This window comes from Podarcis bocagei (genome assembly GCF_964188305.1).
Source record: "Podarcis bocagei genome assembly, chromosome: 3".
NCBI lineage: Eukaryota > Metazoa > Chordata > Lepidosauria > Squamata > Lacertidae > Podarcis > Podarcis bocagei.
The window spans coordinates 25,760,336-25,832,181 of NC_138127.1; the positions used below are offsets into that span (position 1 = coordinate 25,760,336).

The 71,846-nt window shown below is 42.5% G+C and overlaps 2 protein-coding genes and 1 long non-coding RNA gene across 9 annotated transcripts in view; 1 reads left to right on the top strand and 2 right to left on the bottom strand.

The window, feature by feature from the left end:
• Positions 1-3,096: 3,096 nt before the first annotated feature.
• HMGN3 (high mobility group nucleosomal binding domain 3) lies at positions 3,097-37,163 on the bottom strand. 5 transcript variants are annotated; one of them, XM_081187390.1, is made up of 7 exons: positions 25,814-25,964; positions 12,749-12,799; positions 7,393-7,422; positions 6,322-6,369; positions 5,315-5,428; positions 5,097-5,196; positions 3,097-4,794 (listed from the first exon to the last, which is right to left on the bottom strand). In XM_081187390.1, the coding sequence occupies exons 1-7, from the start codon at positions 25,835-25,837 to the stop codon at positions 4,781-4,783; spliced, it is 381 nt and encodes a 126-aa protein (XP_081043516.1). In that variant the 5' UTR covers positions 25,838-25,964; the 3' UTR covers positions 3,097-4,780. The 5 variants fall into 5 exon arrangements, with proteins under 5 accessions (XP_081043516.1, XP_081043515.1, XP_081043514.1 ...); XM_081187389.1 differs by lacking the exon at positions 25,814-25,964 and adding an exon at positions 36,813-37,163 and having other exon boundaries at positions 3,097-5,196; XM_081187388.1 differs by having other exon boundaries at positions 3,097-5,196; positions 25,814-25,963.
• On the top strand, positions 26,002-27,450 carry LOC308583447. The gene is made up of 2 exons (XR_014006226.1): positions 26,002-26,082; positions 26,449-27,450. It is a non-coding gene; the product is annotated as an uncharacterized lncRNA (long non-coding RNA).
• A 20,591-nt stretch (positions 37,164-57,754) lies between the features above and the next one.
• Positions 57,755-71,846, bottom strand: part of LCA5 (lebercilin LCA5) — a 20,097-nt gene continuing 6,005 nt past the window's right edge. For all 3 annotated transcript variants that reach the window (XM_081187354.1, XM_081187353.1, XM_081187355.1), the window contains 7 exons: positions 69,972-70,354; positions 68,461-68,990; positions 66,898-67,035; positions 65,541-65,637; positions 64,416-64,564; positions 62,869-63,001; positions 57,755-61,444 (listed from right to left, as the gene is read on the bottom strand). In XM_081187354.1, coding sequence (XP_081043480.1) covers positions 60,642-61,444; positions 62,869-63,001; positions 64,416-64,564; positions 65,541-65,637; positions 66,898-67,035; positions 68,461-68,990; positions 69,972-70,167 — 2,046 coding nt within the window. In that variant the 5' untranslated portion in view covers positions 70,168-70,354 and the 3' untranslated portion in view covers positions 57,755-60,641. The remainder of the gene's footprint in view (positions 61,445-62,868; positions 63,002-64,415; positions 64,565-65,540; positions 65,638-66,897; positions 67,036-68,460; positions 68,991-69,971; positions 70,355-71,846) is intronic.

The following is a 71,846-nucleotide window of genomic DNA, read 5'->3' on the forward strand; positions in this document are numbered from 1 at the left end:
TTGTGCCCTCCGTCTTTCCCAACATCAGGGTCTTTTCCAGGGAGTCTTCTCTTCTCATGAGGTGGCCAAAGTATTGGAACCTCAGCTTCACAATCTGCCCTTCCAGTGAGCACTCAGGGCTAATTTCCTTAAGAATGGAGAGGTTTGATCCTCTTGCAGTCCATGGGACTCTCAAGAGTCTCCTCCAGCACCATAATTCAAAAGCATCAATTCTTCGGTGATCAGCCTTCTTTATGGTCCAGCTCTCACTTCCATACATCACTACTGGGAAAACCATGGATTTAACTATACGGACCTTTGTTGGTAAGGTGATGTCTCTACTTTTTAAGATGCTGAATGTAAACTACTCCCAGAAAAAGCACTGACAATTTCCAGCTCTGTCCCTTACACATAGTATCATTGTTTCATAGTACATTGAAACACAGCCACTAAAACTTATTTGTTTGAAAAGCTGATACCAAAAATGTTTCCTTACTCACAATGGATTGAATCCGGTGTGGATTAGTAGGACTTTGGATGCTCGTGATTAACTAAAACCCCTTTAATTTAAACGAGTCTGCTCCAAGTACAATTTACACCTCGTTTCAATTCAAATATATTGGATTTGTTATCTTTGGAAGGAAAAATATGAATCCCTGCGACCCACGTGTGTGGGGTGAATAATATAATCAATGCATCGGTTGGGTGCCTCGATTCAAAACATGGGGCAGTAGCAGAGTTTACCGCTGCTAAACTTTTGTGAGTTTAAACTGGGACTATAGGTTGTTAGACTCTTTTATCCCATTTAGTCTGCTTGGAAACAGTGCTCCTATTTCTACCCCTCTTGCAATGAACAGCCCACACACTGCTAAATAAGTTTTAAATGCTTTACTTACAAAGTGTTCCAAAGGTCAAATTCATGCATTTCTCGAAGCAGCAGCAAAGGAGAATACAGGCAGAATACGTTTCTGGGTCAAAAATACAGAGACATAGCTTCAAACACATGTTCAAAGCTTAGCGCTTGCTTAGGCAAGTATTCCTTGGTCAGTTACATGACGTAGAGAGAGAAGGAACAGGAAGGGAAGGCTTTCCTTTCTCTCTCATTGGAGAAGGGGGGCGTGACCTAGTTGAGTCTAGGAATCCAGCTCTGTAGTCTTAATCCCTTCATGCACTAACTAGCACTCATGCAGTTATATTTGATTGTATGCTATTCATTAGAGGCTCCTGGAGGGTACTGACACTTTCAGGAAGGCATCTCTTACTAGGTTGTGTTGAGTTAGCGCTCTTAAGAGCCTAATCCCAAGGTCTGGGTTCTCCAGTTTATCTTTGGGGTTACCGGTAGCTCCCATCCTCTTCCTCATTTCTCCCAGCACTATTTAGGTACTATGGTCCCATGGACAATGTTTTTCCACTTTAGAGAGGGAGGTTTCTTCACCTTACTAGTGAAATCAGGTGGGTGGCACCCGGAGAAGGCCTTGTTAGTTGTGGTGCTCATTCTATCAAATTCCCTTTCGAAACATGTTTGTCTGACACCAGCTGCACCATCTTTTCGTCACTGCGTGCTATTTTAACATATAAACTATGCTTTATTTTTACTTCGGTATTATATCTTGCTTTTGTTAAATTGTCTGAAAGTATTGCTAACGGTATAAATCCTTTAATTAAATATTCTGTAAACACCAAGAGCTGCTTCTCAAGTTGCAGTGACCTAAACAGTGTAAAACAAAATAAAGTTTAATGGTTTAAAAGCCATCCAAGTTGGTAGTCATTACTGCGTTTTGTGGTAGCAAATTACATAGTTTAAAGAAAGATTTGTGTAAATAAATATTTCCTTTTGTCTTCCCTGAATCTTCCAATATCTGGCTTCACTGGATGACCTTCGGTTTTAATACCAAGGGAGAAAAACGTCCCTGTATCTTTTCCAAACTAAAAAGCCAAAATTGTTGTAATCTTTCCATATAGTGAAAGTTCACTTTAGCCACTTTAGCCACAATTTCGCTTGCTCTTCTCTGTATATTTTTCAGCTCTGCAATAGCTTTTTCTGAGATGTGGTGACCAGAACTGTAGTTTTTCAAGTGTGGTCACACCACAAATCTATGTAACAGCAATATATCATGTTGATCTAGGGAAGAAGCTATAACAGACATAACATAAATGGGGACTGCAAAGTTTTGCAGAAAAGCATGGATGAGAACATATTCACCCATGCAGACTACAGCCTATCACTTTCCCTTTGACCTTGCCTCCTACATATTCTCTTCAAGGCAAGATAGCATTTCCAGGAAAGGAAGTACTTTAAATGAGGTTTACATATTATTTCAAACTGAATGCACTCTTAAGGCACCAGGCACTTTTAAGTTAGCGTTTCACAGCTGAAGCATTTGGTTCCTGCAATCCAGATGGACTTGCTGGGGGGAAAATAACCCGTTTGGAACATACCTGCTCTAAGCTAAATTAAAGCAGAGACACAAAAAGGTTAGAAGGCTATGATTTCTGACTAGATTTAATTCCTAATTTGTCCAGCACATGAATACCTTCCCAAACTCTTGGTCAAGGCAATCTCTGCTCACTCCATTTTCAGTCGGTAGAACAGCATTAAGGGCTGGGCAATAAATCTCTTGTGTCTTAATTACCTATCTGTAAGATGGAAGATAATAATACCTTCCTACATCAAAGGGATGTTGCAAAGAAATTCATTAGTGTGCGTGTGTTAAGAGATTCAAACTCTGGTGAGAGCAGCTAAATAACTAAGTCGATAGAGCTTCACGGCAGGAAGCAAATCATAGGGCAATTGTGTATGCTTAGGTAGGACATTCTCTATTAAAGGAAACAGCTGGGTTTTGTTTAAAAACCAATCCAATGCACTATGATCTGGTGAGGATTAATGAAAATATAATAATGCATTTGCATATAAACATGTTCTGAAGCTTTTGTATGTCACTTTATTCTTATACATCAACACAAGATGCACTTGTTAGGTGTTGTCTCCCTCCATTTCTGTAATGTGTGTGTATAATAGAGGAGCTAAACCAACTGAAATGAAATGATATTTTTCAAAGTAGGAGGCTACTGCAGGTGGCACCATTTTTGCCCAGTCCTAAATAAAGACACTAGGGGTTAGGTGATAATTACTTCATTTATTGACTGAAACATGCATATATTCCTAGACATTATGGCCACCAGCACAGCAATGAAAATAAATGTTATGAAAAGACAAGAAATATTTTCCCTTCCCACTCTGCAAACAATAGAAATATTCAAGTTCCAGGCAAAAAAAAAAAAAAAGGAGAAAAATAGAGGGGGGAGATGACCAGATGCTTATAATGGACCAAAGCAGTGTTAGCATGGGCACTAGAAATCATTCAGCTTGTTTAACACCACCGTTACAACCCCAGACCTTTTAATATATTCCAGCTTCATCCACTCTACCAGGTACCACATGATGTTGTTTAACCTCCATTGACCACCATTCCTCCAATAAAGCAGGTGGAAATGCCAAATAAGAGATTAAAAGCAGGAACATAACAGAAATTACAGTGGCATAATCTCCAGTGTTTACATGGAACTGGGGTTTAGTTAAGAGGAGATGTGAAATCAAAGCTGCATCTCGTAAGCGATAAAGAAATTGAGTTTCCAAAGCTCAGCTTCTGCTGTTACAGTGCTATTTACGTTGAAGCAGGAAACAAAAATGCTGGAAAAAGACCCCTCGCAGGCATGGCCAAACTTGGCCCTCCATATGTTTTTCGGACTACAATTCCCATCATCCTTGACCACTGGTCCTGTTAGCTAGGGATGATGGGAGCTGTAGTCCCAAAACATCTGGAGGGCCAAGTTTGGCCATGTCTGGCTGGGCATTTTAGACCTTGTGCTATAATGTCAGACCTTGCACCCAGCCAGCCATGTATGGCAGCCCACCAGGGCTCAAGAAGCTTTCTGGTTTTGCATATGCAGACACGGCTTCTGAAAGGCCTGGCAGCCTACAATGTATGGCTGGTTGGCTACTTACGGCAAAAGCCGTGCAAGTCTGCGTATGTGAATCTTTAAATATCTTTTTGCACAGATCTGCATGTATTATGAGTGCTCCATGGAGATCGCACGGCGCTTTGGCTTTCACCAAAACCCACTTAGTTGGAATTATTTTGTATTTTAAATCCTCTGGTTCTAAACAATGAACTGTATTGCCAAATTATTAAGTTGTGAAATCAATGGGACATATCTTCTAAATAAGTGTGCTTAGTATCCTCCCAGCCAGAGCGAAGTTATCTATAAGGCAGCATATCTCAGATTTAGTGAAAATATTGGGGAGTTATATTTGCTGGCAAGGAGACGTCGTTATTGTCAACAAATGAAAAGAATCCAAAAGAGTCAGCAGGTGGCCATTATCTGTACATGTTTCATTAAAATCGCATAAACCTTAAGTACAAAAACACCACGGATTATTGCTCTAGAAAAAACCGCAAGAAAAACCCAAACACCCACGGTAAAAACATCACCATATGCACAAGACGTACATTTCTGAAAAGCGAGAATATGGAATGCTGGTCCAACATTACAAACACTTTTTCCCCTCCCCCAATGTTAAGCTGATACTTTTTAAAAACTTGGCAACATTGGGGATTTCTAGAAGCGTGGGTATGGAAGGAGGGAAATGTTCATATACAGTTTGTCAACTTATTTTAAGTCCTAAAAAATTAGCATTTACAAAATACTTGATAAAAATATCTTTTAAAAGTTGTCTAGAGGTACATAAAATCATCCTCAAATGTTCATGTCAGTTCACACGCACTTGTCATCTAGTGATTCAGTTCTCTGTACCTGCAAAAAAAGGAAAGGGAAAAGAAGGTTTTGGTAACTGACCACTACATGTAAGTCTCTTTTTTTAAAAAAGCAGCACAACCAATATGCAATCTTTCCTTTTGCAGTATTTGTACAGCCCAGTTCCGGACTTTTAAACACTGCATTGATATAGACAGGACATCTATAAACTTACATTCATTGGTTCCTGATTTTCAAAAGCCAGAGAAGCCTTACCTGCCAGCTTCAATTGTTCACAATGAAAAGCACCACACTACTATCTGCCTCTATTCACTGCACACATGCAGATTGCTCTACCGTACCCTGAACTTTCACTGTTTCAATCTGCCCTTTTACTGACAGTGTTCTGGGTGGGGCACCTCTGGATGCTGAAACACTAACAGTGGAGCGAGAGATGCGGATCTGTAATAACATCACGGGGCAATAAAAAGAAATATTATGAACATGCTTGCAATGGCTGGAAAAACCGAATTACAAAACACAACTGAGTGAATCGGCAGGAGTTCTGCGCGCAAAGTACCTCTTCAGTGTTACTTTCACCATTTTCAGACGGTGCAGTACCTTCCTTTGCCGCTTCCTGCTTTTCATCCTTCTTCCCCTTAGCACCTTTGCTGGCCTTTGCTCCGGGTTCCTTCTAGAAAACAAGATCAAACGGAGGGAGATGGATTCATTATAGAACCGAGAAAGCTCCCCAGCAACTGCGAGCGCTCTGCAAAAACCCATCAGAAATAAATCACTGGAGGCTCTCTTGGCACATTGCACAGGCACCTGGTCTCTCATGGAATCACAGAATTGTAGAGTTGGAAGGGACCCCGAGGAACATCTAGTCTAACCCCTCGCAATGCAGAAATAGGCAGCTGTCCCATATGGGGATCGAACCAGCAACCTCTCTAACTCACTGAGCACTCATGCCTCTAGCTGGAGGACCTCAATGACTTGCATTGGATTTGTGGAGATTGGAACACTGGACTTCCTGTAAGTGTTCTTAAGGTCAGTGGAGAGTGGAGCTTGCAAGAAATGATCAATTCCTTTTCTAGAAGGCAAGGTCAAAACTTGCAAAGAACATTTATCAGAGCCTGCTGGAAGGGGAGGCAACCTGTCCCAGATTTGGCCATAGCAAGAAAACCCTTAACCATGTACTATAACCAGGTAATTTATTCATTCTTTCAATTTGTCTCCTGCCTTTTCCTCGGAACCAGGACTCAAGATGGCTCACCTCTGAATGTTGTTAGTATCTGGGCATATAACAATACATTATGTGACAACTATCCCAGGCTGTGAGCCTACAACTCAGGTTGTTTACTGTTGCAAAAGTTTCACAGAATTGACCCGCAGTTGCTGCCTTTTCTTATGTTAATCCTACATTAATTTTAATTACTTTAAGATGTAATGATTTCATTAACTCTTAACAGTTATAACCCTCTATTCATGTTGGGTAGACTGAACAAGATAATATAGCTGTACAGAGAAAGCGCCCAGTAGGCAGAGTAAAACAAAAAACAAACCACTGTTAAAATCAATTTTTACCTTAGTGGTTTTTCTTGGCTTAGGCTCAGGTTTTGGTGGAGCTGGTTTCTAGGAAATAATTTCAGACAATCCAAGCATTAGCACAGTTGCTACCAATTATTTCTTAGTCTTTCCCCTTCCCCCACTTCTTAACATGTGACATCGAAGAAGCCAGAGGCCATTTCTACAGATAGGCTTCAGTCAAAATTACCTTCTATATCTTATCAAAATGTCTGAAAGTCTGGTTCTCTGCAGGTTATAGATGTACTGTGAGAAACAGTTTCCCGTCATCTCCAAAAAGGGTTGCATTTCTCTCTCCTCTCACACACACAAAATGACCACACATTTCTTTTCTGGAAAGGTTATAAGGAGCCAGCCAACCAATACAACATGTGAGTTTGGTTATTCAGATTCCTGTGAATCAGGGCTGGGGAGCCTGTGGTCCCCCATATGTTGATGGACTCAAGTTCCAATCAGCCCCAGCTGACATCGCCGACGGTCAAGGATGATGGGAACTGGAGTCGAACAACATCTCGAAAGCCACAGGTGCCTTGTGCCTGCTATAAATCTCAGAAACTTCAACAACTGGAGTTTAATATTCTTTAATGACTGGGGGTGCACTCCAGATATCCTTTACAGACTTTGGAAAGTGACACATTTCATCCAGAGGAAGGGGGCCACAAATAGTGGAGCTAGTTCTACTACTTGCCTTAGGGGAGAGAGGCTGCAAGAGCTTGGCTGAGTATCTAAAGCAGGATCAGGAGTGCTGATAGCCAATGCTGGAAGATCTGTTCCTTCCAATATGCTCTATGTGCATATTTGTAGGTAAAATAAGTTATTATAAAAATGCTACAGATCTTGTGCTCAGACCAAAGGGAACAAAACCCTTCGTAGCTGTCCCAGGGCTTCTTGCTGCTCAGGAAAGTTTGATCGTTCCAGAGGCCTGATTTACATTCAAGGATTAAAACACAAAATCTAGGTAACATTGGCTTACCACTCGCCACACGGCATGGCCAGTGCCACCTTGTCAAGGGTGGCATGAGAAAGAACGTGGCTTCCTATCTACACAAACAAGCTCTTATAAATACTTACAGCTGACAATCTTGCAGATCGTCTTGTTGGCTATAAAAAGGAAAGAAAATATCTTTGTAGATTTGCAGCAGTTCACATCCACACAAGGCAAAAATCTGTCACTCATTTGCCAACAAAATAAAATGTACCTGAAAGACAACAGAAGTCTTTATTACCAAATGCAAAGGTCTTTGCATCCTGAGGGATTATTGTTTTACATGTACGCGATGTACTTGCTCAGCTTATTTCCTTACTACGTTTTGAAATCTTATCTTCCTGTTTGTTTCTCTACGGTTGTGGAAACCTCTTGTGGCAAGATCAGTGGAAATTATTTCTGGGACTGTGCTCCAAGGCAGCTGTGCTCCTGCAGCTGAGATGATGGTCCTGTTGACTCGCGACGAGAGGACGGAGAAGAATGAGGCCGAGGAGAGGCTGGCGCCGCCGCAAAAGGCTGCTGAACACGCCCCCTCGAAGGCACCTGGTTGGATGCCTGCCGAAGGGGCGTGGGTGCCAGCCAGGTGAGAGGAGGAGGCAGGGGGCTAATGCCCCCTGCTAGGGGCGGTGCTCGGGCTCCCGCCCACAACCACTCCCCTCTCTTCCAGGGAGGAGAGTCTTTGTGAAAACCTCTTGTGGCAAGATCAGTGGAAATTATTTCTGGGACTGTGCTCCAAGGCACATTATGAACAAACAAAATCTGAAACCCCCATTCCCAAGGCCCAAGTAAGAGGGACTTGGTGGTCTTTGGAGCTTTCTAAAAATAATAATGCCGTATTCTTTGAGCACCCAAACACTGGGGAATAAATAATGCACACCTAGTAAACTAGACTTTCTTGATGTGGAATTTGGATTCTTTTGCAACGGAATCTAAAGAGTCTTGATGCTAATGATTGAAATTTGATACTATGATCAGTGCTGACACGGAATCTTTAATTTACTGCTCCTTTTGTAAACTGGAATCTGGTGGGAGAGGATCTTGAAAAGTCGTAACTTGTAAATACCTGGTAGAGTTGTGCGGAAAATCTGAGAAAAGTACAACCATGATTTTTAAGGGGAATTTGTGGCTTCATGGATTGGCGAGTGAAGCATCAAGCCACACATTCATTTAGAGGAATTTTGAATCGGAAGTACTTTTGCTTTTCTCTGTGACGTAAGTCAGGCCAAACTTAAAACAACAATGTACTATTTGTTTATTTTAATTAACACTTTTAGAGAACTTATTGCAAGGCAATGAACAATAATATAAAGTTCGGCATGAAACAATGATATCAAAAACACTCCAATAAAATACTAAAATAATAAAAACAGGGGGCAAAGATGCAAACAACCCAAGTCAAAATAAAAAAATTCCTTCCAGTAGCACCTTAAAGACCAACTAAGTTAGTTCTAACTTAGTTAACTAAGTTAGAACTAACTTAGTTGGTCTTTAAGGTGCTACTGGAAGGAATTTTTTTATTTTGACTATGGCAGACCAACACGGCTACCTATCTACTACTGAAACAACCCAAGGTTATTAAGATATCACCAAGTCCAGCTGTAGAAAGCAAACCCATCAACTGAGCTCTCCTTCAAGAAAAAGTCCATGGCAAAAGGCATGTCTTCAGGTGAAGGCCAGCTGTGGTCCTATGGTACACAGGCACCACCAGCACATTCTGCTGTTTTTCTGATCTAACAAAAATGAACCATGAATGGGGACACGGTCCCACCCATGGAAAGCCTATTGGAAGCTTGAGAAACTGCCAGGCATGGTTGAGTAGGAGGGAGAAAGTCACATTCATCTGGGGAGGGGACATACACAGTACTCCTGCGCCACCTAAGAGATAACCCTTCAGGGGTAGCTCTTCACAGTGCTAGCCATCTGTTCCTATGCTATAAGCAGATGACAATCTCGGTGCAAGCATCCCCTGCTCTGTGTAGCACTGTCGGAACTGACAGGGCTGACCACACCTTAGGAAACAGGAAAGGGAGAACACTATAATATTAGTATTTGGTGTGCCACCTGAGGCATGCCTGTAGCTTTTGTACCATGTTTGTGTTTTCTAGTTGAGGATTTTCTCTTCCCCCTTCCAGGCATGGGCATGCACTGGACATTCCACTGGGAAAGCAGCAATTATGTGATATGAGCACAGGACTGGTGTGAAAAACACATTTTCTTTCCTAAATGCATGCATCTCAATCTAGTAGTCTCATACATGGTTGCACACATGGAGTTGCACCTGGAGGAGCATGTGGAGAAGAAATTCTGGCCAAGTCTGATGTTTGTGAACTACTGTGCAAGAGCTAGAAGAATATCGTTCAAGAGGTTGAGAAAGTTTGCTTTCCTCGCACAAGTATCTTGCACTAAGTCAGGAAAGCTGCTGCTGCAAACTGAAGAGGCCTTCTTCGCCTTGCGGAAGGGCACCTTTTAGCACACACAGACCATAAATTTTCAGCTCCAGAACCAAATTTCTTCACATGACATAAATAAGCCTGCGCAGCGCACTGAGCTCCAGGTCAGAGTAACGAAGAGAATTATTCTACTTTATCACACCAGTGTCAGGCTGAAGTAACTTTCCATTTTTCCAAAAAATGACCATTTCATTCAGCACCTATGGTTAGCCTTTTACTCTTGTTTCGAAAAAAAATATTTTCTTCCACACAGTCATCTTAAAAAAACAACAACAACTGCACAACACAACTTTGCCTCCAGCCAATTACCCTCACATGCTTCACAAATTTTTACATTTCTCATTTCCACAATTAACATTCAGGTTTTTTAAGTTCAAATATGCCCTCTAGAGAACATTAAAAGTGCTTCAGAAGAGAAGCAATTCATTGTTAATTATCCCAGGCACTTGGTTTTGTAAATAAAATTTGTTCTTTCAGATTGGCAACTTTTTGAAAATAAGGACATTCATACATTGATCCGATCAGGAAAAGCATTCCCTTACTGTGCGTAAGTAAATCAAATGTTAGCGAAAATGCTTGCAGTTTGGAGACTAGCTAAATGCATTGATTGCTTTTAAATGAGTGTAAGTGCTAAAAGTAGGGGGTTTTTGTTGGCTACTTAGGTCACACTGTGTCATCTCTTATACAAACATATCCTGCACCCACCTGCTATCATCTACACTGGCACTAAATGGACCCATGTATAGGCGTTAAGGTTGCACAATTCTGCAAAAAGTTGTGTGTAGGAAGCTGTCAAACTATTGATCTATCTATTCCGTACTGTCCTCACTGACTGGCAGCAACTCTCCAGGATTTCAGAGGGGACATTCCCATCCCCAAGTGGAGATGTTGAGGATCGAACCTGGAACCTTCTGCATGCAAAGCAGATGCTCTGCCACTGAACTATGGCCCCTACCTGATAAATACAGTCTACATGGAACTGTATACAGTGTGCCTGAAATTTATGTGTGTTTAACTTGCGTGCATTCAGCTTTATGTGCTTGGCAAAAAAATAAAAACGGGGATGGGCATCTGGGAAAAAAGTCTTTGGCAATCTCACTTGCACCCAATGTGTTTTAACTATGCATTATTTTGACTTTAGATGCAATCCCCAGAACGTAGCCCCTGCGTAAGTTCCAGGCTTATAGAAACAGGAACAATGATAAACTCTCACCATGCTGCTGTTTTCTACCTACCTGTCTGATTTGCGCAAGTCTATCAGCTGTGCTTCCCAGGAAGAAAATGTTTTTAAAGAGTAAGAGAAATGCAAAATAAGGCGACTGCTGTCAAAAAACAACCTTAAGATTATGACTGGCAGCAGAAGCTGCTTCAAGCTGCTCCCCAAAGAGATCCCAAAGCTGGAGACTATCCCAGTCGTAAGGAGCAGACCAGGGCATCCAGGCTGCCTCAGCAGCAGACCAGTGAAGTGAACAAAAGCAGTGCCAGATGGAAGCGAGTTCACTTGTAGAGCAGACATGCCCTCAGAGTTAAGTCTTCCAACTCAACAGTGCCTTTGTACATATTCTCAGATTTAGGAGACAGAAGTGGTAACTTACAGAATTTAAACAGCAGCACATTATACTGCCTAGTGATATCATCATCATCATCATCATCATCATTTATAAGCTGTTTTTAAAGCCAAGACTTCCCAAGGCATTCAGACAACGTTTCAATGATATATAATCCATAATAAACAGTACGACTCTCAGCTGAGGTTGTATATTCCATGCAGCCACAATTTGTGCCATGCTAGTGAGAAAATTGGTGTAATAATAAATAATTAGAGCTTGGTTCAGTCTATTATCATGGCTGCAAGTACCCTACAAGGAATAACAGGACCAGGTTTCTCTAAACAAACCCACACCCCAGTGGCACACAGAATTTCCAAGATGCTGGTTACTGATCTTCCACATCAAGTCTCTTTTAGCTATTAAGAGTCCCACAAACTTCCATAATCTGCTGTTGTATCTGGGTCCTTCTTCTTCCTCGTTATATATTAATAATAAAGTCATGACAGACAGGATAGAACCATGGCTTTTTCGATATCTTCTGTGTAAATGAACTTTCTGTAATAGCTTTTCTGATGTGGCCAGAAAACAGATTTTGCCATATCAAGATTTTCACTGGCTGTCACAGGCTCTGCAGAGTTTCAGACCAGGGATAACTGAAGATGCCAGTGATTGAACATGCATGCAAAGGGAGTGCTCTCTGATGGAGCTAGACCAGCCAGCTGCCATCTGAAAGCAAGCAATACACACACACACACACAATCTTAATGTTTAATTTCTCTATTTTCTTATGGCTCTTATTGCTGAAAATATATTCATCAGTATCATCAACCTTTATTACGGTCCAGAGACCCAACCAATCGTTACAAAGCAACACACAATTCATACACCCTACCTCCAGGTTAAACAAGCATTTTGTTCAGAATATAGGGATCATTGGTTCTAGCAACCACAGATAAAAACTTGGCCACTGCTAATGTTCTAGCATTTGTCCGGTCTTCCAATAGGAACCTGACATAGTGAAAATATATTCAGCCAGTGCTTGTAGTATAGTATTTCAGAATCGAGGAATCTATGCAGAAGAACAGGAGATGACGTTTTGAAGGTCTGCAGTTTCCTGTCGCTCTCTTAAATCCAGGAGAAAATTGCACCCAGCAAGCAAATTTGTTTTAACTTGTGTAAATTATCGGGTCACAGGTGTGTGTGTTTTGTTCATTGACCCAGAATATGAGTTAGTCGTTGTACTGTTAACTTTGAATATGAATGACACAGCACACAAACTATTTCAGGCCTGACTCACCCCTCACAGATAGTTGCATGAACTAGCAGATAAGTTGCACTTTGGCCACATGTGAGCTAACTCTACTGTCTCGCTAGTGTTTTGTCTTATAAAGTCACCAATATATAAAGAATGGTTGAGAAACGAAGGAAGGAGTTACACTTGCCTCTTGTTTTGTTAGTTTCGCGGCATCCTTGCCTTCAGCACCCTCTGGAGACTAGGAAGGAAATGATAGAATTTAGTTAGTTACACTACATTCTACTTCCTTAAATCAGACAAGCAGGGTAGAAATAAGAAAGCAAAAGCCAAGCATTACACATTATTCTATCCCTCCAAAATACTACTCTTATTTTAAGTGCTTCACATGTTTCAGAGCAGCAGTGACGAGCGCAACCTTGACTTCATGGTGAAACATGATAGCAGTAGGTTGCCCTGTCTCTAATACACACATTTTAATCAAGGATAGAGCATCTGACCTTGCCAGTTTTAAAAACATCTCTGAAGCTGGCTTTACATTTCCCATTAAAGGTAGCTTTAAATTACACATGAAATAAACTGCCTGAAATGCTTTCAAAATTCACTATTTAGTTTTAATAACAAACAAGTCAATCAAAATACCTGTCAAATGGTAGCACAGCAATTGCGTTGCCTAGGCTCTAAGGGGTCAGGGTAATGGAGTGCAATTGCAAAATGTATTTAAACTTCCCTCAATAACAGACAAACACCGAGACAAGAAAAGCACAGGCTAAATATGTATTTCCCTTGCTTCTACACATGACAGTAACAGAACATCGCTTTAAACAAAATGGCAGATTTACAAGACGGCATTCAGACACATCCCGAAGGCACTTCAGAATTCCCAGGCTACAACCCCAGTGCTGAAATCTTGTCTATGTACATTTTTCATTGTGGCAAGAATTAGGCTTTCCCCAAGGATACGACACTGGCTGCCTTACAGCCTAAAAAAGATGGCGCTCATATGCCTCAGCTGAGTTTCCAGCTGATTAACAAGGTGCGTTCATAGAGGGATGCAACAGCTGGAGATTGATAAGATAAGAGAATGGAGTGGAACCTTGAGGCTTAACCTAACAAGGATGTAGAAATCTCTTGGAACACCAAATGCTTCGCTTCCCACAGGCATGGGCTCCTCCAATATTAAGAGATCCATGAGGCAGAAATGACGAATGGACCAAAATAAGGCACGGGAATTGATTTTCAAATTCATCCTGCCTCTCATGTAGGCAGTCATGAGGTCGCCCCATTTTCCCCAGGACACAAATAATGCCACTGGCAAACTGACAAAGGATACAATCTAGGACTGAGTGATGCCCAGTTTTCAATATCGCGATATATCACCAGCTAAATGTATCACCAACATATCACAATGTCTGAAATAAGGATGTAACTATGTAGAGGCGAACGGAGTACAGTTGTACCTCGGAAGTCAAGCCGCTTGACTTCCAAAGCACGGCTTCTGATTGGATGCAGAAAGCTCCTGCAGCCAATCGGAAGCCGTGGAAGCCCCGTCAGACGTTTGGCTTCCAAAAGAACATTTGAAAAGCGGAACGGTCACTTCCAGTTTTCAATTGTTCAGGAGCCGAAACGTTCGACTCCCAAGGTGTTCGGGAGACGAGGTACAACTGTAATGTCCTGGCAACGGCTACCACTTCGGGGGTCTAAAACTGATACATTTTTACTTAAACGTATTTTTATAACTGTTATTTTATAATACAGAGCAATAGGGCAGCAGGAAGCATGAGAGAAGGAATAACCGGCTTCACGGATTTTCCCACATCACGTTTTTTTTACATAGCACACAAACACATCGTGAATTACGATCTATTGCCATGTCAAATATTATGAAACCCTATCATGATGTGGACTTCAAGCCGATTTTGGATGATGTATTGATGCATTACCGAGCACCACTGCAATTCAATACTCAGGACTAAGCTCAGTGGGAGTGGCGACTGAGTAAATAACAGGAGACTCATATACATGTCTATTCAGAAGCAAGTCCCACTTAATTCAACGAGGCTTATTCCCTTGCACTGCAGTCTCAGTGACTAACATCTCATTTACAGTTTTCTGCTAAAGGGAGACCTGAATGCCTCAGCAAAGAAAATTGAATTAGGTTTCTGTTGCAAGCCGCAATCCTAGAAAGTGAGGACATCACTCTTTAAAACTGATATGCTCCAGACCCTGAAATGTTTTGGGCCATCAGGGAAAATATAATGTAAATTAAAATTAAAATGGCTTCAGAAGAAGACTCAGCGGCAGCTTCAAGTAGAACCATTCAATTACACATGTACAGTATTCCAGTTTATTTTACAAGTCACTGTAGAAGAGAAGTGAAGAGAGAAGTAATGAAAACAAGTAATCAATAGAATCATTTTGAGAAAGGAGCTGAGGGAGCAATAGGCAGCTCAGACACATGCATGTACAACAGTTGATTTCTCACTGCTTGATTACTCAACCTGAGCGAGCCTGCAAAAATGAAAGCAAACAACGTCTCTTATTAGTGAAGCCATGAAATGAGACTGACGTTGCCTGGTCTTTGCACACTTCTTGCGCAGAAGTAAAATGCCATGGGGTTTAGTGGGGCTTATTCCAGCTTAGCATGCATAACATAAACAGGTTTCCTTGGTTTCTCTAGCCAAAGCAACAGTTTTCAACCTTGCCCACTTTTCAGTATTTTATCATGAGCCTACCGCAGAGGCTTATTTTGTTTAACTGAACCCCAAACACCAAGGTTTGTTTATCATCTAACAAGAACTGAGCATGCCATGGCAGTTACAAGTATGGTTTACAAGCAGTAAAATTCTTAAACCAGCATATATTTCGATTCTGGTGGATGGCCCAGTGATTTTTTTAAAAAATTCATTTTTTTATTTGCAAATTTAACAAGGAAAGAGAACAAAAGGGGGGAAATGAACTTCGCGGAGATGACACATGCTACAAGGCAGACTTGCCCAGTGATCTGGAATTGCACATTTCAGAAAAATATAGGCCTGTGTATTTTGTTTTCCAAATCATGGCTTTTAAAAATAATAAAAAATACCTGTGATTTTACTGGGTACAGTCTTTTACAATGTTTGTAAGCTGCCACACAAAGAATGCAACACAAATAAATAATAAAATAAAAAAGATAATCAAAGCCTACTGTCAGGGGTTCAGGAGCAGAGGCAAGGGCAAGGGAGGAAACAGAGAGCGAGGGGGAGGAGGCAGAAGAAAAGATGAGTGATGACGACGACCCGAGATCTCCGAGTCTTTCCAGTGAATCAGAAGATTCACAGAAAGGAGCACCAGTGGTCAGGGCAAGGGGGGAGCCTAGGGGGACACCCCAGGAAGATAGAGCCAGAGGGGACTCAGAGGAGAGCAGTTGGAAATCGGGACCAGCGTCACAGCCAGAGAGCAGGGAAGAGGAGGAGCGCCAGAGATCAAGCGCTGGCAGCTCGCAACAGGGGGGAGGGCACGAGTCAGGAGTGGCCACACCTCCATCGGGGAGCGAAGAAACGGTCAGACGGAAAGTGGAAGGTTGGGCGCGCGCGCCAAGTTCAAATGCACAGGAAAGTGACGCAGTAGGCAGCCAGGAAAGGGAGCCAGGTCCTAAAGCCCGGCGCAAGGAGACAGGGAGTTCCGGGGGGTCGGCGTCAGAAGAATCCCGGAAGGAAGAGACCCCGGGGGGCAGAGGGACCCAGAGGAGAGCAGTCAGGAGGAAAAGGTGGAGCAGGGCTAGGATATTAAGTTGGTGCACAAGGGGCGGAGACTCAGACGGAGCTTCGCCGATCTAGCCATTAGACGTAGAGTTGCACGCAGCAGCTTGGGAATGGAAACTGTAACTCAATAAAGACTTTTACTTAATGACCGCTGGCTAGCGTGATCCTCTGTGAGCTAGGATCTTTTTTTTTTTTAATAAATTTTTATTGGTTTTACAGCATTTTTAAGAAAAACAAACAAACACAAAACAAAACAAACATACAAAATAATTTCAAAGATATTTTCATAAACCTCTTTTCTTGGACTTCCCCATACCCCCCCTCTCTGCATCCCAGTGTCCATATTTGAACTAGCAACTCCCAGTTGTTACTTTCTAATCTCTGTCGTCTTAGTCCTCCTTTATTGTCTAACCTTGTATCCCTGTACCCTGTTACTTCTAGCAACCACAACATTTTAACATTCGTTAAGTTTATAGTAGACCTTAAGATAGCTTTTAAATTTTTTCCATTCTTCTTCCACCATCTCTTTGCGTTGGTCACGGATTCTGCCTGTCATCTCAGCCAGTGTCATATAGTCCATCACTTTCATCTGCCATTCTTCCAGAGTAGGTAAATCTTGTGTCTTCCAATACTTTGCGATGAGTATTCTTGCTGCTGTTGTGGCATACATAAAGAAATTTCTATCTTTCTTTGTCACCAATTGGCCGACAATGCCCAAGAGAAAGGCCTCTGGTTTTTTAGAAAATGTACATTTAAGTACCTTTTTCATTTCATTATAGATCATTTCCCAGAAGGCCTTTATCTTCGGGCATGTCCACCAAAGGTGATAAAAAGTACCTTCAGTCTCTTTACATTTCCAACATTTATTATCAGGCAAATGGTAGATTTTTGCCAGCTTGACTGGGGTCATGTACCACCTGTATACCATTTTCATAATGTTTTCCTTTAAGGCATTACATGCCGTAAATTTGATACCGGTGTTCCATAACCATTCCCAGTCATCTGACATAATGTTGTGTCCAACATCCTGCGCCCACTTAATCATAGCAGATTTAACTGTTTCATCCTGTGTGTTCCATTTCAACAGCAAGTTATACATTCTAGATAAATTCTTAGTATTGGGTTCTAGCAATTCGGTCTCTAGTTTTGATTTCTCCACTTGGAAACCGATTTTCCTATCCTGTTTTAAAAATTCCATTATTTGACGATATTGAAACCAATTTTCTACTTTGTGCTTCAATTTCTCCTGACTTTGTAGTTTAAACTTGTCTCCATCCTGTTCTAAAATTTCCCAATACTTCGGCCATCCGACCTCCATATTGAGTTTCTTCACTGCTTTAGCCTCCACTGGTGACACCCATCTAGGGGTTTTATTTTCCAATAAGTCTTTGTATCTTATCCAAACATTAAATAATGCTTTTCTAACAATGTGATTTTTAAAGGTACTGTTAACCTTGTCATACCAAAGATATGCATGCCAACCAAAAGCATTATTGAAGCCTTCCAGATCCAAGATGTCCGTGTTCTCGAGGAGCATCCATTCTTTCAGCCAGCAAAACGCTGCTGCCTCATAGTACAATTTTAGGTCCGGCAGGGCAAAACCCCCTCTTTCTTTAGCGTCAGTCAGTATTTTGAATTTAATTCGGGGCTTTTTGCCCTGCCAGACAAATTTCGAAATGTCTTTGTGCCACCTCTTAAAACATTCCATCTTGTCAAGAATCTGCAAGGTCTGAAACAAAAATAACATTCTAGGCAATACATTCATTTTAATTACTGCAATTCGGCCTAACATTGACAGTTTCAGATTTGACCATATTTCTAGATCTTTTTTAATCTCTGACCAACATTTTTCATAATTGTCCTTATACAAATTGACATTCTTAGGTGTTAAATAAACCCCTAGGTATTTGACTTTCTTAACCACTGTCAAACCTGTTTCCTCCTGAAATTTCTCCTTTTCCATATCTGTTAGGTTTTTCCCTAAGACTTTAGTTTTTTGCTTATTCAACTTAAATCCAGCCACCTGGCCAAATTGTTGAATTATTTCTAAAACCCTTTTCGTACTAGTGTTTGGCTCTTGCAAAGTCAATACTAGGTCATCTGCATACGCTCTTAACTTGTAATGTTTAGCTCCGACCTGCACACCTTTGACCTGCTGGTCATTTCTTATCATATTCAGCAACACCTCCAGAACCGAAATGAAAAGTAATGGGGAAATTGGGCACCCCTGCCGAGTTCCTTTTTCTATCTTAAGTTCCTCAGTCACAACATTATTTACAATCAGCTTAGCTTTTTGTTCGGAATATATTGCAGCCATACCATTCTCAAAACCCTGGCCTACCCCCATCCCATAAAGATTCTTCCTCATAAAACTCCAAGAGATATTATCAAAGGCTTTCTCCGCGTCCACAAAGATCAATACTGCTTTAGTGTTTATATTCACCTCCAGCTTTTCCAAAATGTCTATTACATTCCTTACATTGTCTGCTAGGTGTCTTTTAGGGAGAAAGCCTGCTTGGTCTTTATGAATCTTCTCCATCAAAACTCTTTTAAATCTTTTTGCCAAAATGTCTGCAAAAATTTTGTAATCCACATTGAGGAGTGATATCGGGCGGTAGTTCTTGAGTTGAGTCTTTTCAGTCTCTGACTTTGGTATGAGTGAAATATATGCCTCTTTCCACGATTCAGGTGCCCTTTTTCCCTCAAGAATCTCATTACAAACTTCTCTTAGTGGTTGAATCAACCATTCCTTCAGCGATTTGTAGTATCTAGAAGTCAGTCCATCTGGTCCCGGAGATTTGCCCAGTTGCATATTCTGAATGGCAGCCTCTATCTCTTGTTCTGAGATTCTCTGGTTCAAGTCCATCTTACTTTGCTGAGAGATGTTTTGTAATCCATATCTTCCAAGGAATTTGTCTATATCTTCTTCATTTTGCGGGCCTTGGGTGTAAAGTTTTTTGAAATAACTTAAAAAGCAATTTCTAATTTCATTAGATTTAGATATGTTCTTTCCATCGACCTCTAGGCTTGTAACTGTATTTAGTTTCTGCCTTTTCTTCAATTGCCATGCCAAAAGTTTACCACATTTATTTGCTGATTCAAAAGTCTTTTGTTTCATTTGCTTTATCTTCCATTCAATCTCTTGGTTCATCAATTCCATATATTGAGTTTGATATAACTTAATCTCTCTTAAAATGTCCTGAGACTTTGGTTTTGTTCTTAGTTTCCTCTCTCCTTCCTTTATCATTTCCAAGATCTTCTCTTTTTTCTCATTTTGTTTTTTCCTCTTTACTGAATTTTGTTGGATCAAAAATCCTCTCATAACAGCTTTACTTGCGTCCCAGATCACTCTTTTCTCCACGTCAGTCCTCAAATTTATTTCAAAATAGTCTTTTAGGGTCTTTTGGGCCTTCGTGAGAATCTCCTTATCTCGAAAGAGGGTGTCATTCATTCTCCATCTAAATTGACCGGTTATTGTGAGTTTCATCTCCATCTTCACGGCGTTATGGTCGGAGCAGGTTTTTGGGCAGATTTCCACTTTCTTAATCTTTGGAGCCAATCCACTAGTAACCCAGATTTGGTCAATTCTGGTCCAGGTCATCATTGCTTGGGAGAAGAAGGTTCCCTCTCTCTCCAGAGGGTTCCTTGTTCTCCAAATGTCTATCAAGTCCATGTTTTCTGTCATTTCGAAAAAAGTCTTAGGGAGTCTCCCTTCTTTAGTGACTGTTAGTCTTTGTGCCTTGTCCATATTAGTGGAGACCACGCCATTCATGTCTCCCATGATTATCATGTTGTAATCCAGATAGTCCGTCAAAGTTTCATGAAGTCTCTTAAAGAAGTCAGATTTGCCTTCATTTGGTGCATAAATTCCAACAACTAAAAGTTTTTCTCCTTGTACTTGTATCTCCACAGCCAGATATCTCCCTTGTTCATCTTTGAATATCATTTTTGGAGCCCATTTCTCCTTCACATATATTACCACTCCTCTCTTCTTAACTTTGTCTGATGAAATAAATTCTTGTCCTAACCTTTTATTTGTGAGTAATCTCCTGTGGGCTCTAGTTATGTGAGTTTCTTGTAAACATATCAAATCCAATTGTTCTCTGTTCAAAATATGAAATACTTGTCTTCTCTTCAAAGGCCCATTCAGTCCATTACAATTCCAACTAAGGAATTGCAGAGCCATCTTGTTATTTTCTTAAGGCTCCTCCAACAGCTCCAAGTTGTTGCTCTTCTTCTGACGGTGGTGGTTTTTGTCCAAACGAGAGATTCAGGATATCCAGTGCTCTCCTCTGTTCTGCAAGTGCGTCCACAGTCCCCTTCTGTAAGTCCTCCTGATATCTTGCCAAAAATTTGTCTTTATCTTGAATTGTCTTTATTTTCACTTTCTTTGCCTTGTAGTCGAATGACAGTCCTTGTGGGAACTCCCACCTGAAGCGGATAAGATTTTTCTTTAACAAAAGAACCAAATCCTTGTAGAAGTTTCTTAAGTCCAAGATGTATTTTGGTATGTCTTTAAAGATCTGTACAGCTGAATTTCCAATTTGCAGGGCTTTTCCAAAGTGTAGTCCTAAAATTTTATCTCTTTCCTCCTTAGATCTGAGTGTGATCAAACAATCTCTTGGTGTCTTTCTATCTTGCTTTTTGCCCAGTCTAAAGGCAGTTGTAATTTTGAAATCGTCTTCCTCCAGGTCCCAACAATCCGCAAACTCCCGTGTCAAATATTCCACAAGGTTGTCACTTTCATTCTCCGGAATCAGTCTTAATTTTAAGTTTCTCTCTTTCCTCTGTAACTCCCACAAGGCCAAGGTTGCATCATGCTCATAGACCTTCTTGGCAAGTGGCTCTAATTTCTCCTGCGTCTCTCCAGCTGTGGCTTTGGCCTCTTCGGCAATTTGACGCGTGGTGGCGTTTTCCTCGACCAATTTGTTTATAGATTCTGTATTCTGGTTTAATCTTGTTGATATTTCTGTTAATTTTTGTGTGTTCTCTGAAGTCTGTTTTGTCAAAGACTCCAGAGTCTGGTTTATCTTAAGCAAAGCTTCTGTCACAGCTTCCATAGAAACGGCTACTCCTTTGTCCTGTCCTGTTGTTCCAGCTAGTCCGGCTGTTACGCCTGAGATTGAACCTCTTTTCTTTGCTTGTTGCAGCTGCAGCTGTTGCTGTTGTTGTTGCTTGGTCTTGGCTCTTGTAGTTATCTCTTCTTGTGGCCCTGTGAGCTAGGATCTTGAAGCAGCTCTGACACCTACATTTTTAGAATTTACCAGTGTGTTCTGGTTTGTTTAAAGGTTTCGATGGATAAAATGAAATTTCAGAGGCAAAACCTTAACAAGAGAGAGAGAGAAGAAGGAACTCTACTGAGTCCCAGATCTGGAATTATTTTAGATTATTAGATGTCAGCTGCTCAGCAGGCAGGGAAAACAAAACTGAAATTAATTCACAGGCACCAGCATCATATTATTATTCAACTGTTTAGAAAAAGTGCCTGGGATATTATCCTGTCCCATGGTAAGTATCCTGTGTGCTTTCCCTCAAAAATGGTCTCCGATCAGCCACACCAGTAAATAGGGCAGATGTGATCAGTTACTGCTATGTTTGCACTGACTAGGGCGGAGGGTGAACTTAGCTGTTCACAGCTTCTGCCATCTTTATTTTACAAGCAATCACACTGATTCCTTGACGTTCCAAATCAGCCAGTAGTCTAAATCTCAGACTTCCACAAAGGAACTTAAGGTAGCATATAGTTCATCCACACAAGAATCCTATGAAGGGGCCAAGATCACTGTTCGAGAAGTTTCACATCTTAATTTCACATCCCAACACTATACCACACTGGCTCTCTTGAGCCAATGTTAATAATACATTATTCTACAGATGCCATCATACAAACAACTCTAAACTTTACACAAAATACTTCCAAGTAAGTATGCAAAGGAACGAAAATTTAGGCTGCAGTCTTGTGACCATAAGGGTAAGAACAAACACTTCAAGAAAAAAGATTTCCTTAAAAAAAAGTTCTGCTATATAGGCTGTAATGATATATAGACTGTAACAGTTTAAACTGTTTAAAGATCTACTGTATTAATATATTACTCTTGATGGAAACCGCAAAAGAAACAAAATGTGCAAAAGCCCCTTGTATAGAATTAATGCCCAATTTCTTCAAGGTTAATAACTTAGTAATAGAGAGAGAGAGAGAGTGCAAGTTAGGAGATTTGTGCTCCAAAATGCATGTTAATAAAAAGCTTTAGTAATAATAAAAGCTTCATCCTAAGCTGTGGTGAATATTGTATTGTGGCAAACATTTGGTGTAAATGCCAAAAGTTGAGGGGCATGAGTGGAAGGAGGTGAAGGGTGAAATTGGATTCTCTAAGACACTCTTATCTAATTGTAAATTATTCTTTTGCAGAATCTCCTGAATTTAAATGCAGTGTTGCTATGAGCCAGTGACGAGACAAAATGTATTGATAAGCCTTGCCTTATTAACTGCTTCAATTACCATTACTGCTGACTGAAGGGGAAAAATATTCCCAAACCAGGCCAAGAGCTCAGCAATTGTAGGTGTGAAAAAATGATTTTTAAAATACAATTGGCATGGCTGCTCTCATCCTCTCCAACACAGAGAAAGACACAACAGAGCTGAAAGAATATTTTGGACTTCTGGCTCCTACAGTTCTAAGCATGTGTCTAGTTTTCCTTTCCTCCTTTTGTTCCCTTTTAACTACAAAATGAAATTGCCTCTTATAATGCTATCCAAGGCACGCCTACTCAGAAGTAAGTTCCCTGGGGCTCACTCCTAGAGAAGCGGGATCAAAATGGCAGCCTTAATGTATATTCTGACCAAATATATTTTGTAAACTCGGTACAGTATGTTGTCCTCATTTTGTTGAAGCTGTGATTACTTGTATCTGCTTTTTCAAAAGTTATTTACCGTATTTTTTGCACCATAACACTCACTTTTTTCCTCCTAGAAAGTAAGGGGAAATGTCTGTGCGTGTTATGGAGGGAATGCCTATGGGTGGCATGCCTACGGATTTTCCTCCTCTAAAAACTACGTGCGTGTTATGGTTGGGTGCGTGTTATAGAGCGAAAAATACGGTATGTAGTAGTAGAGTATTAGCAAACAGATTTCCCCACCATCTGAAACATGAAAAATTGGACGTTTTCATAAAGATTTCTGAGTTGTTGTGCGCAATTAAAAATCCTGGACCTACATTGGTCTGCATTTCTAGGGAATTATTTCCTAAGCACTACACTTCACAAAAACAGACAGACAGACGGTCTAACACAGGTAGTGGAGATTTCTCCTAATGACAGAGTAACATGTGAATAGGGCTTCTATCTAGCCTATGAAATACCTTTAACAAGTCCATAAATTTATTCTAACCTTCTAAAGTAGGCATCAGAATTACATATGTATTTAATATATGTATATTATGGGGTGGGGATTGTTTAAATGTTCGCCCCAGAATTTTGACTAGCACCTCTGGGCATGGCAAATAAAGCATTTTTTTTAAAGAAACCAGGAGTTTTCTCAAACCACACATTCAGTTTTCAGAGTGGGATGATAGATCAAAAGCACTACCACAATACTCTGTATTTCAAAAAACCAATGGGAATCTCACTAGTTGTTGATATACTGACTATTGCTCTCCATGGAACATAAAAATTCTACAATCACAGAAAGCCTAGGCAAACTCAACCAGCTTTTTACTTATTATGGACATTCTTCCTAAAACAACCCATGAAAATTACAAATAACAATGCTACTGTGTGACTTTTAAACATCAGGAAGGTTTTAAAAAGTATTAAAATAGAAAAACTACTAGCATTCCATAGATTCTGAAATATTCAATGTATGTATATTGTATATAGGTATGGAATGCATCTTTCATCAATTACCTAATAAGCATTAATACAAGCCCTCTTTTTCGATGTATAAAAACTACATGCTTGCATGGGCTCAATAAAATTTTCACATTTAAAATTTAAACAGCAGCCTTTACCATATCCTGTGATTTGAACTGGATGTTTTTTTTCTGATACACCCTAAATATTTACAGTGTGATCTGCTTTAACATGTTTGATTTATTTTGGGGAAGGATTAAAAAAAATAACTCTCTCCAAGCAGCAGGTATATAAACAGTAAGTAGTATTTGATTCAAGAATAAAGAATGCACACTTAAATGTAGCTTAAGTGCAATATGTAAACAACAGGATATGCTTCCATTCCATTTTAGCAATTTTAACAATTTTAGGTTTGGTGCTAATCTGACCTGCACAGCCAATTAGGCAAATTTGCACTATGAATTTGAGTTTGGTTTTGTATATGCACTTGTTTGTACCTCTATCTAAAAATCAATAAAGCATGTTATGTGCTCTCTAACACACTACCTAAGAAAAATATCCAGAAAATCATCAGTTACATTTTTAGAGCTTACACAATATTGCCATTGCTACTAACTGTTGATGGAACAAATAATCTTCTTGAAATAGATTTCTTTCGGTGGAAAAATAAGGGACTGGAATGGAAAGTTTTCTCCCCCATATCATTGGTCTGTTTTGAAACACCCAGATCTTGATTTAGCTAAAAAGCTAGTTGTGGCCACGTCCTCCCCTGGCTGAACGTGGCTCCCATGTCACTCCATCACTGCCAATCTCCCACTTCCACCTGCCGAAGGTGCAGGTGGGCAGGAGATCCATTGGTGAGAGCCAATGGGATGCGTAAAAAAAAGGGGCATTCTCAGGGTGGGGCTGAACCAGCTGTGGATCTGCTGGCTGCCAAGCTGGTCTCACTGCCATCATGTGACAGCATCAGACCTGATCAGATCAGTGCCCTGCCCCTTCGGCTGAGGACACTAGGAGCAGAAGATGTGGCCATGCTGGAAAGGCCAGCCAACACAAGGATTCCACCCTTAGTCAGTACAAATGTTTCCCAGATAAGCGCTTCTTCTCTGGCATGAATGATTGGCACTTAATTTCTTCTCAAAGTCCTTTAGAGCATATGTAGGCCAAAGCACCTCTCTAGACTACCACCTTTTGTATTTGTACCTTATTCTAGTATAGTGGAACCTCGGTTTATGAACTTAATCCATTCTGGAAATCCGTTCCTAAACCAAACCTAATGAGGCCTCCCACCACTGGTGCCCTTCCACCGTTCGGATTTCGTTCTTAGACCAAGCTAAAGTTCACAAACCGGGACACTACTTCCAGTTTTGCGGAGTTTGTAAACCGAATAGTTCGTAAAAGGGCTGTTCTTAAACCGAGGTACCAGTGTAGTTTGAGAGTTTTGAGTTGCAACCTGCATCTTCATACTAAATGTGCATACCGTAATAAAATGTGCAGCTATATAGACGCTTCCATTAAATATGTAATAAAATTTAAGAGAAGAAAATATGAGTATGAAGCCATGGACCGCAGCCTGCCCTGCACCGTAAGAAGCAGGTAAGTGAGAAAACCCGCTAATCCAGCCCTTTCTTCCTTGGTCCTGAACACTATCGCCAAGAAGATACCTTATTCCCTGGTTGCTTCCACATAACAGGATGTTCACCTCTACCATTTATTTAGTGGCCTAGCCATTTCTCTGGGTAGCATGGCCTGGCCAGGAGGCATGGGGTGAATAGTAAGGCCACACATAAAGTGAGCCGGTTTATGGTAACAGTTTGAACTGTTAACCAAAAGAGCAAATTTAAAAAAAGGCCAGGAGTGGCTTGCCAGGTTGAGCAGGGCCCCAAACCTGACACCAATGCCGGGAGGCGACTGCTGCAGCTCTGCCCACTAGGTGAGCCACTCCTGAAATATAAAAGAGGAAAACACATCCAGATAAACCTAGTTTATATTGTTTCCTTATTCAAGTCATTAGTTCTCTCAGTTCAGCTTCTGGATTCTAGGTTTACTGCATCCCTCCTCTCCATCCTGGCTTCTTTTCTCTGATTGTAGCTTTCTCGTTTCTTCAAACAAAGGTCAAACAGTACTTATCAGCTTTACTTATATACATTATTTCCGCTCCCTATTCCAATGTCTTGGCCAATCAGAAGGGCAGCCGAGTTCTCTGTGGGTTTCTCGCTCCCACCATTTCTTTGCTTTCTTTCCTGACCCCCTCTTTTTATTTTACTGTTTCATTTCACTCTTAATTTTCCTATTCTAGGGCTGAAAATTTGACCCTCCTGCAAAGAGCAAACTAACTAAAAGAAACCATTTTACAATCAAGAACAAAGCACACAAAATGGCTGAAACAGTTTCACTCCTTCACAGAGAAGATTTAAATTCTAAAAATATGCACTGGAAGCAGAATGATAATTTTCTAATCCTTAAGAGGGTAATGTCAACATCATGAAGTGACACTTTCCTGAAATGAGAATGAACTAGGAACTAATGCTTAATACACTGCCAGTCCCATCTTACGCAAACTGACTCAGAAGCAAGGCCCACAGAGTTCAATAAAGTGAGGCCTTGGCCTTGAAGAGTCCAAGAGCAGAAAAACAGTGGGCAACGTGAGCCAAACTTCTTGTTTGCGTCAATACAATCTATCTATCTGTGTGTGTGTCACACAAAGGAATGTATGTGCAATTGACAGCCTTCGCTAAAATAAACTGGGCAACATTTCTGGATGTGGAAACTCCACGTTTGAGGCAGAGCTCCAACAGCTGCAGGAAATTTTTGGATCATGGTGACATAGCCACATGACTTGAAGACATCAAAACACATGCGGGTTCATACACACCGGGCTAAAAAACAAGAACCTCCAGGCACATCAACACTAAGCTAAAAACCTGACACTATGGTTTTTATTGAGATAAATCGCTGCTTGCACCAAATCACTTCTGTGAGCAAAACTGAACTACCCCTCCATCTCTTTCCCCACCCCAAAATCTACTCTAGAGAGTTGGGGGGGAACCCTAGGCAGATTTGGGAGCACACCGGGGGAAAGAAAGTAAATGGAAATTCCATTTGCAGAATTCACTCTGTGCACACAAAGGATTTGTTTGGATGCAACCCTATGAATTTCAAGCATCTTCCCAATCCTGATATACAGGCTGATCCTAGTTATTAGTTTATTAGTTAGAAGACAGTCCCATTAACCTCAATGGAGCTTGCTCTTCAGTAGGATATGGATTGTAGCCATACACAGTTTTAAAAAACTGTAAAACACAGTTTTAAACTGTGTTTAAAACACACACACACAAAAAAACAACAACAACCCTTTAAATCTTTGCTGTATTTCTACGGCCAAAATTATCTATTCAAAATTACTCCATGAATTATTCATCAAAAGAACAGAGAACAACAACAAAAAAAAACCTACTGAGGGGAGCGAGGAGGATTTAGTTTTGTTTCAATTAGTTTGTTTATTTGTTAATATTTGTTTATTTGTGAAGTATAAAAGTGTACTGCAACTGTATCAGTGTACAGTGGTACCTCAGGTTAAGAACTTAATTCGTTCTGGAGGTCCGTTCTTAACCTGAAACTGTTCTTAATCTGAAGCACCACTTTAGCTAATGGGGCCTCCTGCTGCTGCCGCACGATTTCTGTTCTCATCCTGAAGCAAAGTTCTTAAACCGAGGTACTATTTCTGGGTTAGCGGAGTCTGTAACCTGAAGCATATGTAACCCGAAGTACCACTGTACTGTACTTTATCCTGCGGATAACTTCCACTGCTTTTATATTAATTCTCGAAAGCCTAATAAAAATTATTATTAAAAAAGAGCGCACACACCCTCACACACAATTGATTGCAGGACACAGAAGAAACCCCTATGCCTCCTCTGCACTGTACCTGATCCCTTCCTGATCCGTCTTTGCCCTTGGAATCTAGCCTGGTAAATTCAAGAGATCCAGTAATGGACACAGGACCAACACTTTTGAAGCTCAGAATCATAGAATAGCAAAGTTGGAAGGGAGCTCGAGGAATCTTTGTCCATAGGGGGGCTCAAACTCACGACTCTCAAGCTCTACCAACCGAGCCAACTCTGAGAGCCAACATAGTGTAGTGTTGAACTAGGACCTGGGAGAACAAGTTTCAAATGCCCCACATGGTCATGAAGTTCATTGGGTAAGCTTGGGCCAGTCACTCACTCTCGGCCTGCAGGGGCTTGGTATAGATGACCCCAAGACCCTTTCCAGAGAAATAAACAACTACTTGACTTTTAGAAAACATCTGAAGGCAGCCCTATTTAGGGAAGTTTTTAATGTTTGGTGTATTTATCATGGTTTTAATATTCTATTGGGAGCCACCCAAAATGGCTGGGGAAACCCAGCCAGATGGGCGGGGTATAAATAATAAATTAGTAGTAGTAGTATTCCAATCTACAATTCTATGATTCTATCTCACAGGGTTGCTGCTGTATGCTGCCTTAAGCTCCTTGGGAGGAAATGTGGGCTATGAAAATAATAAATAAAATATAACATAATATAAATAAATTTGAAGCAGGTATAACTTGTGCACAACAACCAGCAGTACACCACTCAATACCCAGCCTCCAAGGTCTATTTACAGCAGGGAAAGACAACCTGTGTAGCCCTCCAGATATTGTTGGACTCCCAATTCCCATCAACACCAACCAGCATGGAAGTTGTAGCATAACCATAGATTCCCAAACTCAGACTTACAGGCACAAAAGGGCCTCAAATGCTTGTCCTGAGTTTCTAGACAGTGATCAAAGTGTTTGCTCTTTATCAAAATATATGCATTTGGTTTGCTGCATCTTCTGTTAGACAAACAATATATTTAAATTAGAGCTGCAACCCAGTTAAATATTTTTAATCATAAGTTGTATGTGTTTAATTGATTAATATCTCTACCAGTTAAATGTGCATATAGGTAAAAACATTAAGTTAGACGGGACCAAAGGGCTTCTCCACACATGGCTTTTTCATGTTTAGTCCAAGATCCTTTTGCGAGAAAAAGACGACTAAAAACCAGAGGTGTGTTGACATTTCACAATGTGCTTGTACAACAATTCACAAAACAACACCTCTGTCTGCTCGCCTCTACCTGAATCCAACCTAGTACAGTGGTACCTCGGGTTACATACGCTTCAGATTACAGACTCCACTAACCCAGAAATAGTACCTCGGGTTAAGAACTTTGCTTCAGGATGAGAACAGAAATCGTGCTCCGGTGGCGCGGCAGCAGCGGGAGGCCCCATTAGCAAAAGTGGTGCTTCAGGTTAAGAACAGTTTCAGGTTAAGAACGGACCTCCGGAACAAATTAAGTACTTAACCCGAGGTACCACTGTATTTCTGAAACAAGGCAGAGGCACATTTTCTTTGTTTTTAGATAATGCACACACATGCAATAGCTGGCATCATTTAAAAGAAGGCATTCCTCTTGTATGTGTGAAAAGAGAGAATGCCTCTTTTAAGATGGTGTTTGCTAATGCAGTTTTTACCAACACTTGCATTAAAAACTTCTGCTGCCCTGATTAATAAAGAGGCACCATTTTAATGAACAGAGCAATTACATACTGTTGATTTTCAAATAAAGTGCAGCTTCAGATCTCAGCCTCACAACCTAGATCCTCAGAACATGCTTCAAAAGTTTCACTGTAATCAATAGGTTCAGACAAAGTTAGTTAAGCTTGGGTTCCACTGAATTTACTCAGTCATTAGTCAGAATTTAACTCAAATCCCATTGATTTTAACAAGAACCAGGTTCAAATAACTTTAGCCTGGATCCAACCCCATGCAATTCAGTCCTGGGTAACTAAATTGTGGTCCAAGAATAAGAATGTAAATCATAGGATATTTCAACTACCAACAGTCTTCTTTTACATTTGTACAAACTGTTCTGGGAGTACAGAGCTTATCAACGAAATTGATCCATTTGAGTCTAACATTCTTACTCATTCTTGCAATCTCTTCTCTGATTCATCCTTTCTTTTTTAAAAAAAACCTGTGTGTATATATGGATTATGGACACTTGCTTATTTTAAATTGGGAACTGCTATCTAGCGAACATTATTGTTTGCTGTACCTGGCAAAAAGCTGAAGATTTCTGTATTGATTTATTGGCCTGCACAGCCTTGACAGGTACCTGTCATTACAAACCAGCAGATTTAGTACAGAGCAGGATATGAAGGTAGTATGCTTTCGCTTCCTGGGCCAAGGCTACCTACACACTGGTTTCCTTGCAGAGAGTAGCACAGAACATGAGGCGACATACCAGAGGTTACAACTGAACACAGTACGGCAAACGAGTTTTTGTGAAAGCATATCTGAAGCTCCTGAGTAGGCACACGCCGCTTTATCTTTTACTTTTGCTTCCATGTCTATAAAGTTTAAACACTACCATTAGAATTGTGGTCTTTTTTTTTCTTTTTAAAAAGCAAACGTCCCACCATTTTTGGCAGGTCTTTAAGGACTGCCCAGGGGTAGGTGGATGCAAAACCGCTGGATATTCAATGGCAGAGGTGTAAGTTATGATAGCACTGCTTAACTGGATTACAAAACAAGCAGCACACTTAGGAGCTGACTCTGGAAAGGTGATTTCCAATGTGGCAGAGTACAGAACATCTTGAGGTGTATAGCGGAATACCAGGTCGTGAATATTTTTAATACATTTTACTTATTTATTTTGTAAAGCAGCAGGGAGTTGGGCTTCAGAAGTCACGCAGCTTTAGTGACATTCCACTTTGACTTATATTAATCTCTGGCTCCCCATCTGATCAATTTGTTTTACATAAGTGCTCTTTTTTTGATCTAGCCCTAACAAGCTCAGCTATCAGGCAATTTACCGTTTGTCAACAGCAATATCACCAATAAAGTACCTCAGTGGAGGCGAGAATGCCCACACAACCGCTTCAATCTGCAGAGCTGGTGCTGTTATAGGTGCCTCATAATACTTGTTCTGCATTTGTAAGAATTCAAACTTTCAGTGCGGAAACACTCAAACTTTGGAACTCCCTGCCTATTGACATCAGTCAGGCGCCTTCACTGTACAGTGGTACCTCAGGTTACATACGCTTCAGGTTACATACGCTTCAGGTTACAGACTCCGCTAATCCAGAAATAGTGCTTCAGGTTAAGAACTTTGCTTCAGGATAAGAACAGAAATCGTGCTCTGGCGGCACAGCGGCAGCAGGAGGCCCCATTAGCTAAAGTGGTGCTTCAGGTTAAGAACAGTTTCAGGTTAAGAACGGACCTCCGGAACAAATTAAGTACTTAACCCGAGGTACCACTGTACTCTTTTTGGGTGGCTGTTAAAAACATTTTTGGTTAAACAATCCTACCCAGATATGTAGAATGTTTCTATGTGTTTTAATGTGTTGTTAGCTTGTGCAGATTTTAATTATCATTTGAATGCTTAAACTAATTGTTTTTAATTATTTTTACTGATAATTTCATTGTTTTATTCTTTTTGTAAACCTCTCTGAGGTTTCTTTTTACAACCAAGGGGTATATAAATTTTATGAAATAAACGAAAGTGAAGAGGTCTGCTTTCAAAGTGGAAGAGCAGGTGCTCAGTTCAAAACCGAGTGTGCCCCATCGAGAAGCTGATACTTATTTGTTTGATTTAGGTATTTACAGCCTGCACTTTAATACTGAATTTCTAGGCAGATTACAACATACAAAATATAATAAAAACAGTCCATAAATACCCATAAAACGTAATTAAAAACAACAATAAAACTTCAGGAGATGTTGGTTAAAAAAGGGAAATTCACCATATAGTTAGCAGGTCTGAACTCCCATGCCTAATTATAATGACTTAGAAGCTTTATTGCTTTCAATAGGCCTTACTTTGAAATCTCTCGTTAAATTCAATAGGTTTTATTTCAAAGCATTTTCACTTAGGATTGTGGGGCTAGACGGTAATCCCTGACATACTTCCAGCCTAAATTTCCTTATTCAGAGAAGTAGGTGTTGCAGATGGAACTTACTGTCTTGGGAATGTATTTTACAACTGCGGCCTAGTTGTGCATGTTACATACATGTGTGCCCTGCTGCTCTGCTGTGAATACAAAGAAGCAGGGCCACAGTCCTTTTTCAGCCACTGGTTTCATATTGCAGACCCTCCAAGTGTCTCTATTTTTCAGGGATGTCCCTGATTTAGAGAAGCCATCCCAGTTCCTGATTTGACCCTGGAATGTCCCACTTTTCCTTAGGATGTCCCTAGTTTCGTTGGAGAAATGTTGGAGTGTATGGAATTATCCGACCCCCTAAGCCGTCTGAAGGCAATCCTGTATAGGGCAGTTTTTAAAATGTTTAATGTTCTGTTGTGTTTTTATATATGTTGGAAGCTGCCCAGAGTGGCTGGGGCAGACCAGTAAGATGTGTGGGGTATAAACAGTAAAATCATTATGGAATAGGACGTTCCTATTTTCATCAGAGAAACGTTGGAGGGTGTGCATACTGTTCACTAAACAAGGCTGTGCACACATTACCTACCAGCTTATAATGCAGCTAGGTTGTTCTTTTTCTCTATTCAGATCAAAGCTGGTTTGGGGGAGAACCCATCAAAAGGCAGTACAAACACCAAGATAGATACAGTTTGTGGCTAAAGCCATGTGCAAGCTACTTCCCAAACTAGTAGTAAGAAGGCACAAGGAGGAAAGTAAACTACAGTGTGCATGTAGTCTAAGTTGCATTTTACATGCACATGCAAGTTGCAATTCTAGTGACACCCAATTCTTTATTTCCCCATCAGGAACTCCTCCATCCTAGATGCTGCCCAACAGAGAACGTGTGTGGTTTTTAATCTTTCTGGAATGAAAAATCTGAAGGTTTGAAATCTGTTTTCACTATTTCCTCTGGTTTAGAATAACCTCGTCTTTATTTGTTATTTATAGTACGATGAATGAGTATAGCATCATGAATGCTTTTTCTATATTTACAATAACATGTTTGTTTGTTTTTAAGTGGTAGATGGGGATCCGCTTACTCACATGATTCTATGATTCTATAATAATTTGATCTGGCTTCAACTGGCTTCAGGATGTAACTCCAAGAGAGTGTAGTCAGAGAGTTGGCTGGACAAAGACAGAAAGTAAACTAGTGGGTGAGTGGTTGGGAATCAGGGCTTGCCCCCTCAATGTAACTGTTGTACAGCAGATAGGGGAAACCTGCAGATTCCAACTCAGATCAGTGCCAACAAGCATGGCCAGTGATCAGTTCAACAACATCTGGAGAGCTACTGGTTCCCATACATGCAAAACGGGATTGCTCTGTTCACTGTAAAGATCCAATATTACATCAGGAGCTGATATTTTCAGGTTGAAAACCCTAAAAACAATTCAATGTGCTTGCTTTATTAGTGAAACCTTCCCTCTGCCAACCTCTTATTTAAAGATAACATTACAATGACTGAGGGGGTTAATGTTTTTAAAAGAAAATGGTGTAACAACAAATCATTAAAAGCTGTAACAATGGGTGGAGCTGAGTTTAAAGAACCATAGAGCATCTAAAACCAGTGGCTTGCTGATAATGCTGATCTGAAGCCATGGTCTGTTGCTGGGCTTACACAAACATCCATTTCTTTTAACCATGGCTTGGCATTATATGCAAACCAAGCACCCTTCCTTAACTATGGTTTGCTTGACGAGCCTTCCCCAGATAATCACTAAACTACAAGAGCATGAAGCAAGAGCTGGTGGAAATCAGAGCAAACTTTGGAGAAACAAGCCATAGCTTGTTTTTCTCTAGAACAACTCATAGTTAGCTCACTGTCTGTCCAAAACACAGCTTAGTATTATGTACAAACCAGGTCACTGTCTGACTTAAAGCTGCATTTGCATTTACTGTCACCTAACCAGACCTGCAGGGACCTGGGTGGCGTTGTGGGTTAAACCACAGAGCCTAGGACTTGCTGATCAGAAGGTCGGCGGTTCAAATCCCTGTGATGGCGTGAGCTCCTGTTGCTCAGTTGCTGCTCCTGCCAACCTAGCAGTTCAAAAGCATGTCAAAGTGCAAGTAGATAAATAGGTACTGCTCCTGCGGGAAAGTAAACAGCGTTTCCGTTTGCTGCTCTGGTTCACCAGAAGCGGCTTAGTCATGCTGGCTACATGACCCGGAAGCTGTACGCCGGCTCCCTCGGCCAATAAAGCGAGATGAGCGCCGCAACCCCAGAGTTGGTCTCAACTGGACCTAATGGTCAGGGGTCCCTTTACCTTTACCTTTAAACCTTAAAAGGTTGGCCTCTTCCAGTCTTGGTGATGGCACATTTGTTCTGAGCATTATATATGAAAGGGTTTGGGGGGAAACAAATGTTCTAGTGCAGTATTGGGCTATGAATCCCATACTAAAACTCTGGTTTACTTAGTGCTAATTCAGTATTTTCAGTACGGCAGCAGACATGTGAAAGCCTAACTGGAAGAGCTTAGAGCGCTGACCCTTCACTGTATTACAGTTCAGTAATTGATAGGTTTCTTTCTGCACAAATACTTTGTGTTTGATTCTTCCAGTTCACTGATGGCTAAAACTTCAAAATATATCTAAATACCATTTGAGTTGAAATCCCTGGCTCTAGAGTTTCATACTTCTCTTGATAATATGGTTATCTGCATTCTTTACAGTCGTACCTCGGAAGTCGAACGCCTTGCGAGTCGAACGTTGTGGCTCCTGAACGCCGCAAACCTGGAAGTTAGTGTTCCGGTTTGCGAACATTCTTTGGAACCCAAACGTCCGACGCAGCTTCCGTGGCTTCTGATTGGCTGCAGGAGCTTCCTGCAGCCAATTGGAAGCTGTGCCTTGGGTTTCCGAACATTTTGGAAGCTGAACGGACTTCCGGAACGGATTCCAAGGTACAACTGTATTACAGAGTGAGATCAAAAGAGGGGGTTGAGAAGGAAAGGACACAAGCTGTTAAGATACACGAAAAGGCGCCCGAAGCCAGGTGTATTGGTTTTACTTTGTCAAGTTTGGATTTATTCTTCCTCTTGTCAAAACCACACAGCATGTTTTATTTCAATGTTTTAAACAACTTGCTGACCTTAGAAAGCCATTGGTACCTTTTATTCAGATATTAACTTCTACAGAACCTCTGTAGAAATTCCATTTCTATGTAGAGAAAGCCGCTCTTTTGTGGCACTGCAGACTCCAACTCCCATCAGAACCAGCTGGCATGGCCAATGGTCAAGGTGATGGGAATTGCAGTATCAGGAGTGCCACAGATTCCCTATCCCTTGACTATTTTGTTGTTGTTTTGGTTACACATGCTTATGTTGGATTTATAGACTTGCAAACTCCTCAGCATTTATCCCGTGAAGTTCCCAGCCCCAAATTTCTTCAGGGCACCATTTTGGGGGAAACAATAAATCTTCACGCTCTTTTTTAAAAAGAGTACTCACCATGGTACTCACCATGAAGTTGTTACAGTAAGTGCCACACTTTTAACATTTAACTTTTGGGGGGCGGGGGTACCCTTGAGTACCCCCAGGAGGAAAAAGAACTGCCTCTGACCATTGCAGCCCTGCCTTGCTGGCTTCTGGGTGAAATGCAAAAACAACTCCCTGCCAGAAACAAGCGCATCGAGAGATAGGGAAGGAACATACCACCAAATCCAAGCGTACAGGGGGAGGCACGAGATCTGAATTTGGGGAGGGAGGGGAGTGCAGTGCAGGGGGCGCAGGAATTCCCCAACAGCTGCAGGAGATGGAAACGAGGAATGGGCAGCGGAGGTGGGAAACTCTCCGAGGCCAAGCGGCGCATCGGCGGAGAGGCCTCCCTCTCGGCTCCCGTCCCCGAGGGTGCCGAGCTCCTCCACGCCGTCCAGAGCGCTCTCCCTGGGTGCTCTTTGGAAACTCTCCGTTGTTATTGCCGCCTTCGTATGCGAGTAGATCCCCGGCAGCCTGTGCTGCCCAAGGCCGTCGATGCCGCCTCCTGTCCTGATTGACACGGGAGTTGGTACATACGGGGTCTGTCACGGGAGGCGAGGAGAAGGGTGTCGTTTGGTCTAAATATGGCTTTTCTGGTCTGCCCCCTCCCCGTCTCTCCATGTTACCTTGGCGCCACCACCATCATCAAGGCTGCAAGGGAGACAAGAGGCAGGCGCAAGGCAGGGGCGCAGGTCCCGGAAGGGGGAGATGCACACACACACACAATAACAACACACAGAGGCAGTTTGCACAGCCTCCCGCTCGGAGTTTGTCAGCAGCCAACTCTTCCCCGGCGGAGAAAGGAGCGGCGGCAGCGCTGCAGCCACGACGTTGCGCCAGCCAGCGCGCAAGAGTTGTGGCTGCAAAAGCAGCTCCGGGGACAACTAGATAAGGACGGAGCGAGGAGCCCACGCTGCTGGTTGTATCATACACAAACACACGCCATTAAAACGTGCAAGACGTCGAAGGCCACACGCACATGTCACACTATAGAGATCTCCCGACAAGCCGCCTCTTGCAACAGGCGCTTCCAGCAACAACAACAGCAGCAACGCTGAAGTCGTGCACGACCCGCGCGGCCTCCCGGAACCACGCAAATGCCGCGCGTTGCCAAAGGCTGCGTTTTCTTTTTATTGTGCATTTCTTTCCCCTCGCCCTGCCTCCCTCTAACTCAGACCTGGAGGCGACCTCCACGCACCTTTCTTTTCGGCATGATGTCCCTTCTGCGGGCCGCCGAAGGGAAGCGACGAAGACGCGGCTGCCGCTATTGCTCGCTCGCTACTGCTGCCGCTGCTGCTGCTATGACTGCCACCGCCGCTGCACAAGCGCAGATCTCGCGTCCTCCTCCGGCGGTGCCTTACGAAATGTCCCCGATCCGCGGCGGCCCCAACGAGCAGCGGCGGCAGCAGCAGCAGCGGCGGCAGCCTGGGCGCTCTCGGAGGAGCCTTCCTGGGGGCGCAAGCGGCGGCCTCCACCCGCTGCCACTAGCGACCGCCCGCCTCGTCCGGAGAGCGAAGGAGAAGCGCGCGCATGTGTGCGTGTGTTGGGGGGGATTTGCACACTTCTGGATCGTGATTGGCTCCCCCGTTCGGTAGCCCCCCCCCCTCCGCCGCAGACGACTAGCGAGGGGAAGGCCTTGCGGTTCAGATGCAGGGCACGCAGGGGCGAGGCGGGATCCTGCCATTGGCCAGCCGGCGGCGCGCGGAGGCTTCCTTCCCAAAGGAAGGTCGGAAGGAGAATGGCGGATCGCCCTGTCTCCATTTACCCCGAGTGTAGCGGGGAGAGGAGGGTTGCTTCCTTCTCCACCCTTCTGCGTTTGGCACAACGGGCTCCCCCCTCCTCCAAAGATCCTAACATGTCCTTCTACCTCATCGTTGTTGCCATAATGTTGATATCGAGACCATGCCCTCCAGTGCAAACAGGGACATCCTAAGGAAAAGCGGGACATTTCGCAATCAAATCAGAAACAGGGACGTTTTCAGTAAATCCGGGACTGTTCCTGGAAAATAGGGGCACTTGGAGGGTATTATTATTATTATACCGAGTTAGTGTGTAAAATGCTGTAGCCTACGAAATATGATTGGCAATACTGTAAATCCCTGCAGCCCTGATCCATTCGTCTCTGATGCTTTTATTTTAATTTTACGCACCGGATTGCTTCCCTCTTGAGAGCAGATGTCGGTTGTCCTCTTCAGGCCATGCACTTCAAGGGAATTTCAAATTACTATATTATTTGTTTCTGCTGCCTGCTCCGGAGGAAGCTGCTAGCTTCATTAAATATTGCCGGCATATAATCTGAGAGATTTCAACAGTCAGTTGAAAACCATCAGGTCATGGATTTGCCCTTATTTCACATACCGGCAAATTAGGCCTATATCAAGCAGGAAGTGGCTAGCCTTGTGTCCTACTTTTATAGAGGACAGTCCTCTGTTTTGAAGGACGGTCCTCTGTTGGGCAGTATCCCGGTTTGAGGGCAGCCCACCCAAATTTGGTTTTTAAGATGAGGAACCATGAAAAGGTGTAGTAGGAACCTTGGAGATGACTGCCAGCAGTTAGCACAAGGTTACCAGATTTTTTTCAATGAATCCAGGGACACTATTTAACTTCAATGGATTTTGTATGGGGACTGATTTGTAAATCCGGGGACTGTCCCCGGGAAATGGGGACATCTGGTAACCTTAGGTTAGTATCACTTGGTCATAAGGCTTCACAGGCTCGGTTGCACAATCTGGGTAAAGGAGGGGAGAAAGTGGCAGTGGCAGGGCATCAGTGAAACAGGATGTGCCCTCCCTGCCTGTGATAAATAACATTCAGCCTTTTGTGTCATAACTTTACATTTTCTATCCCCTGTTTGTGAAAGCTCACATTCCCACCCCACACTTTTGCATTTTGTGTTTCATACAGCTTTGTACTGTATTTTGTAAACAGAACTGCTCCTAGGTACAGATCTTTTAAGGTTTCTTCTCCTTCTTAGCAGAAAGTGATGATAAAGTTGCATAGTGGAATATATTAGTTTGGGACTATTAAGGCAGATCCACACCATACATTTATAAATCACATCCAATTCATGTTTAAAGCACATTATTGCCCTCAAAAAATCACAGGGACAGTAGTTTTCTGCCCCTCACAGCTTCAATTCTCTGAAACCCTTAACAAACTAGTTTCCATTATTCTTTTGGAGGCACCAGAGAGGTGCCAGAACTGAGTTCCAGTGAGTTCCAGCTGCAAAAAGCCCTGCCTGGGACTGAGCATTTTTAAATGCCATTGATTTGATGGAAGAGTTGAGTACTTCCTTTATTTACTTTCTCACTGAACTCAATGGGGCTGCCAGCGAGAGCTTCACCTTAATAATAATAATAATAATAATAATAAATTTTATTTATATCCCGCCCTCCCCAGCCAAAGCCGGGCTCAGGGCGGCTAACAACAATAAAATAATCAATCAAATAATCACACAATCTAAAAATATTTCATTATAAAAATTAATTAAATCAAATTGATGGCAACCAATTAAGTAGAATTATGTGCAGGTTGCCAGAGGAGGGAGTCAGGCTGCGCCCTGACCAAAGGCCTGGCGGAACAACTCTGTCTTGCAGGCCCTGCGGAAAGATGTCAGGTCCCGCAGGGCCCTAGTCTCTTTTGACAGAGCATTCCACCAGTTTGGAGCTGCAGCCGAGAAGGCCCTGGCTCTAGTTGAGGCCAGCCTAACCTCTCTGAGGCCTGGGACCTTGAGGATGTTATTATTTGCAGACCGTAGGTTTCTCTGTGGGGCATACCAGGAGAGGCGGTCCCGTAGGTACGAGGGTCCTAGGCCGTATAGGGCTTTAAAGGTTAAAACCAGCACCTTAAACCTGATCCTGTACTCCACCGGGAGCCAGTGCAGCTGGTATAATACCGGATGAATGTGCTCTCGCAGCGAAGACCCCATAAGGAGTCTCGCCGCGGCATTCTGCACCCGCTGGAGTTTCTGGGTCAGTCTCAAGGGCAGCCCCACGTAGAGCGAGTTACAATAATCCAGTCTGGAGGTGACCGTCGCATGGATCACAGTGGCTAGGTCAGGACGAGAGAGATAAGGGGCTAACTGCTTAGCTTGGCGGAGATGAAAAAATGCCGCCTTTGTTATAGCTGTAATCTGCGACTCCATAGAGAGGGAGGTATCGAAGATTACACCCAAACTCTTAACGGACGGTGCTGGCACTAATTGCACCCCCGCAAGAGATGGGAGTTGCCCCCTCGATCCCATATCGTCCCGCCCCAGCCAGAGGACCTCTGTCTTCGAAGGATTTAACTTCAACCGGCTCCCACGTAACCATCCAGCCACAGCTTCCAGACATCTGGTCAGTGTGTCTGGGGCCGAGTCAGGATGGCCATCCATCAACAGATAGAGTTGGGTGTCATCAGCATACTGATGGCAACCCAGCCCAAAACTCCGGACAAGCTGGGCGAGGGGGCGCATAAAGATGTTAAAAAGCATCGGGGAGAGAATTGCACCCTGAGGCACTCCACACACCAAGGAGTGGCGTGATGACAATTCCCCCCCAAGCGCCACCCTCTGTCCCCGACCAGAGAGAAACGAGCGCAGCCATTGAAGGACTGTGCCCTGGATCCCCACGTCGGCAAGGCGGTGGTCCAGGAGTTCGTGATCGACCATGTCAAAGGCTGCTGACAGATCTAAAAGAATCAGCAGCCCCGACCCGCCTCGATCCAGCTGTCTGCGGAGATCATCTGTTAGGGCGACCAGAGCCGTCTCGGTCCCATGACCAGCGCGGAAGCCGGACTGGAATGGGTCCAGAGCAGATGTTTCATCCAGAAACCTACCAAGCTGTTCAGCAACCGCTCTCTCAATCACCTTACCCAGGAATGGAAGATTCGAGACCGGGCGGTAATTGGATAGATCTGAGGGATCTAATGATGTTTTCTTTAAGAGCGGACGCACCACCGCCTCCTTCAGTTCCCCTGGGAATATCCCGGTGCCAAGGGACAAATTGATGATATCCCCCAGGGGGCCCCGCACCTCGTCTGGACACGCTCTAATCAGCCATGATGGGCACGGGTCCAGAGGACAGGTGGTGGGCTTTCCAGCTTGGAGGAATCTGTCCACATCGGCTGGAGATATCCGGTCAAAGTGGTCCAATACTGGACCCGAGGACAGTCGAGGGGCCTCCAGTTCCTTTATTGTATCCAAATTGGCAGGGAGGTCATGGCGGAGCAACAGGACCTTCTCCGCAAAAAAGCTCGCAAATGCCTCACAGCTGTGTGTCAGATTGTTATTTAAATTTGGCTGTCCTTCAAGGGACGTTAAAGACCGAATTATACTAAATAATTGCGCCGGGCGAGAGCTAGCGGATGCAATGGAGGCCGAGAAGTAAGACTTCTTAGCAGCCTTCACTGCCATCTCATAGGTTTTCATAAAAACCCTATAAGATGTTCTTGAGGCTCCGTCACGGGCACCCCGCCATACTCGCTCTAGCCGTCTGAGGTCCCGCTTCATTTTCCGAAGCTCCTCGGTAAACCAGGGAGCCCGGTTTCTGCGGGGTCGCAGAGGGCGCTTAGGTGCGATCTCATCGATGGCTGCCAGGAGCTGGGTATTCCAGCCCTCAACAAGCTCAGTCAATGAGTCGCCAGGGGGAGCATGGTCCCGCAAGGCTTGACGGAATCTATCCGGGTCCATCAGCCTCCGCGGGCGAGCCCAAATCGGCTCGCCACCTAAGCAGGGTGGGGGTGGAAAGTCAATCCTGGCTTTCAGAGCGTAGTGATCAGACCATGGCACCTTCATCGAAGGAGACATGATCACATCTATACCGGCGCCAAAGATCAAATCCAGCGTGTGGCCTGCTTGATGTGTGGGGCCCGATACAAACTGGGAGAGCCCTAGTGTCGCCATGGAAGACACCAGGTCCAGAGCCTGTGAGGAGGGAGTGGCATCAGCGTGGAAGTTGAAGTCTCCCAATACCAGTAGGTTAGGGAACTCCAAGGCCCAGCCGGCCACCGCCTCCAGCAGGCCTGACAGGGTGGCTGCTGGTGCGCTAGGTGGCCGGTACACCAGCCAGACAGCCAAGCTCTCCTCGGAGCCCCACACTAGGCCAACACATTCAATGCCGGGGATCGATGGCGATGGTAGAGCCCTGAAAGAACAATCTTCCCGGATTAATACTGCCACCCCTCCCCCCCGGCCCACAGTCCGTGACTGGTGGAGGACGGAGAAACCCGGGGGCGCCATCTCTCGTAAGGTAACAGTTACCCCTTCGCGCACCCAGGTCTCCGTCACACAAGCCAGGTCAACTCCCTGCGAGATAAAGAAATCTCGCAGGGTAGCAGTTTTGTTGCCTATAGACCTGGCATTGCACAACACCAGTGAAGGAGGTGAGTAATCCTTGCTCACCCTACCCTCGTCTCTCGGGATGGGGCGCAGATTGGAAGGGGTACGAGCATATCCATATCTCGATCCCCTTCGCCTATAACATCTGCCCCCACCGCCATACCTCCCTCGCCCCTCCACGGTCGCAATCCCAAGCCTCATACTAACCTCCATTTACAAATAGAAAACAAAACAACCAAAACAATTATACCCAAACAAAACCAATCCCCGCCCCACTCAGTGTCCAACCCCCCCAAAAAACAAAAAAAACAAAATGGAACAAACAAAAATACATAAATAAAAACCACCATTCACGGTGGTACAACAAAGTAAACAATAAAAGCACCTTTAAAACACCTTAAAATATATAAAAACATCTTTAACATTTGCAGCAGATAATGAAATAATATAATATTATAAAAAACAACAACCCCCATTTAAGGTGCTGCAAATTAAAGCAATTAAAACATTTAAAACTATTTTGTCCATTGCTGCCGGTAGCTGCTCTGTCCTCTAAACCGTGATGGTAGTGCAGGCCTCGCCCCCTAGGCCGGATGGAGTTGGCAGGAGAGGGAGCGGTCTTCCCGGCACTCACAAAGCAGCAACAGCAGTCGTGTCCCGGAGGCCTCTCCCAGGCCTCTTATGCTGTGGCGATGAGTGCAGGCCCCGCCCCTTAGGCCAGATGGAGTTGGCAGAAAGGGAGCGGTCCTCCCAACACTCACGCAAGCAGCAGCACCAGCAGTCTTGTCCCGGAGGCCTCTCCCAGACCTCTTATGCTGTGGCGATGAGTGCAGGCCCCGCCCCTTAGGCCAGATGGAGTTGGCAGAAAGGGAGCGGTCCTCCCAACACTCACGCAAGCAGCAGCACCAGCAGTCTTGTCCCGGAGGCCTCTCCCAGACCTCTTATGCTGTGGCGATGAGTGCAGGCCCCGCCCCTTAGGCCAGATGGAGTTGGCAGAAAGGGAGCGGTCCTCCCAACACTCACGCAAGCAGCAGCACCAGCAGTCGTGTCCCGGAGGCCTCTCCCAGGCCTCTTATGCTGTGGCGATGAATGCAGGCCCCGCCCCCTAGGCCAGATGGAGTTGGCAGAAAGGGAGCGGTCCTCCCAACACTCACGCAAGCAGCAGCACCAGCAGTCGTGTCCCGGAGGCCTCTCCCAGACCTCTTATGCTGTGGCGATGAGTGCAGGCCCCGCCCCTTAGGCCAGATGGAGTTGGCAGAAAGGGAGCGGTCCTCCCAACACTCACGCAAGCAGCAGCACCTTCAGCTACTATTACTGCTGGCTAAGGAAAGGCTTGTTTCTAAAATCATGTGTTGTGATACCCTTGTACCAGCAGCACTGCTATCACAAAGAAAACAAAGTAGACCACAGAGACACGGCAAGAATAGATTCTGGGGACACTAATGCTTGCTTGACAGCACAAGTTAACACTGTACTTCCACTTAATGGAGAACCCCAAATGACCTGCCATATTACACAGGGTTTGCCTCCTCAACCACGATGGAGCATAGCATTCCAGGTAACTGCTGGCCATCAAAATCACAGGGAATGTATACAAGACCTAGCTAGGGTAGGGAACAAAGGTCTGTCCTTTCAAGTTACGCAGCCCAAAGCTACATCATTCAGCCTGTCCTTACGTCCATGCAACTTTGGTTTAGACTTGATTTTGAAGTGCTTACATTCCCTGTCCCAGGTCATCCGACTGCCCGGGTCTGTTTATACATCCCCTTTTTGTCCAACAAATAGCCAGAATTTTTATTTATACTAAGACCTGTGAGGCACAACACCTGCCAATGCCATCTGCTTTGCTAGGGGAAAGGAGGTTAAAATCTGGTTTGTTTGTTTAAAATCCATTAACTCCAAGTAACCTTTCCAATACCATTTGTAGTCAAATAAGGTTGGGGGGCTGGGAGAGAAATTGCCTTCCTTATATATACAGTTTATAGAACAACAGCCCAGTGAGTAACATTGAGTGTCACTATCTCCAGCGTCGGACAATTTAAATTGATTAAATTGCTACCTGGCTCAAGAAATGGTCCTGTTTGTAATCTGTTTTTAAAAAAACCAACAGCAATATATGGAATTTCCTTAAAACTCTCCATTCTGAAGAGCTTGGCTTGGTTTCCAGCAGGCATGAGCCCATTCCTCCCTGCTGCATTCATAACACGTCCAAATGGTGGTGGTGTCTGAATAGCCCTGAAGCAGAGGTGCAGTTAGGTAATTTTATGTTCTGAATTTACTGGAGGTTGGGAGAGGGAAGGTAGGAAGTAATAGGCATTACTTCACTTTGCAGTGGTACCTCGGGTTACAGACACTTCAGGTTACAGATGCTTCAGGTTACAGACTCCGCTAACCCAGAAATAGTACCTTGGACTATATGGAATTGGCAGAAATGACTGGCAGAATCCGTGACCAGGGAGACGAGTCGGTGGAAGAAGATTGGAAAAAGTTTAAAGACTATTTACAGAAATATTGTAAAATTAATGAATGTTAGAATGATGTTGGATAGAAACTAAGTGGTCTTTAGCTGTAATGCTATAAGGGAATATGAAAAAAAAGGACTATTAATGGGTAAAAATCTAATGTTACAATACTTTAAGATTGAAGACTAGGATAAACAAAGAGGGGAGGGATTTGCTGAACTAACAAACTGAATTGGAATACAAAAAAGGGAGGCGTGAGGAGGTCGGGGAAATAAGCAAATGAAAGATAAGTGATGGAAAGACTGAATTGTTTTTAACTATTTTTCTTTTGTATTTTTCTTTTTTCTTTTTTTTTCTTTTGTAATATTTTGAAAATCTTAATAAATATCTTTTTTTAAAAAACGCAGAAATAGTACTTTGGTTAAGAACTTTGCTTCAGGATGAGAACAGAAATCATGCTCCGGCAGCGCGGCAGCAGTGGGAGGCCCCATTAGCTAAAGTGGTACCTCAGGTTAAGAACAGTTTCAGGTTAAGAACTGACCTCCAGAATGAATTAAGTTCTTAACCTGAGGTAGCACTGTACTTCAAATGGTCTTATGCAGCGGGAGGGAGGGGGAACTTTGTAACATGGGAACAACGAAAACGATTTCAAAATCTGGCAAGTCAGCTCTTCTTGGTTTGGGAGTCCTGCTCATTCTACAGAGTGCCTGTCTCTTGAATGGCTGTCCCCTTAAATCCAGCCCTGGCAACACTACTGCCCTCAAATATTATGGTTATGGTGTTTCCAGGTCACTCAGGAAATTGATATTTGGTAGTCAAAGGCATTTTTATTACTAGGGAAAAAATGTGTTTTTTTAAGGGACTTCTTTACGTCACAGCTGTCAAAATGAAATAAATGCTTAAACAAACGTGAGGTACAAACTTTGCTTAATAAAGAGGCCCAGCAGTTCTAAAGAGATGAGATGTTGGCCTGTGGCAGCACAGTGGCCTGTTCCACTCGGATGTGGGGAAGAGGGCTCCCTTCCAGGAGCCAGAAACACACCCATGCTGGCAAAATGAAAACTTCCATTTATTGGTATTAGAAATGTCTTTTTCTAACAGCCATTTTATATTTCTATAAGTGAGCAGTTTATATTCATTTGTTAGAGTGCATCCAGATGTCTTCCCTCAAGGTGGTATTCTTCTTGTTTGCACTGTGTGGTGTGTTTCCAGTACACATATGTCAATATTTTGTTCTGTGAACTGCCCTGAGATCTTGTGAGATGTATGCTAAACAAACAAACAAACAAACAAACAAACAAACAAACAGTGTACTTCCTGCCCTCCCCCCAGCACACACACAAACATGCAGAGTTAGTACATCAATTGCAATAGTAAATACTTCTGTAAAATGTGTGTTGCACAAGTAACCCAGAGTATTTGCTAGTGGATAAGAAATAGTTAACAATGAGCAGCTCAATTTTTCCTCTCATGTTTACAGAATTTTAACTTCTCACTCAATTTTTAAAAATTAATTGTTGCTGCTGCTTCTTTACATTGCTTTATTATGGATTTTTCCTCTTTGGGGATAGAAGTTCAATACAAAATATACATATCTAGAACCTTTTCCCTGAAAAGCAGGCGTTCCCCATATCTGAACAGGATGAAATTACTATTACAATCTCAAGCTTTCCATTAGTCATAGTGTCTAGGGAGCTTCCAAGTCCCCACAGCTTCACTGCCAGTCTTCTTTCTGAATTCTTGATTTTTCTGACTCATTTTCCTCTCACCATCCTGAAGTTTAGACACAAAAGAGAAAAAGGAGGATGCATTTAAATTCATTTGCAAGAACCTAAAATTCATATCCATTATTTCTGCTGTTTTTATAGAGACAGCATGTGACAAATTGGAAAGAACCTCTCATTTACTTTTGACAGATCTGTTGTCAAATTCTGCAAGATTATTTTGACCGGAAGATGCCATTTTTGTGTAGCCTGGGAAGGCAACAGCAACCATGGCATGCAATGTAGGCAGTGTTTTAACACTCTCATAAATATGTTTTTAGTAGAGCTATATGAGGAAGAGAGACTTCAGGGGAAAGGAGCGTGAAAGACCGGCCCAAGACATTTTGGCACCTGAGGTGAACCAACCACAAAATGGTGCCCCTTCTCCACAAGGGAAGAAGCAGCGAGTGAAGATCAATATCAGGACCAAAGCAGGGATAAAGATCTACATTGGAATCTGCTGCCTCTGGATGCTGCTGCCTGAGGCAGTCACCTCATCTTGCCTCATAGGTGGGCCAGTCCTATATGTATGTATTTATTTAGCACATGTAAAGCACCTAAAATGTTCTAAGTGCTGTACAGATGCTAAAAGATAACATTCCCTGCCTGTAGGTTCACAGTCTAATAAGACATGATAAAAAAGGGAAAATGCATGGAGGGGGAAGAGGAAACCAAGAAATGGAGTACACGGATGGGGTCAGGTTAGTCTTTCCCTTGTCATAATATTGTTCCTGGGTGCAACCTCTCAACAGTGCTTGACCACCTAGCCAGTGACTTCCCTTCATTTCTGAAGTCCCATGCTAAGAACACTGTCAAATGCATAGGTCATAATAAAAAATACATAACCAATAACTGAACGATAATTTTCTTTTGAAAGAAATATTCTCAGAAGGTGTGGTATGTAATCTTTAACAATTTAATACAGAAATGCTATCTTGTTTCATTAGAAGGGATAACCATGTTTGATATTTTATCTCAAATCAGTTAGAGAATCTGCAAAATAGAATATTCACTATTAAGGAGCCAAATTAGTTTCTGATAACAAACATATTCAAATCCGATCAGTACTGTAGCCCATCCAGATTTTTAAAAATGGATTGAGAGTAGTTTCAGCTTCTTGTGAGATGAATGCTTTTACGGTTTCAAAGTAAAATGCAATATAAACTAAAATAGCTTTACCAAATTTGGGCACAAATTAGATGGAGGGGGCAGGGGAATCTTCAACTGTAGTCATTCACACAAATGAGGGTGTAAGTATTCTACCAGTATATGCTAGCTGAAGAAAAGATCGTTTTACTTCAGTCTGTCAATCTGTCACTGTTTTCTTCTGTCCATCACACATCCTCAGAAGAGCAGCTACCTCTCGGTGCACTCACATAAGATCTCTGCAGCTACCAAACAACACATTGTATTAATCATGCTTTTTGAAAAGCATGCTTAGCAATGCCACTTTTATTTTGCAGGGGAAGTGTGGAGTCCTGATGCAGTGCTGTGTTCTCAATTGACATAAGGGCTCCATGCCAGTTCATTGCCAAAAATGCCTTTCTCCCAAGCTGCTGTTTGTGCTCCAGGAGTGCTGTTTTTGAAATAGTTCATTAGGGGGAGAAAGAGTGAAGGAAGGGCCCAGTGATATTAGGTGGGAAACTGATGCAAGGTTCCAGACATCTTATTTTATTTCAAAGTAAACACATTTGTATTAAACACATTTTTGAAAAAGCATAAAGTTTTTTCATATGCTTAGTTGGAATCTCCTTTGGTAGCAGGAGAAAACTAGCTTGTTTCCTCTTCCATGTGACAGCCCTTCAGATACAGTCATACCTTGGTTCTCAAACAGCTTGGTACTCAGACATTTTGGCTCCCAAACACTGCAAAACTGGAACTGAGTGTTCTGGTTTGTGAATGTTTTTTGGAAGCTGAACATCCTACACGGATTCCGATTGAGTGCAGAAAGCTCCTGCAGCCAATCAGAAGCTGTGCCTTGGTTTTTGAACCATTTCGGGAGTCCAACGGTTCAACAACCAATGTACGACTGTATTTGAAGGTAGCTCTCATATCTCCTCTCAGTCTCCTCTTTTCCAGGCTAAACATACCCTGCTCCTTCAACTATTCCTCATGGGGCTTGGATCAGTGAGAACACAAATCAACTCAATGGGAATGAAGGCCTTATTTTATTCCTGCTCTGACCAGATTTGTCATATCATTTATGAAAATTCTACACAAGGAAAATTTTATTTTACTTTCCCCATGTTTTTCCATTCTCAACTCATTGATTGATGATTCCTGCATAGAGATAAACAGAAGATAGCTCTTCAGTTTTACTCAACTGCTCCAGATTGCTAAATCTATCATGTGTGTCTTTCAAAGAAGTATTCCTAGCGAGCAAGTACCCATAGTATATATACATACACACCTAAGTGGCTGTAGAAGTTTCCAGGTCATTTCTGGCAATGACCTACTCATAAAGAAATCAGTATGTTTTCCCCATTCCCGAGGCAAGACATTAGGTTTCTCAGGCAGGTGGAGGTATAGCTCATTTGTAGGCTACATGCATGTAGATCAAGTGGTCTCCAATTGTATCTGAACTTCCCTTTGTTGTTAGAGGTAAGTGAGAGCATAGCTCAGTGGTAGAACATTTTGTAGTTGAAAGAGTCCCCAGATCTCAGTCTCCTAGCACTTTCTCTTTAGTACTAATCTTACTTTGGAGTCTGGCAGTTATATTTTCTTCTGTATGTTGCCTCCTTTGTGCTGTCTTTAAAGGATGGATAAATTGAACCATGTTAGATATTTCTAGGCTGAAAAAGGAGAAAAATGACTTTTTTTTGGGGGGGGGTACTCAGCTTTGCCTGTTTTCCAGTGATTCATCCAGATCTTCATTTGTGGGAATCCCCACACTTGAGACCTGTCATTTGACTGTTCTCTCATCCTCCTTGTGCTCTGTTCATCGTTACGCAGTACTGATGTGCCATTCCAAAATAGAACAAAATGGATAATAACTTTTCAGAGCCAGAAAGTCACATGTGGTTTGACTTACGAAATGAAATATAAAAGCTAGCCAAACTTTCAGTAGAACTGCTGAAGGAGCTTCTAGGTGCAAAAGGAGGATGTTTTCCAGCTGTCTCCTGGAACGCATCCACTTTGACTATCTGTGGCATCATGGCCTCTCTGGAGACACAGCCTCTGCATTCTGCAGTGCATTGATTTAATTATGCTTGCCTGTAACTTAGTGACTATAGAAATGGGATCTATGGAAATCCAAAGATTTAGGGTCTTGGTGTAAATGTATCCCTGAGGGCAGCCAGAAAGGGGAAATGTAAATGGTCTAAACTGGACCTCAAAAATACATGGGGCTGCAAAGTTAGAAGGTTTGCTGATGTATATTTGTATATTTATTGACTTGAGCTACATACAGTCTTCAGGCCACACAGTGTGGTATATTCCTGCTGAGATGCTAAATACAAAGAAGCACAATTACAATTATTAAGAATAGAAATAATAATCTGGAGAAAATCCATACTGTAACTTTGGTTAACTTGGATAAAATGGGCCCATCAAAGAGAGAAAGGCGGAGAAGAACAGAGGGGCTGGATCTAGACACATCAAATATGTGTTTCAGTTAAACACATAAACTTTGTATGAGAAATTGCATTGGCAAAAATGTTGAGGCAAAGAGGAAGGACTCATTCTCTGTGTTTGGGTCTGAATATAGACAAAATGGTCCCTTTCACACACAAGAAGGAAGTAGATTTGTAGGCCTGGGAAAAACCCAAGTTATGCAGAAGTGTCAAATATCATTCAGAGGTAAAAGCAACAACTCTGAATTGGAGATACACACCCCTGCCTGCCAAAAATAATCTAAATGAGGACTGAGCATACTCATCTGGCACAGAATACTCAGTGACTGCTGGGCAGGGTAGGAAAATGGGGGCAGGGAGGAAACAGAATGGAGTGTTCTGCAAAAATGGCTGGCTGAAATGCTAAACTGAGTACTCCATACTGGAACATTATGTTGCAGTTCCCACTTGTCAACTCTATTTCGGTGAAAGCCCAGATTATTTTGGCTCATTTGCTCAAAGGATGGTGGCACGTAAATCAAAGACCAGCAAAGGGATTTGAAAGAACTTCCTCAAGTTTGGCTTTGTACAAATTAGCATCTTAAAATGCAGCAGGGCTGTCTTCCCCCCACCCCACCAGTGTATTTCTAACTGCATTTGCATGTTACTGTGTGCACCAGGGAGAGGTCAGAGAAGTCTTCACCTGTTTGGTTTTCCCACACCTGCAACCCCCCCCAGCACCTATTTGTGAGTGAACCTGTCACCTGCGCAGCCATCTGCTTGTGTGCAACGTCTGTCTCAAATGTGCACACCACAGTTTAACTGCAAAGCGAATGTGGCTTATGTTTTCAAATGGGATGGAAGTTGGTTTGATGGGAAGCACATTGGTATTTCTCACAAAACTATAGGATAGATATAGCTTGCAGCTAATGTCGTGTACACTGTTTCAAACACCAGCAGTAGAAGTGTGCTGGAGGCAGAGTAAACAGTAATGTACACAACCAGTAAAGTACACATTATACTCTTGACAGGTCTTCTTGTATGGAACTGTGCCATCTAACAATACATTCCTATGAGTTATTCGTATGAGGTGCCCCGTTCCCTTGACAAAGCTATCAGTATATCTACATAACAATATAACCACTATAAAGGATTATTTTTGAGATCAGAGTGTTCTTCACTTTGCTGATCACAGCAAATGTGCTAGTATTAAAACTCTTTACCCTTTTAGGATCTTTAATGCAAATGATGGTCACTAATAAATTCAGTTTGAAGGGATGATAAACTAGTCCCAGCAATAGTGAAGTTTTATGTGGATACATTGTATTTATATATTTTTCCAGAAACATCAAATCCTTGGTGCAATTATTCTCTGTTCTACAGTCATACCTATATGGAAACCAGGATAATGTTCCACAGAAGCTGTTGCACCACACACGTCTTTAAAACGTCTAGAAAAAGTGGTGGGAATACAATTCTATTAGGACACTTTTAGACATGCACTATAGCAATTTTGTATCAAGAAGCAGAAGGAGTGTTTAGACAGCTTTCAGAACAAGAAACAATGGTTACCAAAAAAGCTTACATGGGGTGTAGGATGAATCACACCACAAACACAACTACTGGATCTGATCTGACATTCCAGCTGGTAGAATCACAGTTAAATCTCATTTTTACCACATGACTTGCAATCCTAGCTCCTTCAGATATGGCTCCTCTAAATCATTAAACAAAACACAAGTTGCTATTCTAAGAATTTTTCATGATGGGACCTGAACTATTTGATTAAAAATGTCAAACCAAAATTGGATCCCCAAATCACTGCATCTGTTCTCAATGACATCTCTAGAAAATAAATGGCATTTTCTAATCCGGGCGGTGGGGGTGGGAATGGTTGACATCATTGATGGCCAGGCTACATGGGAGAGCAGTAGACCCATGTGTCAGAGTGCAATTGCTTCCCAATCCCTATAAAGAAAAAGGGCAACTTAAAGTGCAGTTAGGCAAACAGAACGGAATCACCGTGCTTTTCTGCCGTCGGTGCAGTTGCTTTTATTGGTAGGGCTCCAAAGCCAGAAGTCAAGAGAAGTGGCAGATCATCTGCTCTGCATGTAGAATGTTCTGGGTGCAATCCCTGGCATTTCCAAGTAGGTTTGAGAACCCTGCCTGTGACCCTAAGAGCCACTGCTGGTCAATGAGGACAGTAAAGGTAAAGGGACCCCTGACCATTAGGTCCAGTTGTGACCGACTCTGGGGTTGCGGTGCTCATCTCACTTTATTGGTGGCCGAGGGAGCCGGTGTACACCTTCTGGGTCATGTGGCCAGCATGACTAAGCCGCTTCTGTGAACCAGAGCAGCACACGGAAACGCCGTTTACCTTCCCGCCGGAGATTCAAACCGCTGACCTTCTGATCGGCAAGCCCTAGGCTCTGTGGTTTAACCCACAGCGCCATCCATGAGGACAGTACTGAGTACTGAGCAAGAAAGTCTGACTCAATATAAGGCAGTTTCCTTGGCTATATCTGCTGGGGGTTTGCCTGAGACTCTGGAGAGGCGATGCCAACTGGGTACCAGCTAGATGAACAAACAGACCAATCTGGTGTATAGAAGCTTGTGTCATCTTCAGCTGTATTTTGCCCCTGAGGTCCTGTGGAGTTTCCTGAAAATGTAGCAGGAACAGCAGGTTCTCCCCCCCCCCCCTTGAATTAAATAATACCGGTACTTTGCGAGACATTAAAGAGTTCAGGGTAATAAATGGATTAACATTTGAAAGCAGAAAGATGCCTTCAACCAAAAGTTCAGGTGAGGTTTTTTTTGTTTTTTGTTTTTTTTTAAAGCCAGAAGGGGTCTTGTCATGTCACAAAGGGAGCCGCCACTCTCTTTTCTTACAATACCCAACAGCAGAATGGAACCAAATGAGCTGTAGCCTTTGTGTAGGTGGAATACTGAAAAACAGTACAATAAAAGGCCGACAATTCTCCTTGGAATGAGCCTTCATTAGTATCTTGGCAGCATGCCCACGTGCCACAGAAAAACTCACATTTGGTTCACACTTTTTCTTCAGCATGGCTAAGAGCTGATGGCTGCAGACACGTGACGGCATCTTTGGCATACGAGCCGGAATACTGGATGGGAGATGGAGACCGACTTCTCAGTTTCTCCAGTGAGGCAGAGAATTGTTTGAAATTTTAGCCTAGTTAAAATTCTTGCACCAGAGCCTTCTCTCAGCCTGGCCCCATTTTCTTCTCTTACGATTATTCTGCTTCCAGGGGAAAATGTTTACCCAGTTTGCATCTGGGAAAGCGATTGGAATTTCCAAATATAAAGGATGTTGTTGATAAGGCGAAGACAAAATAATGCTGTTTTGATGCTGCTGTTTGGTTTTTGGAATGTAAAACTACAGAGCTGCCAAGCTCTATGAATGCTTGGAACAAAATTTTGACTGACAATTTTAGACATCGGCACTGGGGCTTTATGCTCAGATGTAAACTTCCAAGCATAAAACTAATCACTAAGGAGAAAGATAGGAGGGCATTAGGACCCTTCTCTCACTATGTTAGATTTTTCCCTAATCTATTGCTCAAATTATTTTTTGACATTTGGAATTTATATTTTTCAGTGTGCGTGTGGGAAGTCTAAATAGGTCTTCCGTATCTAAGAAGCTGATTTTATTTTTTAATTGTAAGAACGCTTTTGTCTCATGGCCCAAGTCACTGGCAACACCACCTTGGTGTGTTTTGATGGCCACAACAACTATTTGCAATTGAACAATCTGCAAAGAGAGCCTATGATGTGATGAGCAAGACTTAAGCATGCAATCTTCGGTGACAAGGGGATGCTCCATATAGTACCAAGAGAAACTATGCATTTTCTGAAATAACTCTTTAGTGCAGGGATGGACTTTGGCATTTCAAATTTCAGCGGCACCTTGTGCAAGGCCAAAATTCAGCACCCCCTGCCTCATGCCTTCTGTTCTGCTTAATTCAATACATCATAGTTGCAATGCCCTGCAGCACCCCCTAGATGGACTGGGCCTCAAATATTACTGGATATATTTTAAAGAGCAATATAATGAATGTTTTAATGAGCATTGTGGACATTTTTCACTCTGGCAAAGAAGTGGAAATCGGCCTTAAGGATGAAGCCTAGCAAAAGTGAGAACTCTATGTATGAATGACATAACATTTGATAGACCACTAGCGATTGCATTTTTTAGAGGTCCACGAGACATGACATAATGCATGCCTAATTTTTAAAAACCATGCTCTCTCTTTTTTTTAAGACTACATACACTCTAAATATCTAGCCAAGCAAGCTAAATCTTACTCATATCAGCAGTTTCGTACAACTCTATGGAAGTAAAATAGTGCCCTCTAAAGGAATTCTGTTTGACTACAGTTGATTAAATAGCTTTTTCCATTCCAATTCCTTGTCCAGGAAAATAACAGTCATAAGCTAGAAACTAGAAAGAGGCACTATTATGGAAAATATTCCAGATCATTTCAAGTTGGTGGAATGAAACAGACTCTCCTCAACATTTAACCAGTCATATAGATGTGCAATTTATTTAAAGAAAGGAAAGATGAGCTTCACACAGCCATTGGCAATTCATTCATTTTTAGGGAATGCTTTATTCCCCAAACGGCTTATTTTTTGTCACCAGAAATTCTGATGAGTTATCAGAATGGGAGGTGGTTGGTGGAGAGTTCTGATGCCAGAGTGGGGTGCATAAAGTTGTGCCTCAAAATCACAAACTCTTCTGAGAGCCAGTGTGGTGTAGTGGTTAAGAGCGGTGTAGTGAGAGCTGTTTCCTAGTTCTGCTGGATCTCTCAGCGGCGTTTGATACCATCGACCATAGCATCCTTCTGGACCGTCTTGAGGGGCTGGGAGCTGGGGGCACTGTTATACAGTGGTTCCGCTCCTTCCTCCTGGGCCGTGTTCAGAAAGTGGTGGTGGGGGATGAGTGTTCAGACCCTTGGGCCCTCACTTGTGGGGTGCCTCAGGGTTCTGTCCTCTCCCCCATGCTTTTTAACATCTATATGAAGCCGCTGGGAGAGATCATCAGGAGGTTTGGGCTGGGTGTTCATCAGTATGCGGATGACACCCAGCTCTACCTCTCTTTTAAATCAGAACCAGTGAAGGCGGTGAAGGTCCTGTGTGAGTGTCTGGAGGCGGTTGGAGGATGGATGGCGGCTAACAGATTGAGGTTGAATCCTGACAAGACAGAAGTACTGTTTTTGGGGGACAGGAGGCGGGCAGGTGTGGAGGATTCCCTGGTCCTGAATGGGGTAACTGTGCCCCTGAAGGACCAGGTGCGCAGCCTGGGAGTCATTTTGGACTCACGGCTGTCCATGGAGGCACAGGTCAAATCTGTGTCCAGGGCAGCTGTTTACCAGCTCCATCTGGTACGTAGGCTGAGACCCTATCTGCCTGCGGACTGTCTCGCCAGAGTGGTGCATGCTCTGGTTATCTCCCGCTTGGACTACTGCAATGCGCTCTACGTGGGGCTACCTTTGAAGGTGACGCGGAAACTACAACTAATCCAGAATGCGGCAGCTAGACTGGTGACTGGGAGCGGCCGCCGAGACCATATAACACCGGTCTTGAAAGACCTGCATTGGCTCCCAGTACGTTTCCGAGCACAATTCAAAGTGTTGGTGCTGACCTTTAAAGCCCTAAACGGCCTCGGTCCAGTATACCTGAAGGAGCGTCTCCACCCCCATCAGTCTGCCCGGACGCTGAGGTCCAGCGCCGAGGGCCTTCTGGCGGTTCCCTCATTGCGAGAAGTGAGGCTACAGGGAACCAGACAGAGGGCCTTCTCGGTAGTGGCGCCCGCCCTGTGGAACACCCTTCCAGCAGATGTCAAAGCGATAAACAACTATCTGACATTCAGGAGACATCTTAAGGCAGCCCTGTTCAGGGAAGTTTTTAACGTGTGACATTTTACTGTATTTTTGGTTTTTATGGAAGCCGCCCAGAGTGGCTGGGGAGGCCCAGCCAGATGGGCGGGGTATAAATAATAAATTATTATTATTATTATTATTATAGCGGTAGTCTCATAATCTGGGAAACCGGGTTCGCGTCTCCGCTCCTCCACATGCAGCTGCTGGGTGACTTTGGGCTAGTCTCTCTGAAGTCTCTCAGCCCCACTCACCTCACAGAGTGTTTGTTGTGGGGGAGGAAGGGAAAGGAGAATGTTAGCCGCTTTGAGACTCCTTAAAGGGAGTGAAAGGCGGGATATCAAATCCAAACTCTTCTTCTTCTCTTCTTCTTTGAATATGTAAGCAATTTTTTTTTGGCCAGGATGTCATTTAAACAAACCATTTATTTATAGAGTTGTGGTAGTTAAAAGTGACTCTGCAACTGCACCCTTTGTTATGAGGCCTGGTTAACTGAGCTGCTGCACCTGTTAATCTTTGTTATGAAGAACAAGTCTGCAACCACTTGGGTATGTATTTGTAGGCTTGAGTTTGTCTCTTTACTTTACAGGTCAGCCTTCTCTAACAATAATCAAAAAGCTACCCACATGGCGATTCCAAGAAGACACCCATCACCACCCTCTAGGATCTGCACTCCAAACGGAATGAAACTCAAGAAGAGTGAACATCAAACAGGTCTTTGAATCAAATCACAAATGCACTAGTGTAGAAAACTCACCATCCTGCTGGGATAGCTCAGTTGGTAGAGCATGAGACTCTTGATCTCAGGCTCATGGGTTCGAGCCCCATGATGGGCAAAAGATTCAGGGTTCCTTCCAACTCTACAATTCCATGATTCTGTGAAACATTTAATAAGACCTGTTAACCCTTATTGGAATCTACAAACATTGCTTAGTACATGCAGGTCCTGACACATGTGCAAGGACACCCGCACTGTCCTTTTTTAGGACAGAAGATAAAAGGCCAAATATCTCGTCCACCGCTAGCAGCAGTTTGAACTTTATTGGGAAGGAGATTTTCTTATGGATTGTTCCCAGTGCAGGATTTCCCACAGACGCATTTCTCATTGGGATAACTTGGGTACCACTCTCCCACAACTAGGGTAGAGTAAGCATATTTTAACTGGCGGAGCCAACACTTGCTGTTAGTGTTCATTTTGCAAAGGCTTTGATAAAAATCAGATACGGAAATGGTAAAGCTAAAAAAACAAAAAGCTCAATATAAATACCTACTTCTTTCTAAATATATGTACCATTGAGAGCTATATTAAAGCAAAACAAATATGTGGATGGATTTCTCATGCAAACTGCAGTTAATCAAATCTACTGTGTGTATCCTAGCAACATGCTAGTAGCCAGCTGACAATAGTACTGAAGGATGGCTTGCTTTCTTTGTACAGATATCACTTAGATTTTATTACTGACTGAAAGAAATAATTTTATTGGGTGAAGGATACATTTGGTCTGGAGAAAAACGGAAGTTTCTATGTTCTGTGCCTCTTAGAAGCTTTGTGTTAGGAATAAAGGGGGTCAGTAAAAGTGAAAGGATATTTTCTTCTAATAAGTAAATTAGAATAAGCCATTAGGAAATGAACAAAATATGGCACGTGCCTATTTCAGAAGTCAGAATTTTGACTTTTGAGAGATATGCTATGTTGGCATTTTATGCATGTGCAGCAGCACAATTCTTTTCATACCTCTGCAACCAACTGGTATCCCATGTGTGGTGAAAGGAATCTTTACATGCTTTTTCAGTGAAAAATGGTTTCATTAGCAAAATTAAAAGATGTCAGAGACAGAAATGTACAGGAGGGCATCAGTGTTGGAAGTAGAATGTTGGTGTTTCATACTGTTTCAGCCTGATCACATAGGACTGTTATTATGTAAAGTCTTAATGTAACCCACCCCAAACTTTGAATAAGGTGGGAAAGGTATGGAGAGGTCTAAACACTTTTTTCTTTTTCTTTTTTTTTTTGGAAACAGATATGATCTACACAAACCCATCACAGAAATATTTTAATATAAATCATTCTGTTAAAAAAAACACCCAAGCATTGTTCCAAGGTAGAACTTTTGACACAAAATATAAAGTTATAAAAACAAATTAAACATCACATAATAAATAGATATTAAAAATCAGTACAGATGGTAATATTTTTATAGCATTAGCTCTAAAACAATTCTTTTAAAATACATACTATTTTCTTCTGAATCATAAAAATGCTTTGTTTTATATTACAAGAAAAAAACATTATCGCCCTTTAGTGTTGCATTAGAAATGCAAAGGTTTTCAGTGCTAAGAAGCTCCCTCTCCAGGCTACAGGCCACACGTCAGCTGCTGGGACCCTGAAGCTGCTGCACAAGGGGGTGCCAACAGGTGACAAGTGGAAGACCACAGCGAAACACTTGTCAAAAGTTCCCACCAGCTCTCACAGGCGGATCACAAACAAATGTCAAGATGGAGGTCATTACAATGTCTGCTGAGATTCTGACTGGAAACTTGGTCAAGCTCCATCTATATCACAGAGCACAATACTAAAATCAAACCTCCACAATAGCTATTTGCGCTGCCCCCCAAATCCACTGTGGTCTTTCCTACAAGGTTTCAAAAAGCCTGGCAACTAAACTAGTAGCTGAGGAGATTGGCAAAAACTGAAGGGTACTTTGGAGCTGTACAGATCCACGACTTGCGTCAAGCCAAGAAGGCATCTCTAAAAAATCCAGGTTAGCCAGCCAAAACGAAAATGGCAACTGGTAGCTACATAGCGTAATGAACCAAATGGACAGTTACTGTTTCTCATTGTGGAATTGTTTCCTAATTCGATTCTGTAGCAAATGATAGTGTGTTTTTCTTCTTTGCCTTGCCTTTAACCTCATTCTAGAACACCAGTATTCCTTTCGTCTGTCTGTGAGCACTTACTCAATATCTCTTGCCCCAACAAAGTCACTGACAGCTTGAGTTATCTGTTTAGATGGATGCATGCAAGGGGAGCGGGGCCACAGAGGCACCAAGTTTTAGTCCCTGTCCCTCTCTCCTACTCAACAATTGCCATCAGAGGCTGAAGCATCCTCCTTATCATTGCTAGGAGACTCAACTGCAAGTGCTCATAAGGCCTCTGACAGGCCTAAAGAGGTCAAAAGCTTTAGGGTGGCAGAGTTCTACATGCACACCAAAGTGAACAGGCTATTTTTCATCTCTCAACAGCTTTTTGCACTTTATGTGGATCTGACCCAACTCAACTATGTTCCCTAGATTGGGACAATTGTCTATAGCCAAAATAAAAGCAGCCCCAAAAGGTGAAGTTGGTGCTTTGCTTCAGCTGGACAATAGTGCAAGTCCAACAGATGTATTTAAGTTGAGATCTGGACTGCTGCTAACCAATTCTTTTGCTGATGTTTTTAGATTGCTTCCTATTCAAAATGTTCCATATAAGTAGTACAAACTGAGCATTTTACACAACCAAAGAATTGCAATTAAAACTAAGTGACACAGCCAAATGTACATTTTTACCAGCCATAGCACTAGATCTTCCTAAGTCTCATATAAACATTCCCAGTTACGTCTTGAAAGTGAACAAAAACTAAGTATTAAAACAAATCCAATTTATTTGATCAAATATCATAGTATTTTCCATTATGGCATTGCAGGCTAACCGCCTGCTGATGGAAAGGAATCTGTTAGAAAGAGGACAGAAGCAATTTTCAGCAGTCACCTGTACCCCTTTCAGTGCCGCCCTGAAGTCTGCTCCAGGGGGGTTGGAGGATGGACTGGAACAGATTTAGGAGGAGAGCTGGGTATTGCAGAAGAGAAGTGGACTGCAAATAATTGCCTTCCTTCCAGTTCCATTGACTAATTCTCTTCCATCCTCCGACAGCCACCACCGGATAGCACATCAGGCAATATTTAATAAATCCACTAAGAACAACTGCACAAGGTTGTGTCGGACAAGTCCACTTCGTTAAGTGGACTGTGCTCATGGCTGCAATCTGCAGCCCATTTACAACAGAGAAGGTTTGTTAATGGGATTGGTGTGATATGCGGGAGTGTGGCTGATGACAAATTAAGCAAGTGCTAGGTTAACCTAAAATGTGGCAACGCTTTTTCACTTCACCATTAAACCATTTTCTCATAGCATTCCAACAGAAGGTGAGAAATTACGAAATTATCTAGAGTCCCATCAAGTCCTACATTCTATTTGACTGAACGACAAAATCAGATTCCCTTCTATTATAAGAAAAATAGACTCGGTATTGCTTTTCTCAATATTTAGGCTTATTATGCAAGATCAGATGAACGAGCTGATGGGTTGAAAAGTCATCATAATATGCCGTCTCCTTTGAACTGTTCTCATTTCTTAGTTCAACAAAATGTTTGCATTTAACCTCTGCTGTATTGAAACTATACTACTTGGGAGACTTCCCATAGCAGACACTCCCTTCCCTGATGGTACAGAGGGAGGATTAAAATTGCCCTCAAAACTGGTTAAAGTCATTTGTAGCCCTAGAGAAACAATTTAAAGAAGAGTAGCGATGGAAATTACTTTATTACTGGGGGGGGGGGAGGAATTTCAGCTATTTCTTTTTGTGGCCACATGCAAAATGTTTCGCTAATGATGTCACGCAGAAGCACCCTGACTCACTGTGCCACCAAGCTGTGTACATTTAAAAGTGAAGGATGGAAAAGATCTAGAGAAGACGGAGAGATTATTATGAAGGTGGGCGGGCAGAGAAGACTGAATAGACTGGGTAGGACTGTGCTAAGAAACCCGACAGATTGGTATACCTCTATCAGTCACCACTTTCAATTGCTTAGGGCACCCTAGATAAAAAAAGCTGCGTTCTTGATGACACATCAGGCTACATATCCCAATTTCCCCCACGTATATATTTTCAGTCACTTCATATTTATAACGATATCTGAAAAGTTTTAAAAACTATAAATAGCGCATTAAATACATGTACTCTTTACACATATGGACTTTCGCAGACTATAATCATTGTAACAGTACTTCTTCAATCTCATCTTCCAAGTGATCAAAAGCCTTCACTGCTGGTCTGCTTGCTGTGTGCTGCAGTCGGTGCCTTTTGGGATTGAAGTTTTTCCCTTCACTGAAGAAAAGATCGCCGTCGTCTTTTACATTGACCGTAGAGCCTTTATCCTGGAAACCATTGTTTGGGCCGCTGTCTTGTCGGAAAGTACCCAAATCATTTTTCTTAGGTGGAGTGATGGTGCTGGCACCGCTTCCAAACAGCTGCTCCATTAAGTTGGCCTTTTTATCTCTCTTCGTGTGGAGACCCAAGTCTTCTTTAGTGGGTTCATCAAGGAAATCGCTTTTTTGATTAGCCCAACTTGGCCTCCCTGATACTTTCCCAAAAGAAGGTACATAGCACCCAAATGTCAAATTGCTGCTTGGGCTTGTGGTCTCTATATTTTGCTGTTTCTGGATTTCTCCTTTCGTAACCGTATTGTGCTGGCCATATTCCAGAAAACCATTGAATAATTTCTCAGTTGCTTCTGAGCTCTGGTACGGCCTCTTACTTTTTTCCAAGGAATATGGTATAGTTACAGTCTCCGAAGTGTGCTCCTGTGAAGTAACTTTTATATTGATCTGCGTTTCCTTGTCAATTTCATACATCTTAGAAAGCAGAATTGCCTTCCGTCTTTCCTCTTCGCTTTCATTATTTTGCATCCCATTTCCCAAACTATATATCTCTGTCTCCATTTTTGCTTTTTCTTCTTTTTCCGGCAGAAGACTATTTTCCCTCTTTTTTCTCTCAGATTCTTCCTTTTCCCATTCTGTGGGTTAAAGCATCAACAACATTGACTTAGAATGATATATTATTATGTTAGTCACCTTTGTGAATGGCTTACAATGAAACACATTCTTGGTTTATATATAACCCAAGGCGTACTTGCTTATTTTACAGAATTCCATTCCCCTTTGAGTTCAAACAATTATATAAAGCTCAGTTTTGATTGATGTTGTCACCATCAAGCTTTTGCAAATGATCTACAACTATCGCTACAACTCAGGGATGAGGAGCCTGTGGCCCTGCAGAAATTGTTGGACTCCAACTCCCAATATCTCTGACCATTGTCAATGCTGGCTGGGGCTGATGAGAGTTCAAAGTCCAAATGCAAAATAACTCAATTTATTCTGAAGTCCGGACCAGGTGAAATACTATTCCCACTTGAAAACTTTACATCATATAAAGCTCACCATTCCCGCCCCCCTGAGCTCTACTTTTTTACTGGAGTTTTGGTCGATTTTTGAGAATTGTGCAGTGAGGTTGGAACCCCATGTTTAGTTAAACATGCTTGAGCCCATGTGTCATGACACAGCAGGTATGGGGAACATACGTGGGCTTCGCCATGCCTGGTAGCCTTCCACAACCAATAATTGCACTTGGTTCTGCACACATTTCTCAGGTTTGACTTCAGTGGCATTGTGCACGCATAAACTGAAAACTGGAGCAAAATTGTTCCACAAATGCAGTGACCTAGACTGTGTTGGTACTGAAACAACTCACCTGTCACTGTTGATAAAAACATCCCTCCACAATGCACAAAAAACACAAGTTTCCTGTATTGAAGCTTAACACTACCCTTTCTAAAGGGAAATATAATTCCAAAGGACAATTCTTGTATGAAATGAAAAAACAAAATGTTAATGGCATGTTTATTTACCTTTCTGCACTCCTTTAAATAAATGCAGAAGATGAGAACTCAGTATAATCTGAGAAGCAACAGGGCTAAAAAAATGTGTGATCAGAATGACTTCTGCTGGTAAAATAGGGCTCCCTCCTCCTTGTATGTACTCTGTGTTGTCCACAAATCTACCTCAAAGAATAGATCAGAACAGATTTGGAAGGTATGCAGGGGGCGGGGGGAGGAAAAACAAGCCCCACTGCATGGTGTATGTTGTTCCGCCCTCAAAGAGGACTATTTTGAACACAGCCCATAATCTTTTCACAAGCAGCACAGCCAATAAATACTAAGAATCACACGTTTTATTTTCTTCATGAAAAATAAAATTTCCTATGCTTACTAGCATGAAGTGTTTCACATATGAATTAATATCCTGCCTACTAAAAGTGCAATCCTGCACATGTTTACTCAGAGTAAGCAGTAAGTCTTATTCAGTCCACAGAGCCTTACTTCCAAGTGAAAAGTGGATAGGATGGCAGTCTCCGGTTGCAAATTTAAGTGCATTTTCTTACCATCTCTTAGTTTCTTGGCTCTCTCTTCCAATGCCTGCAGTTCTTGATCACTTTTCAGTCTTTCCTCTCTTTCTCTGCTCTGCTCTTCCTTGAAGCGTTCTGTTTGTTCTTTCCAGTCTTTAATTGACTGTTCCTGAAGGAAGTTTTAAATATAGAATTGAAGGGGGGGAATATAACATCACATTCTTCCTGTTGTTCCATCTGTGTAGGCGTGCCTGATCAAACAGTACCCCCTCCCTTGTGTGCCCTTGCAAAACCAATTTTTAGGGCACGGAAGCAAGGGAGGAGAGGGGAGAAGCCCCATTGAGCAAGCGAAAGTCCTTGTGCAGGGCTTCCGTAGACAGGTCTGGTTAGGTGAATGCTGCCTGAAGGATTATTTTTTTTAAAAGATATTTGGAAAAGGATATGCTATAGCCAGTCGATACAATGGCACTATATTAATTTCCACTAATGGAAACTTTGGCATCATATCATAGCTGCACAGAGCCTGATCCTCAAAACAAATAAAAGACATCACAAGGGGAAACAGTTAAGAAACAGACTGTTCAACTTTCCCCCAAACCTACTGTTTCTTCAGGGCAAATCCTCCACTCACTTACCACTGGACGTGCTCACAACACTAATTTATATATTTATATACCACTGTAGCATCAAAATATACAGCAGTGGTTTTTTAAAAACATAAAACAGCTCCAGCTCATTGCTCCTGGAGTCAGTTTTGAAAGGAGAATTCAAACACTGACATGGTACACTTAAGAGCCTATGGAAAAAAAGAGATGGGACAGTCTCTCTTTCCTTTTCTGTTCTCTAATACGCAGTGTGCTCTGTCCATCCCCTTTTGCTTCCCCACCCATGTTCTCCTCCATCCCACAGTACAACATCCTGAAGGCAGTGATAACATTTTCAGTATCTGGATCACACATGAAAATGTTTTTGTTGGGGTGGGGGGTTGGGGGGGCAAAAACCTGTGAACTCCAGGGCATTTCTTCAGCAACAAGGCAGAGGATTATATCTAATCCAAACATTCAATTATTATTATTCTCCCCCATCAGTGTAAGGGTGCTGAATGCACAACCCACAGGCTGGATGAGCTCCCTCACTGCACAAGGCTTTTAAAGTGGTCAGCCAGCTCCAATCTTCCTTCTTCAGCTCAGTGCTGGGCAGAGAGCAGAGGTTTAAACATCTTCTCTGAGCCCAGTGATGGGATGGAGATGAGTGTGGTATGTGCATGAGAGAGAGGCCTCTGTGCCTACGTGTGTGTGAGGGAAAATGTATGCTCTGAGCTGTATGCGTGGGGCATGTCTATGAGAGGGCACAGCTCCTTTTGGCCATGCCCACCACTAGCAGGTGACCCCTGGAGACTGGACCAATCCTGAATTTGTCCTTTACACTGTTTGGGAGTCCTCTCATTAACAAACTCATACTTTCAGTCTGTGTTACCTTCACCCCAGGTACAAAGGATAACAAGGCTCATTTTCAACCACCCTTTAGGAACTTATCCTTATTGCACTGGGAACAGTGATTTGCAGAATGCGGGCTAAACTCACCATTCTGAGATGTGCATCATCTTCCTTTTCCTCTGGTATTCCATCAGAAATAAAGTCTGGTGGTTGAGGAAATTCTACTGGAGAAGAGCATCCAGTAGTCTGGACTCCTTTTGTTATCTGTACTTCTCGTTTAGTATTCTTATTAGAAGCTGTAAATAAATGAATGCTCAATTCACATCACTTTTAAAATAGATTAATTTTAAACAGTCTAACATGAAGGCCAGTGTTTCCTTAGTCATCTGAAGCTCCTAAACATATACAGTCAAACCTTGGAAGTAGAACGGAATCCGTTCCAGAAGTCCGTTCGACTTCCAAAACATTTGGAAACCAAAGCGTGGCTTCTGATTGGCTGCAGGAAGCTCCGGAAGCCAATCGGAAGCCACAGAAGCCCTGTCGGACATCTGGGTTCCAAAGAACATTCACAAGCCGGAACACTCATTTCCAGGTTTGCGGCGTTTGGGAGCCAAAACATCCAAGTTCCAGGGCGTTTGGGATCCAAGGTACGACTGTACTAACCTGATAGTCAGGCGTCTGTCTGTGGAATAAGGGGATAAATTTTCAAATATACCCCCCTCTCCCAAAAATCTGCTGTAGAGTGTTGGGGGACCCTCCAGGGCAGATTTCAGGGCAGATGAAGGGTTTTCCAGGGAGAAGGAGGAATCACCAAAAGTTGGTTCTCTCACTGTTCCACAGATGGAAGCCTTAGCGGAGCAACACCACTGGATACAACTCAAAGCCCACATATTAGAAAATGTATAATGAAATTGGAGCTATGAAAAGGAAAAGTTACATATCTTTGTAGGGTAGTTTTCATTCCCTATCAAAACCAATGTATTCAAAACTCAAACCTCTTGATGTGTCAGCCCATCTGATTCATTACCACTCTAGACTTCATTCTTCTTTTAATTATATTCTTGCCATACAATGACATTCATTGAATTTTTAATTGTGCCACTTCAGGATAAATATCATTTTGATTAAAAAAACACCTAAACATTGGAAGGATAAATTGTGGGGTCAAAATTCCAGAAATACTGGAGGCATTGATCATTATTGTCTTATATGACCCCTGAAACTCAGCTTGGCCATTAGATTTGCTTATAAAACTTTCCAGAAAGCGTTTACCTTTTTTCCTTGGTGCAGAATCAACATCTTTTTTGGGTGAAACTTTTAACATCCGATTAGCATATATATTTTTTGCATCCAGTTCTCTTTCTTTTTCCTAATAAAAAAATGTGAATTGTCAAATCAGAAACACTTTTTCACTTTTCCTTTCACTTTTTCACTTTTCACTTTCCTTGTTTTACAGAATTTCTAGATACGATCTTCAAAAAAGTTATGTACTAAAAATATTTGCTTTTCAGCCTCTATAACAATTATTTTGCAAGTCTTGCTTTACAATGTGCTTTACCTCCTGACATACAATGAAGAAGCAACTGGAGGTGTAAAATGAGCAAATTTGCCTATAAAAGACAATACAACAACAACAACAATTTGTACCCTACCCAACAGTTTGGGTTGCCCTAGCCACTCTGGGTGGCTTCCAACATATATAAAAGCGTAACAAAACATTAAACATTAAAACGTCCCCATACAGGGCTGCCTTCAGATGTCTTCTAAAGGTAGTATAGCTACTTGTCTCCATGACATCTGATGGGAGAGCATTCAGTATTATTATTATTATTATTATTATTATTATTATTATTATTATTTTATTTTATTTTATTTTACATAATTTTATTTATGTAGCACTAGCCAAAGTATTATTGTTGATGCAACTCCTGATCCAAGCCATGTTGAAACGACAACATTCATCTTGCAATATGTCTGCTTCAATGAAGAAACATACAACTATGAAAGACAAGAATGGTTTTAGGAATACACTCACTGCAGCCCCCTAACAGGAGTTGCCACTGCAAACTTATTCACTCAACACTTGAGAAACACTCAGTCCTGTTCATGAATGCTGCAGTCACAGTTATGACAATGGAAGTCACATGAGCAGGGTGCATAATGACACACAAACACTTCTGTGGAATGCTCTGGCCAGGTTTTCTCCATGTGCTTGGGTAGAATGCATGCTGCTGAGCGATGCCCCAAAGCAGTGATCTTTTTTTTTTAGCACAGCACAGCACAGCAACTTTATAATCTGTTTAGCTGTAGTCCCCAGTCTGTGTCCGACACCCACTGGAGTGCCCAGGCAGATTCTCTACAACCAACTGCAGCTCATTTAGACTGCCATTACTGTGGAGTCCTTGAAAAAACTAACTTCGCCTGTACAGGCATATTCTGTGCTGTGGGGTGTTTTGGAATATATATATCACATCATTCAAATGCATAACCATACCATCCATTTGGTTAAAGCTCAAAATGCTACCATGGTGCAGTCCTGATGCAACTCCTGGGCCACCAGTGTGTCTACCTAGGTCCTGAAAAATCATGTGCTAAGGCTGTTCTATTCAAGAAAAGTTGCAGTTTTTACCTTTAATTTTTGACCTAGCCGTTGGACTTCCTCTTGGAGAACTTTATTTTCTTCCTGGGCATCACATAATTTCTTTTTCTCAGAATGCAACTGTCTTTGGAAACTACTATTACTGAGGTCAAGGTTCTTCTCCAAGTCCTGCAATTGAATATATCAGAAATATCAATTTCTCCAAATGTCTGTTAATTTTCCAAACTTGGACAACATGAAATAATTATTTAACGAGAGAGGGGTGACACTGTGACAGGTTCTTGGTTGTCAACCCTTGGGGACAGAACCTTCCTCAACACCAATGTTCAAGGAATCTTGCCCATTTATTTTACAAATTGGTATGTTATTTCATTTTACTTATACAGTATTTTATTTATCTTGACATTTTCATTCTGTTTTCCTATGAGAAAAGTCAAACTCAAGGCAGCTTATGCATAAAAATATAGAACAAAAGGGAAAAAACTGACAATGAAATGAAACAAACTATCAACAGTAATTTAATCATCATCATAAACAGCTTCATAAAAAGCAGCAGCAGGAAACCAACATGTCTTCAAAGACTTTGTTCATCCCTTTAATTAAGCTTTTGTAAAATTATACTTTGTTTAAATCTTTAATTCAACAATTAAGGTCAGATTCAAAGGTGCCACTCTGTTCATCGAAGGGGCACTTTCATGAATGGAAGGGACCTTTGATTCAGTAGAGGCATCTACAGAGGGAAGGTGGGGAGGCAATTTTAGCCAGCTGCCCATCCTTCATGGTGTTCCAGAGGACTCCAAACCCAGAGAAAGTTTTTTTGGGGGGGCGGGGGGGGACACAAGGATGGGGGAGATGGACAACTGGCAAAAGAAATATGCCTCTCTGTCTTCCAGTAGCAAGCAATGGGTGAGTCACATCATGAGAGGAACTCTGCTCACAGGATCTTAGGATCCAACCCAACTGGAATATTATTCCCAGGTAAGTACATATAGGAATGCAGTTGTTGAGATTTCAAGAAGTTGTGAATAACAACAGCATTAATGATTGGTGGAGCATAATTATTGGTGAAATTAGCATTTACTATATTTACCGTATATACTCGTGTATAAGCCGACATTTTCAGCACATTTTTTATGCTGAAAAAGTCCCCCTCGGCTTATACTCGAGTGAGGGTCCCACCCGAGCGCATTTCCGAGAGTGGCAAAGGTGGAGGAGGAGGAACAAGCAGCCCAAAAGCAGCCCTTTCGGGCTGCTTGTTCTTCCTCTGCTGCCGCCGCCACCAGCTTCTGCCTCTCAGCAGCACCCTAGGTAGGCAGGGGGACAGGAGGGTGGGCAGGGAGAGGTTTGTGGTGTGCTGAACCAGCTTATACTCGAGTCAATAAGTTTCCCCAATTTTTGTGGTAAAACTAGGCTTATATTCGGGTCGGCTTATACTCGAGTATATACGGTATTTTTACATTGCATCCCCCCCCCCCCCGCTATACCTTTTGCCAACAACAGCTTGGCTATTTCTATATATGCAATCCTATAGAATGAGAAATTTATTAAGAATGATAAAAAGTAGTTTGAGTGTCGTCGTCCCCCGTCCCCTACCTTAATTCTCTTCTCAGTGTCATCTAGCCTGTTTTCTGCTAAAGCCAGCTTCTTAGCCAGCTCATCGCGTTCCGGGAGGTGCCTGTCTTCAGCAAGCCTTCTCAATTTTTGCAAATTGCTTTTGGCCTTGTACAGCTCCTCCTCCGAAGCCCGGAGTTTCCGCTCCGTCGTTTGTTCTCTTTCTTGAGATCGTCTCAGGCGCTCCCTCAGTATCCTCATCTCGTCACTGTGCCGTGCCAGGAGCTGAGAGATTTCGTTTTCGGTGTCCTCAAACTTATGCAGGGCTTTCTCGTGCCTGTACTGAAGCCGCTTGAGCGCCCTGTTCTCTTTCTGAAGCTCATCGAGCTTGACGTGCAGTTCTGTCAGCTCATTACGGAGCTCGTTGATTTTCAGCAACCTGGCAGATAGAACTCTTTTTGTAACTAGGCTAATATCTTTGGCAGGAGACTCCCTGTTGAGGCTCTGGGAGCGAAACCCCCAGCGGATTCCTCGTTTGCTGGGCGCATATTTAGAGGCAATTTGCTTAGTGCCTGCAACGAAAGAAGATGTTGGTGTTACAATGAAAATCAGCAACCCACCGCTATACTTCTAAGACACACAAGAGCTCTCCTTGCAGGCTTGTTATAGGCATGTCCCTTAGAAATAGGTCACAAAAGTTCTGTACCACTTCTAAGACATTAAACACATAATTTCAGCTCTATTTCCAGAGAAAAGGAAATAATTCCTCACTGTATAGCAAAACTGGTTTAGCAAACTTTCAATCATTTACTTCTGGAGATCTATTCTAAAGGTGTTTTAATCCCAGCAAATCACAGCAAGAGTTGGTTATATCCTACTGTTGTGCCTCTACTGATGGAAGATGAAGGAGGCAGTTTTCAGAGATTTGTCCAGTCCGCCCCCCTGGCACTTACTCTCCAAATCTTCTCCAAAGTCCTCCAACTTTCTGGAGAAGATATTGGGCGAGCGGGGTTGGGTTGCAGGGGAGAAGGGAATTGCCAAAAATGGCCTCCCTCTTGGTTCTCTCATCAGATAACTTCCAACAGCAGAGAAGCACCAAATGGATTCTACACAGCCATAAACTGAGGCTGGCTGCTCAAGACAGCACAACAACTGAGCAAGTCAGACCAAAAACTGTGTAGTGGAAAGGAAGGAGAACAGTGCCAGAACAGCTCTGCGAAGCAAGTGGGTCAGTCTTTTGAGCAAATGCCTCAGCAAGATGAGGGAAGAATTAGGTTTCAATTGCTCATTTAGAACTTGTGAAACTACAGGATCCCCCCCCCCGACAGAAAACTCTTTTCTTTTTCATTCTTATTAAAAATAAAAACAACTTTGTATAAATCCATAATATGAAAAATATAAGACTATAAGTAATAGAGCACTGTTTGACCTACAGTCATACATACAACTTCTATGCTTACACAAGAAGGAAAGGGTCAGCAGAACTTATTTTACTTTTGCATATGTTTAGGATTGCAGTTTAGCTTAGAAATCGTGTTTTACCTACCACTTACCTTGGTAATGTGCGAGGCTTTTCAAAGTCTGCGATTTGTTGCTTTTTTCTCCAGCGTTTGTAGACTGAGTGCTTATCGTTGGCGAGTGGTCAGAGCTGTGAGATGACTCGTCGTCAGAATAGTAAGAGTTACTGCTTTTATCACTGTCTGATTTTCTGTTGGGTCCAGAATCGAGACTCCTTCCTCTCTCCCCCATTCTAAATAAAAATAATGTTCAAGACCTTTCCTCAAGGAATATTCATCTCGCCAGAGGACAGCTCACAGAGTCACAGTGGAAGTGCTGGCTGGCTGCTTGCCAATTCATCATTACCCTACATTCAGAAGAAGGGTTGCCGGCTCTCCCTTTGGCAGTCAGTAGTTTTGTTCAGAATCTATGTTTGTTTCTGAATTCAGAGAGGGGAATGAAAGTCATTTAGCATTCCATTTTGTAACTTTTTGAATTTATTTATTTATTTAAATTAAATACTGCCCTTCATCATAAGCTCTCAGGGTGGTTCACAAGATTAAAATACAAGGTAAGAGCATAAATACATAGTTAAAACAAAAACAACAAAACAACAACCTACCTGCCACAAACACATATTTATAACGGATAAAATAATTTGAAAAAAGTAGCTAACTATTTCTGCATCTAACGCTGACATTAGTGTTTGTGTGTATCAGAGAACTGCAGTTTTGACTTGTTCTTTAAAAGCTGCTGTCAAATATGTACACTTTTGACATTCTTGGTAACAGTAACATGGCAGAGGAGACAAAAATAAAAATAAAAAGTGTTTGAAGTAGCACATTACATCACTTGAAAACAAAATAATTTAAAAGGTATGGTATCTGGATTGTTTAAATAAACAAGGAAACAAACAAGGAAACAGAGCAGAAGAACCCATCTGTTCATCAACCATTAATTTATAAAAATTGAAAGTATTTTGATTTCAGAATAATCAAACATTTTCAAGCTCTACATAAGCTACTATTTAAGATTGTGGTAATCAGATATTTTAATATTTTGAATACTTTCCCTACCATTATAATAGCAAACCTAGCAACAACAACAAAAGGTGAATCTAGACCAGGGGTGGGGCCTTTCTATACGTTGCTGGACTACAATTCCCATTTACCCCCAGTCCAGCAACAGCAGGAGGGCCACAGGTTCCCCAAACCTGGTTGAAATCAAGCATTTGTTTCCTACAATTGCCAGTGATATGTAGAGAGATCACAAGCCAGGCCTGCAGGTGATGGTTTTGCCCTGTATGTTCTCAGTATATGGCACCTTGGAATAGGGAGGCTTCATTTAGCTATTGCGGCTAAAAGCTGTCACCTGATATCTCCTAAACTTGTCTAATACGTTTAAAAAGCTCCCTAAGATCATGAAAAGCACCAGGAGCCTGGGTTTGGGCATCGTAAGGCTTGTGGGATGCTGCTCCCAGGGCAACATGGTGAGGAAGAGGAGGAGCAAAGTGGGAACTTTGGTGCAGTGTGCATCAGCATTCTGTTCCTTCACGTTAGGCCATAGTTAAACATTAACTATAGTTTAATGTAGGGACACGGGTGGTGCTGTGGGTTAAACCACAGAGCCTAGGACTTGCGATCAGAAGGTCGCCAGTTCGAATCCCCGCGACGGGGTGAGCTCCCGTCGCTCGGTCCCTGCTCCTGCCAACCTAGCAGTTCGAAAGCACGTCAAAGTGCAAGTAGATAAATAGGTACCGCTCCGGAAGGTAAATGGCGTTTCCGTACGCTGCTCTGGTTCGCCAGAAGTGGCTTAGTCATGCTGGCCACATGACCTGGAAGCTGTACACCGGCTCCCTCGGCCAATAAAGCGAGATGAGTGCCGCAACCCCAGAGTCGGTCACGACTGGACCTAATGGTCAGGGGTCCCTT

Bases quoted from the DNA above. Each gene is read 5' to 3' on its own strand.
- HMGN3 (XM_081187388.1), bottom strand. From the start codon at position 25,837: ATGTGGAAGCAACCAGGGAATAAG. The intron at 7,423-12,748 runs GCAAGTGTAACT...TCCTTTTTATAG, and splicing joins CGAAACTAACAAAACAAGAG to CCAACAAGACGATCTGCAAG. The intron at 5,429-6,321 runs GTAAAAATTGAT...CTTGTTTTCTAG, and splicing joins AGCCAAGAAAAACCACTAAG to AAGGAACCCGGAGCAAAGGC.